The sequence below is a fragment of the Heterodontus francisci genome, chromosome 26 (assembly GCF_036365525.1).
Source record: "Heterodontus francisci isolate sHetFra1 chromosome 26, sHetFra1.hap1, whole genome shotgun sequence".
Taxonomy (NCBI): domain Eukaryota; kingdom Metazoa; phylum Chordata; class Chondrichthyes; order Heterodontiformes; family Heterodontidae; genus Heterodontus; species Heterodontus francisci.
Window position 1 is genome coordinate 13631565 of NC_090396.1, and position 72089 is coordinate 13703653.

Genomic DNA, 72089 nt, shown 5'->3' on the forward strand with positions numbered 1-72089 from the left:
GGAGTATAACGGGTGGCCATGCAATAGCGCGGAAGCTGAGTTTGTCGGCATTTAGTTTGCTCGGAGGGTTTGTGAGTTTCTTCAGCTGAGCTGAGGCTGCTCGAGCGCTCGCTCAAGTTTGCAAAGACCACAGAACAGCACAAAATGGACTCCAAACCTGCTCACAACACAATGGTGAGAAACCCTGGGATAATCGCTATAACGGTGAAAAAAACATTTGTCATATTCCACATTTGGGTGAAATTTAGCAGTCGAACAGCAATGGCCTCACATTGTGGAGGGAAAACGTTCAGTCCCGCCTTCAGGCTGCACGAACGGAGCATGCGTACCAAACATCACGTGACCCAAGGGGCGCGCGACCCCCTTCCCCGGCCGGTGCGTGCGCAGTAATAGAGTTGCAGGGGTGAGGAAGGGTCGCGCATGCGCACTGGTACAGCCAGCTTTTGGATGATGCGGCTTAACGAGGAGGTGTTTCTAGAGGGTCGGCTGGCGGCGCTGGTACCTTATAGCGCGAAACACGTCCTCAGGTAGGGAATCCTACCTAATACCCCCGGTACGGGGGTGGGTGGAGACAGGGTGCGCTCCCGGCCGGGAGGGGGGAGATGGGAGACAGGGCGCGCACCCGGCCGGGAGGGTGGGGGGAGACAGGGCGCGCTCCCGGCCGGGAGGGGAGGGAGACAGGGCGCGCTCCCGGCCGGGAGGGGAGGGAGACAGGGCGCGCTCCCGGCCGGGAGTGGGGGGAGACAGGGCGCGCTCCCGGCCGGGAGTGGGGGATGGGAGGCAGGGCGCGCACCCGGCCGGGAGTGGGGGGAGACAGGGCGCGCTCCCGGCCGGGAGGGGGGGGGGGGGGAGACAGGGCGCGCTCCCGGCCGGGAGTGGGGGGAGACAGGGCGCGCTCCCGGCCGGGAGGGGGGAGATGGGAGACAGGGCGCGCACCCGGCCGGGAGGGGGGAGATGGGAGACAGGGCGCGCACCCGGCTAGGTTGGGGGGGTATAGTTGTTGTTACGATAGAAATCTGACATGCAACCCCATCCATCCCACGCCATGAACACACTGAGGCCGCTGGTAAAGATCCCACAGGTGAGCTCCCCCTCCCTGGTGACTGTTCTTCAGATGAGTATCTAGACAGCAACGTTTGACCGTGGAGGGCCCTGGAGCCGAGCCCGGCCCTGGCCTCACCCAACATCCATACATCCCAATGTCTTTATTCCCACTCCAGTTGATGGTGCAGCTTTTCCATCATGAAGTCATTGCCCCTGAAAGCTGGTTCATCACAACAGTCCTGTTGTGGAGTAAGGTTTCCTCCTGCATTATATGACCTGAAATTTACGATTTCTGGTGTAACAACCATGCATGTGCAACATTGCACCAAGTTTTCCCCCCACGCACCAGAATTTGTGCCTGTGTGTGCTTTATTTTCATTTAGTTTGTTTCTTTCTACTGTGCCTACCCACTACTTTTATTCATGTTTGTGCTTGGGGCCAGGGTTGCTCAGTTTACAGTCCATTAACACCCTCTCTGCACTAACACTTTGTCTTTCACTGCACTATTAACATACTGTTTGTCTTTGCTCCATGACCTTCTGGTCAGTTGTTCTCAGTGACCTTGTCCTATCCACACCTCTTTTGTTATCTCTTGCCCCACCCCCGCTTTACTTGCTTAAAACTTATTACATTTTCTAATATTTGCCAGTTCTGATGAAGAGTCACTGACCTGAAATGTTAACTCTGCTTCTCTCTCCACAGATGCTGCCAGACCTGCTGAGTATTTCCAGCATTTTTTGTTTCTAGTACTTAATTTTTTGTTTTGTAGATTGTGAAGATAGTGCTTTATTCTAAAGGTAGCGCTCCTTTCCAACTATTTTTCTCTTGTCATTTGTTCATAATTATAACCACAGATAATGCCTTTGGTTGATGATTGATATTTAATTGGTTACAGGTATCACCAATGGATGAAATCAGAGGAGTTACAGAAGCTCACAGCCTCGGAGCCACTTACCTTGGAGCAGGAGTACCAGATGCAGAGAAGCTGGAGGGAGGATGCCGACAGTAAGGACTTGTTAATACATAGGCCATCTTGGGTTCTCGCTGAGTGGGCCAGCAGCAGTGAGCCGGATTTCCATTCACTGAGCCTGCTCGTTTCCCAGGACAACTCTGAATTTGTACTGTCTGTTCCTTTTGTGTGTTCATCAAGCTGAGGAATATTCGTGCTGGGGAATGGAAATCCATCCATTTCAGACACCCAGGGGCAGCATCTAGCATGTCAGCTCTGGGACAGCACAGATTAGATGCTTTTCTGCTGTGTGATCAGCCTCAGCCCTAAACCAGGAGGGCTTAGTACTTTATCAGAGTGTTGTTTTTCCATCTCTCTCCCCACCCAATTTTGTAGCAGTTTTTTCACTGACAGTCTGTACCCAAATTGGAACCATATGGGGACTTTCCACACAGAAGCTTACAGCCAATCTGAATCCTACCAGTCTGGAATTTGAACCCTGGTTCCAGAGGTAAAAGGCCAGTTTGTAGCTCACTGTGTAAACCAGTCCCATATCATCAACAACAACTGGCATTTATATAGTGCCTATAATGGTTAGTGCATTAGAATTTGTCCCAAATTATAAAGTACCTCACTAATGTGCCTTTTAGTTAAATCACAACTGTTAGGTCTACATTTTAAAAATGTAGTTAGAAATAGTGATTTCTGCAATACAGTTCACATCACCCTATATTAGGCAAATATTGCTAACTGTTTGTCATTACCATAAGAACGAGTTACAAAGGTGCCATTTTAAATGTATTAAGTGCACTGGCTGTTTCTGTTGTTCAGTACTTTATCATGCTCACAAGAAGTGCAGTGATGAAAATATGGAGCTAAACTGAAGACTTATAAAAATTGACTTTTCCCTTAAAAAGTCGACAATGTGCTGCAGAATGGCCAACATAGGTCAGCTGATTTGGTCTGTATATTCAAACTGTCTATTGAGGGCAAAAGCATACATTCCAAGTTAAGAGGTGTCAATTACACCCATCCTGAAACCATCAAGGAACATTCCTGAATTGAATGGGTTCTTCTGAAGCAAAAGGTGTGAAGTCGCCACATCCTAGGTCATTGTGTGGTCACAATAGGGAGAGTGCCATGTGTCTCCAGCAGAGGCTGTGAGTATTTTTAACCTTAAAACGTAACACAGAAAGGGATTTCAGTCCGGGGCAGTGAAAAGTAGCCCAGCAAACACCAGAGAAGGAGCCCTACTGCAAATTCTACACTTCAACTTGTACAGCCAAGAACTCAACGAGACCACTGTTTCCAGTCTGAAGTCTTAGCCACCAGAAAACTGCAAACAGCCAGGCCTACAACTTTAAAAGAGAAATTGTCCTCCAAGACGATTCAACAGGTTGATCGTGAACCCTGAACACCTACTTCCCTTCAAACTAAATAACCTTTTCCTCTCTATCTATTCTTGTGTGTGAGTGAATGCGTGCGTGGATGCAGTTGTGACCATTTTGGGTACGAATAATGTTCAACAAATAATTAATCTTCCGTTTTAAAGCTACAACAAAACGTGTCACTGTCTGTTTATTTGACAAATAAAAGACAAGGGGTCAAAATCCTAGTAACAAAACACTTGCTGTGGTCAGTTGGGAGGTGAACATTGGGAATAAGCCACGCCATCACCCACCTGGCCATAAAAACTTAGCAATATAAAAGCCCTGCTGATTTCAGGCAAAGTCTGGTCTTCAAGCAGCTGTTGGCATTGTTAACAATTGCGGGAATTGTATCATTACTACAGCCTATTATGGTTTTACCATCCACCATGCATAGTAGACAATTTGTGTTAACACTAACGCGTCCCCACCTGCCAGCACCCTCCACCCTCGTGCAGTGGGGAATGTATTTAAATATCTGAGCGTTGATGCGCTTCCCTTGTATTTTGGCAGAATGTACCTTCATAGTGTTGGACAAGCTGAAATGGATGAGTGGTTTGTGCGCAGAAGAGGACTGCATGTTGGGAGATGTGAATCTGTTCCTCACGGATCCTGAAGACCCTACAATGGCTGAAATTGAAATCATGATTGCAGGTTAGCTACCAGTTGCAGCCCTGTCACGAGGATTTCAGTAGTGTGTAAAATTTTTGTAATCTTCCCAATTTGTTGATATTTTAATTAGGATAGACTGCAGCTAATATGGTAGGTATATTGAGATTAATGAGGGTTTAAGATGGAATATGACACACTAATTAAACAGCAAAAATTTACCGTGACAAGTAGCAAATACCAATCCATGTTGGGCAGGATGGCTGGCAATGCATGGACAGCTCTTTATTTCTTCTTTCTCTTTTCTTCTTGGTGCCATGCGTCTTCATGACTTCTCAAACTATCCAGGAGCATTAGCACGGATGTACCCTTAGGACATTCTGCCTGCACTGAGGCCTCCCAATTCTCTTACCTTTTAACCTTTTTCGGGAATGGACCTTATTTCCCTCTAAAGATTTACTTTATCCCAAAATACCCTCAAAGTCAAGTTCTTTGTCTAAAACCACGGGATGAAAACCTGCCTTTAATGTTATCCGCCTACCATTAACTTGTTGAGCCTTCGCATGTACCTTCTGCTCTTGATCAATCAGGCCCTTATATCATCCTTTCCTTATCTATTCTCAAGATGTTCTCCCTGATCAGTCACATTCTCCCCAGAAACATTCCATCTTCGTCCGTCAAACTAACTTACTCAGAAGTTTCAATGTTCGTATCTGCCCCTTTTGTAACGCGTGTTTTCTTTTTTTGTTAAATTTTGAGAATTTGTGTCTTAAAACTGAAAAGGGTTCTGTAGATGCTGGAACTTCCTTTTTTGTTTAAAAGGCTTCCAGAAGGTTTGGACTGAATTTGAACTGTAAGCAGTTACTGAAAGGCACCTGTTTTCAAATAACCCAGCAGAGGTTGTTTCTGACTTGGGGAGATGTTTACAAAGAAGTGATAAGCCAAGATTTATGGACCTCAGGAGACTTGACTTTTGAAAGTTTTGATTTCAATTTGAACTGTTAAAGCCAGTTGGTGTTTTTCCTGCAACAGAAGTGTGTCATTTTCCCCCTGTATTTGAAGAAACCCTGCATGTGTAAAGGAGCCCTTGCATCGAATGTGTGGGAACTGGAACCTTGTTGCTGCATACCTGCTGTGAGATCTATTTGGAGCCTCTGTAGCTGCATATCTTGGAAAGCCTACTCGAACTGATCTTCAATATCACTTGGAAAGTACTGTTCTAGGAAGATCGCATTGACAGCCATTCATAGAATCATAGAAGGTTTAAGGCACAGAAAGAGGGCACCTGGCCCATCGTGTCTGTGCCGGCCGAAAAACGATGCACCTAATCTAATCCCACCTTCCAGCATTTGGCCCATAGCCCTGCAGATTGCGGCATTTGAGACCCATATCCAGACTCCTTTTGAATAAGTTGAGGATCAACTATTCTTTCAGGCAATGAATTCCAGACCATCAACACCCCCTGGGTGAAAAAGTTTTTCCTCATCTCCCGTCTAATGTTTCTACCAATCACTTTAAATCTATGCCCCCTCGTCACTAACCTCTCTGCTAAGGTGAATAGATCCTTTACCTCCACTCTATCTAGGCCCCTCAAAATTTTGTACATTTCAATCAGATCTCCCCTCAGCCTTCTCCGTTCCAAGGAGAACAACCCCAACCTATCCAATCTTTCCTCATAGCTGCATTTTTCCAGTCCTGGCAGCATCTTCGTAAGTTTCCTTTGTACCCTCTCTAGTGCAGTTACATCCTTTCTGTAATGAGGTGACCAGAACTGCACACAGTACTCAAGTTGTGGCCTAACCAATGAGTTATACAGTTCCAGCATAACCTCCCTGCTCTTGTATTCGATACCTTGGCTAATAAAGGAAAGGATTCCATATGCTTTCTTAACCTGTTGACCTGCCTGCTACCTTCAGGCATCTGTGGACATTCACTCCAAGGTCCCTTACTTCCTCTACACTTCTCAGTATTTTCCCATTAATTGTGTATTCCTTTGCCTTGTTTGATCTCTCCAAATGCATCACCTCACACTTCTCCAGGTTGAATTCCATTTGCCACTTTTCTACCCATCTGACCAGACCATCAGTATCTTCCTACAGCTATCCTCCTCGCTATCTACCACACGGCCAATCTTTGTGTCGTTGCGCACTTCTTGATCATGCCCCCTACATTTACATCCAAATCGTTAATATACACCAGATAAAGCAAGGTACCCTGTACTGAACCCTGTGGAACACCACTGGAAATAGCCCTCCAGTCGCTAAAACAGCCGTCAACCATTGCCCTTTGTTTCCTGCCACTGAGCCAATTTTGTATCCACCTTGCTGCATTTCCCTGGATCCCATGGGATTTTATTTTTTTAACCAGTCTGCCATGTGGAACCTTGTCAAAACTCTTGCTAAAATCCATGTAGACCACATCAACAGCACTACCCTCATCTATCTTCCTTATTACTTCTTCAAAAAATTTGATCAAGTTGGTCAAACAAGATCTTCCCTTAACAAATCCATGCTGACTTTCCTTGATTAACTTGTGCCTTTCTAAGTGAGAGTTTATCCTGTCTCTCAGAATAGATTCCAGTAATTTGCCCACTACTGAGGTTAGACTGACTGGCCTGTAATTATTCGGTCTATCCTTTGCTCCCTTTTTAAACGGAGGTACAATGTTAGCAATTCTCCAATCCTCTGACATCACACCTGTATCCAGTGAGGACTGGAAAATGATGGTCAGACCCTCTGCTATTTCCTCTCTTGCTTCTTTTAACAGCCGAGGATGCATTTCACCTGGCCCTGGTGATTTATCAACTTTCAAGGATGCTAATCCCATTAATACTTCCTCTCTCCCTATGTTTATCATATCCAATACTTCACACTCTTCCTCCTTAACTGCAATATCTGCATGGTCTCCCCCCTCTTTTGTGAAGACAGACTCAAAGTGTTCATTAAGAACCATACCAATATGTTCCGCTCCTACACGTAGGTGACCTTTTTGGTCTTTTATGGGCCCTACTCTCTCCTTAGTTATTCTTTTACTCTTAATGTATTGATAAAACATCTTTGGGTTCACCTTGATTTTGCTTGCCAATATTCTTTTGTGCCCTCTCTTTGCTTTCCTAATTTCCTTTTTGATTTCACCCCTCCACTTTCTATACTCCTCTCGGCTTTCTGTAGTATTGAGTTCTCGCTGTTGGACATAAGCTTTCCTTTTCTGTCTTATCTTACTCTGTAGGCTCCTTGACATCCATGGGGCTATAGATTTGGCTGCTTCACCCTTTTTCTTTGTGGGAACATATCTACCCTGAACCCCTTGAATCTCCCGTTTGAATGCTTCCCACTGTTCTGACACTGATTTACCAGTCCATTTTCGCTAAATCACTCCTCAGTTTAGTAAAATTGACCTTGCCCCAATTAAGAACTCTAACTCCTGTTCTATTTCTGTCCTTTTCCATAATTATGTTAAAACTGACTGAATTATGTTCACTACCACCAAAATGCTCTCCCGCTGCCACGTCTTCCCCCTGCCCATCTTCATTTCCTAAAACTAAGTTTAAAACTGCACCCTCTCTTGTTGGCCTTGCTACATATTGAGCAAAAAAGTTGTCCTGAATGCACCTCAAGAATTCTGCTCCCTCAATTCCTTTCATTCTGTTCCCACCTGCATCCGTGACTCTTCTGACGCCCTACGTCATTTTGACAATTTCCAGTTTCCTGGCCCTAACTGCCTCCTCTTCACTATGGGTGTCCAACCTGTCTACACTTCCATTCTCCACCGGGATGATTTGAGGGCTCTCTGCTTCTTCCTTGAACAGAGGCCCAACCAGTCCCCATCCACCACCACCCTCCTCTGCCTGGCTGAACTTGTTCTCACATTGAACAACTTCTCTTTCAACTCAGGTAGTGCTGGAGGTGCTCAGCAGTTCTGGCGGCGTCTGTGTAGAGAGAAGCAGAGTTAACGTTTCAGGTCAGAGACCCTTCTTCAGAACAGATATGTGGGATATGTCGAACATTCTTTGTTCCAGTCCTACTCAGGCCCCTTCCCCGAACTCTTTTTCCGGTACATTGGTGACTGTATCGGTGCTGTTTCCTGCTCCCGCCCCGAACTGGATAACTTTATCAACTTTGCTTCTAATTTTCACCCTTCTCTCACCTTCTAGTTAGCACCGCAGCCTCACAGCTCCAGGAACCCGGGTTCAATTCTGGGTACTGCCTGTGTGGAGTTTGCAAGTTCTCCCTGTGACCGCGTGGGTTTTCGCCGGGTGCTCCGGTTTCCTCCCACCGCCAAAGACTTGCAGGTGATAGGTAAATTGGCCATTGTAAATTTCCCCTAGTGTAGGTAGGTGGTAGGGAATATGGGATTACTGTAGGGTTAGTATAAATGGGTGGTTCTTGGTCGGCACAGACTTGGTGGGCCAAAGGGCCTGTTTCAGTGCTGTATCTCTAAATAAATAAAATAAATAAATAAAACTATCCCAGTTAATATCGGGGTAATTAAAATCCCCTACTATTACTGCCCTGTTGTTCTTGCACTTCTTAGAGATTTGCCGACATATCTGCTCTTCTATCTCCCTTTGACTGTTTGGGGGTCTATAGTACACTTCCAGCAGTGTGATTGCCCCTTTTTTGTTCCTGAGATCAATCCATATGGCCTTATTTGATGAGCCTTCCAACATATCATTCCTCCTCACAGCTGTAATAGTTTCCTTGACCAAAATTGCCACTTCCCCTCCTTTCTTATCCCCTCCCTATGGCATCTGAAAACTCCTATTCCTGTCCCTCTTTAAGCTATGTTTCTGTAATAGCTATGATATCATACTGCCATGTGTCTATCTGTGTCCTCAGCTTATCTGCTTTATTTGCTATACTCCTTGCATTGAAATAGATACCCTTGAGCACTGCCAAACTCTTTTTTTTTCTTCTAACCCTCGTTTCCTCTGTCTTCCAGTCTCATCTATTAATTTTCCACCTTCCATTTTAATTTCTGATTTTGTCCCAACTGAGTCTACCCTCAGGGCCCCATCCCCCTGCCAAACTAGTTTAAACCGTCCCCAGTAGCACTAGCAAAACGTCCCGCAAGGAACTCAGTCCCGGCTCTGTTCAGGTGCAACCCGTCCGGCCTGTACATGTCCCAGGAATCTAAAGGCCTCGCTTTGACACCATCTTTCCAGCCACTCATTCATCTGTCTTATCTTTCTATTTCTGTACTCGCTTGCGCGTGGCACTGGGAGAAATCCGGAGATTACTACTTTTGAGGCCTGCTTGCCTATTTCTTACCTAGCTCCCTAAATTCTGACTGCAAGACTGCATCCCGCTTTCTACCTATGTCGTTAGTTCCGATGTGGACCACGACTACTGGCTGTTTATTCTCCCCCTTCGGGATGCTCTGCAGCCGCTCAGTGACATCTTTGACGCTGGCACCAGGGAGGCAACACACCATCCTGGATTCACGTGTGCGGCCACAGAAACGCCTGTCTGTTCCCCTGACTATTGAATCACCAATCACTATGGCTCTTGCCGTCTTCCCTGTGCAGCTGAGCCACCCATGGTGCCATGGACATGGTTCTGGCTGCACTCCCCAGGTGAAGCATCGCTTTGTTGGAGAGTGAGATGCACTCAGGGGTCTCCTGCACTACCTGCCTGATTCTTTTTGACTGCCTGGTGGTCACCCATTCCCTCTCTGCCTACATGTTCTTAAGCTGTGGGGTGACCACATCTAGAAATGTGCTATCCAGTAGCTCTCATCCTCATGAATGCACCGCAATGTCGCCAACTGCCGCTCAAGTTCCAAAACCCGGAGCTCAAGCTGCTTCAATTGATGACATTCTGCATAAATGGTTCTCCAGGATACGGGAAGCATCCTGGAGCTCCCACATAGCACAGGAGATACACACTCAAGGTTGAAGCAATCCTGCCATTCCTTTATTTATTAGTTGATGCTGCTTAAAAAAAAACTTAACAATACTACAACAGCTTATAATAATAAAACCTTACGAGTACTGATGTATCCTACTAAAAATCAATACAGTTCACCAGTTAAAATTAACCGTTGATGCATTTGTGACGCCTAACCAAACCAAAAGACATCTTTCCATACCTTCTTTTCAGCCTAAGTGTGTTTTTTTTTTATTACTTCTATTTCTTGGTAACAGCTATAAACAAAAATCTTTTATTTTTCTGGTTAACCGGTTGTGTATGTATGTGTGTATGTGAGGTAGCTAGGATAAATAAGAGGCTTTAATATTTCAATTTGTGTGTATGTTTTACTTCATTATTTCTTAAGACCTGGTTAATAATCTGCTAATTTTGTTGTTTATTAAAGAAACTTGGTTGGTGTGCTTTCAAAAGTAGAGTATATGGTTGACTGTATCAGTAAGTGGGAAAATTTGAATATGTGTTGTGACCTGTGGAGAGGTGGGACTGAATTAACAGCGCACTCCTACCGCTTCGGTCGTAACATATAACTGGGGGCTTTTGTCAGGATTAATCCAATGCCGACTATGTTCAATTGTAAGTGGGGTAAAAATAATTTGAAAAGGAAAAATAAAAGAACCAGGTTTCTTGTGTAATAGGGTAAAGTCTACACCATTCGAATGTTTTTAATGGTTGCTGCAACTTTCTGGGGAAGGAGGATGTATCCCTGAGTGATTTGAGATATTTACCCAAGGTTAAGCTAATAGCATTGGCAGCACAATTGAGGTTAGAGTTAAAACCAGAAACTAAGAAAGCAGAGCTAATTGAAGGAGAAGCACAACATTTGGAATTGGAAGAAGAAGAAAGCAAACCGGAGGGTAATGCAATTGAATTAGCTAAAAGTCAGTTAGAAATGGAAGAACTTAAGCTTCAACAGGAAAAAGAATTGAAAAAACTTCAGCTTGAGTTTGAAAAAGAATTGACAATGAAAAACTTGAATTTGAGAAAAAGGAAAGGAATTCAAATTTTTAAAAAAAATGGAATGAATACAAAAAGAGTGGTCTTGACACCAGTGAAGATTCTGGTGAGGAAGAATGTGACTCTAGCCCAGGACTCAGCAGAAAGCTGTTTAAATTTGTACAAGCTCTCCCTAAGTTTGAGGAAAGGAACGTAAAGGCATTTTTCATTTCAAAGGCTAGTCTCGCTGCATACGAGTTAGTCCCTGAAGCTTAGCGACAGAAATTTCGGAATCTCTGGAGATTGTCTGGGCAGACTTATATAGAATTTGAGAGGGTAAAGCAAATTAATTTTGATCGTTGGATACAAGCACCAAAGGAGGAAGCCACATATGAGAATCTTAGGGAACAAATTCTCCTGGAAGAATTAAAACATTCACTCCCTCCATTAGTAAGAACCCATGTAGAGAAGCAGAAGGTTTCAACAGACAGGCAGCGGAAATCGCTGATGATTGTGAGCTTGTGTATAAGCCCAAACCCTTTGTCTGTCACCCCTACAAACCCGAGAAGGACACAAGGTGGGAGGATGAAAGGAAGGCAAGTAGCCAGGGACAAGAAGGGACAGTTGAGAACGCCCCAGGATCTCTTCCTCAGGCCAGAAAGGAAGATGCTGAGGGTGGAAATGAGATCCTCAAGCCGAAGTGTTATCATTGTCACAAGGTGGGACATCTTTGTGCAGAATGCTGGAAGTTGCGAGGTAAACCCATGGGACTTATTGGCGTACACAAAACCAATGCAGACAAAGGGGACCTGACCAAGAGTACAGCAGATCAGACTGTAGCTTTGATGGTTGCTGTAAAGCCAAATACCAAAAACAATGTGAATGTAGGGATTGTGAATAAGATATCTGAGAGTTATAGGGAATTCTTTTCGGAAGGAAAAGTAACTCCTTATCCCTCAAGTGAGGCAGGCAAATCTATAGTTATACCTAGGGATACAGGAGCGAGAAGTATAACAGGTAAGGCAGATGAACTTAGAGCTTGGATTAGTACTTGGAACTATGATGTTGTTGCTATTACAGAGACTTGGTTGAGGGAAGGACAAGATTGGCAGCTAAATGTTCCAGGATTTAGAAGCTTCAGGTGGGATAGAGGGGGATGTAAAAGGGGTGGGGGAGTTGCATTATTGGTTAAGGAGAATATCACAGCTGTACTGCGGGAGGACACCTCAGAGGGGTCGTGCAGCGAGGCAATATGGGTGGAGCTCAGGAACAGGAAGGTTGCAGTCACGATGTTGGGGGTTTTCTACAGGCCTCCCAACAGCCAGCGGGAGGTAGAGGAGCAGATATGTAGACAGATTTTGGAAAGATGTAAAGGTAACAGGGTTGTAGTGGTGGGTGATTTTAACTTCCCCTATATTGACTGGGACTCACTTAGTGCTAGGGGCTTGGATGGGGCAGAATTTGTAAGGAGCATCCAGGAGGGCTTGAAACAATATGTAGATAGTCCAACTAGGGATGGGGCCGTACAGGACCTGGTGATGGGGAATGAGCCCGGCCAGGTGGTCGAAGTTTCAGTGGGGGAGCATTTCGGGAGCAGTGACCATAATTCCATAAGTTTTAAGGTACTTGTGGATAAGGATAAGAGTAGTCCTCGGGTGAAGGTGCTAAATTGGGGGAAGGCTGATTATAACAATATTAGGCAGGAACTGAAGAATTTAGATTGGGGGCAGCTGTTTGAGGGTAAATCAACATCTGACATGTGGGAGTCTTTCAAACGTCAGTTGATTAGAATCCAGGACCAGCATGTTCCGGTGAGGAAGAAGGATAAGTTTGGCAGGTTTCGGGAACCTTGGATAACGTCGGATATTGTGAGCCTAGTCAAAAAGAAAAAGGAAGCATTCGTAAGGGCTGGAAGGTGAGGAACAGACGAATCCCTTGAGGAAAAAAAAAGACAGTAGGATGGAAGTTAAGCAAGGAGTCAGGAAGGCTAAAAGGGGTCATGAAAAGTCATTGGCAAACAAGATTAAGGAAAATCCCAAGGCTTTTTATACGTATATAAAGAGCAAGAGGGTAACTAGGGAAAGGGTTGGCCCATTCAAGGATAGAGAAGGGAATCTAAGTGTGGAGCCAGAGAAAATGGGCGAGTACTAAATGAGTACTTTGCATCAGTATTCACCAAAGAGAAGGACTTGGTGGATGATGAGCCGAGGAAAGGGGGTGTCGATAGTCTCAGTCATCTCATTATCGAAAAGGAGGGACTGTTGGGTGTCTTGCAAAGCATTAAGGTAGATAAGTCCCCAGGGCCTGATGGGATCTACCCCAGAATACTGAGGGAGGCAAGGGAAGAAATTGCTGGGGCATTGACAGAAATCTTTGCAACCTCATTGGCCACAGGTGAGGTCCCAGAGGACTGGAGAATAGCCAATGTTGTTTCTTTGTTTAAGAAGGGTAGCAAGGATAATCCAGGAAATTACGACAGTGGTAGGGAAATTATTAGAGAGGATTCTTCGGGACAGGATTTACTCCCATTTGGAAACAAACGAACTTATTAGCGAGAGGCAGCATGGTTTTGTGAAGGGGAGGTCGTGTCTCACTAATTTGATTGAGGTTTTTGAGGAAGTGACAAAGATGATTGATGAAGGAAGGGCATTGGATGTTATCTATATGGACTTCAGTAACGCCTTTGACAAGGTCCCTCACGGCATACTGGTACAAAAGGTGAAGTCACACGGGATCAGAGGTGAGCTGGCAAGATGGATACAGAACTGGCTCGGTCATAGAAGACAGAGGGTAGCAGCGGAAGGGTGCTTTTCTGAATGGAGGGATGTGACTAGTGGTCCGCAAGGATCAGTGCTGGGACCTTTGTTTGTAGTATATATAAATGATTTGGAGGAAAATGTAGCTGGTCTGATTAGTAAGTTTGCGGACGACACAAAGGTTGGTGGAGTTGCGGATAGTGATGAGGATACAGCAGGATATAGATCGGTTGGAGACTTGGGCGGAGAAATGGCAGATGGAGTTGAATCCAGACAAATGTGAGGTAATGCATTTTGGAAGGTCTAATGCAGGTGGGAAGTATACAGTAAATGGCAGAACCCTTTGGAGTATTGACAGGCAGAGAGATCTGGGCGTACAGGTCCACAGGTCACTGAAAGTGGCAACGCAGGTGGATAAGGTAGTCAAGAAGGCATACGGCATGCTTGCCTTCATCGGTCGGGACATAGAGTATAAAAATTGGCAAGTCATGCTGCAGCTATACAGAACTTTAGTTAGGCCACACTTTGAATATTGCGTGCAATTCTGGTCGCCACACTACCAGAAGGACGTGGAGGCTTTGGAGAGGGGACAGAAGAGGTTTACCAGGATGTTGCCTGGTCTGGAGGGCATTAGCTATGAGGAGAGGTTGGATAAACTCGGATTGTTTTCACTGGAACGACGGAGGTGGAGGGGCGACATGATAGAGGTTTACAAAGTTATGAGCGGCATGGACAGAGTGGATAGTCAGAAGCTTTTTCCCAGGGTGGAAGAGTCAGTAACTAGGGGACATAGGTTTAAGGTGAGAGGGGCAAAGTTTAGAGGGGATGTGCGAGGCTAGTTCTTTACACAGAGGGTGGTGAGTGCCTGGAACTTGCTGCCGGGGGAGGTGGTGGAAGTAGGTACGACAGCGACGTTTAAGAGGCATCTTGACAAATACGTGAATAGGATGGGAAGAGAGGGATACGGTCCCCGGAAGTGCAGAAGGTTTTAGTTTAGGCAGGCATCAAGATCGGCGCAGGCTTGGAGGGCCGAATGGTCTGTTCCTGTGCTGTACTGTTCTTTGAGCCACACAAACTCTTTTGCTTGGGAACACAGTGAATGCTCAAGTTTTCATGAACGGTATTGGCTGGGAGTATTTTTTTTAATTCATTCATGGGAAGTGGGCGTCACTGGCTAGGCCAGCATTTATTACCCATCCCTAATCGCCCTCGAGAAGGTGGTGGTGAGCTGCCTTCTTGAACCGCTGCAGTCCATGTGAGGTAGGTACACCCACAGTGCTGTTAGGAAGGGAGTTCCAGGATTTTGACCCAGCGACAGTGAAGGAACGACGATATAGTTCCAAGTCAGGATGGTGTGTGACTTGGAGGGGAACTTGCAGGTGGTGGTGTTCCCATGCATCTGCTGCTCTTGCCCTTTGAGGTGGTGGGTTTGGAAAGTGCTGTCTAAGGAGCCTTGGAGCGTTGCTGCAGTGCATCTTGTAGATGGTACACACTGCTGCTACTGTGCGTCAGTGGTGGAGGGGGTGAATGTTTGTGGATGGTGTGCCAATCAAGCGGGCTGCTTTGTTCTGGATGGTGTCGAGCTTCTGGAGTGTTGTTGGAGCTGCACCCATCCAGGCAAGTGGAGAGTATTCCATCACACTCCTGACTTGTGCCTTACGGATGGTGGACAGGCTTTGGGGAGTCAGGAGGTGAGATACCCGCCACAGGATTCCTAGCCTCTGACCTGCTCTTGTAGCCACGGTATTTATATGGCTACTCCAGTTCAGTTTCTGGTCAATGGTAGCCCCTAGGATGTTGGTAGTGGGGGATTCAGCGATGGTAATGCCGTTGAATGTCAAGGGGAGATGGTTAGATTCTCTCTTGTTGGAGATGGTCATTGCCTGGCACTTGTGTGGTGCGAATGTTACTTGCCACTTATCAGCCCAAGCCTGGATATTGTCCAGGTCTTACTGCATATCTACACAGACTGCTTCAGTATCTGAGGAGTTGCGAATGGTGCTGAACATTGTGCAATCATCAGCGAACATCCCCACTTCTGACCTTATGATTGAAGGAAGGTCATTGATGAAGCAGCTGAAGATGGTTGGGCCTAGGACACTACCCTGAGGAACTCCTGCAGTGATGTCCTGGAGCTCAGATAATTGACCTCCAGCAACCACAACCATCTTCCTTTGCGCTAGGTATGACTCCAACCAGCAGAGAGTTTTCCCCCTGATTCCCATTGACTCCAGTTTTGCTAGGGATCCTTGATGCCATACTCGGTCAAATGCTGCCATGATGTCAAGGGCAGTCACTCTCACCTCACCTCGTGAGTTCAGCTCTTTTGTCCATGTTTGAACCAAGGCTGTAATGAGGTCAGAAGCTGAGTGGCCCTGGCGGAACCCAAACTGAGCATCACTGAACAGATTATTGCTCAGCAAGTGCTGCTTGATGGCACTGTTGATGACGCCTTCCTTCATTTTACTGATGATTGAGAGTAGGCTGATGGGATGGTAATTGGCCGGGTTGGACTTGTCCTGCTTTTTGTGTACAGGACATACCTGGGCAATTTTCCACATTGCCGGGTAGATGCCAGTGTTGTAGCTGTACTGGAACAGCTTGACTAGGGGCGCGGCAAGTTCTGGAGCACAGGTCTTCATTACTATTGCCTGAATGTTGTCAGGATCCAGTGCCTTAAGTCGTTTCTTGATATCACACGGAGTGAATCGAATTGGCTGAAGTCTGGCATCTGTGATGCTGGGGACTTCAGTAGAGGGCTGAGATGGATCATCAACTCGGCACTTCTGGCTGAAGATTCTTGCAAGTGCTTCAGCCTTATCTGGGTGGCACAGTGGCGCAGTGGTTAGCACCGCAGCCTCATAGCTCCAGGGACCCGGGTTCGATTCCGGGTACTGCCTGTGTGGAGTTTGCAAGTTCTCCCTGTGTCTGCGTGGGTTTTCTCCGGGTGCTCCGGTTTCCTCCCACAAGCCAAAAGACTTGCAGGTTGATAGGTAAATTGGCCATTATAAATTGTCACTAGTATAGGTCGGTGGTAGGGAAATATAGGGACAGGTGGGGATGTTTGGTAGGAATATGGGATTAGTGTAGGATTAGTATAAATGGGTGGTTGATGTTCGGCACAGACTCGGTGGGCCGAAGGGCCTGTTTCAGTGCTGTATCTCTAATCTAATCTAATCTTTCGCACTGATGCGCTGGGCACCCCCAACATTGAGGATGGGGATATTTACGGAGCCACCTCCTCCAGTTAGTTGTTTAATTGTCCACCGCCATTCACGACTGGATGTGGCAGGACTGCAGAGCTTAGATCTGATCCGTTGGTTATGGGATCGCTTAGCTCTGTCTATTGCATGCTGCTTATGCAGTTTGGCATGCAAGTAGTCCTGGGTTGTAGTTTCACCAAGTTGACACCTCATTTTGAGGTATGCTTGGTGCTGCTCCTGGCATGCCCTCCTGCATTCTTCATTGAACTAGAGTTGGTCTCCTGGCTTGATGGTAACAGTAGAGTGAGGGATATGCCGGGCCATGAGGTTACAGATTGTGGTTGAGTACAATGCTGCTGCTGATGGCCCACAGCGCCTCATGGATGCCCAGTTTTGCATTGCTAGATCTGTTCGAAATCTATCCCATTTACCACGGTGATAGTGCCACACAACACGATGGAGGGTATCCTCAATGTGAAGGCGGGACTTCGTCTCCACAATGACTGTGCGGTGGTCACTCCTACCAACACAATCATGGACAGAAGCATCTGCAGCAGGCAGATTGGTGAGGACAAGGTCAAGTATGTGTTTCCCTCGTGTTGGTTCCCCCACCACCTGCCGCAGACTCCGTCTAGCAGCTATGTCCTTTAGTACTCGGCCAGCTCGGTCAGTAGTGGTGCTACCGAGCCTCTGTTGGTGATGGACATTGAAGTCCCCCACCCAGAGTACATTTTGTACCCTTGCCACCCTCTGTGCTTCCTCCAAGTGGTGTTCAACATGGAAGAGTACTGATTCATCAGCTGAGGGAGGGCGGTAGGTGGTAATCAGTAGGAGGTTACCTTGCCCATATTTAACCTGATGCCATGAGACTTCATGGGGTCCAGAGTCGATGTTGAGGACTCTCAGGGCAACTCCCTCCCTACTGTATACCACTGTGCCACCACCTCTGCTGGGTCTGTCCTGCTGGTGGAACAGGACATACCCAGGGATAGTGATTGCAGTGTCTGGGACATTGTCTGAAAGGTATGATTCTATGAGTATGACTATGTCAGGCTGTTGCTTGACTAGTCTGTGGGACAGCTCTCCCAACTTTGGCACAAGCCCCCAGATGTTAGTGAGGAGGACTTTGCAGGGTTGACAGGGCTGGGTTTGCCGTTGTTGTTTCCGGTGCCTAGGTCGATGCCGGTTGCTCCGTCCGGTTTCATTCATTTTTATTGACTTCGTAGCGGTTAGGTCCAACTGAGTGGCTTGCTAGGCCATTTCAGAGGGCATGTACGAGTTAACCACATTGCTGTGGGTCTGGAGTCACATGTCGGCCAGACCTGGTAAGGACAGCAGATTTCTTTCCCTAAAGGACATTCGTGAACCAAATGGGTTTTTACAAAAATTGACAATGGTTTCATGGCCACTATTAGCCTAGCTTTTAATTCCAGATTTATTAATTAAATTCAAATTCCACCTTCTGCTGTGGTGGGATTCGAACCCATGTCTCCAGATCAATACCCGTAACCTTGTATCAGATGCACCGAGATTGTGACCTAATGTCTGGCATGGTAACTCTAGGAGTTGTCCATAGTTTTCCAGTAACTATTGTGGAGTATAGAGTATAAATCAAGAATTAATGGGGGCTTGTAAGAAAGTTACTGCAATAATTGTGGGCGATTTTAATCATATACATTAGACAAATCAAATTGGCAAAGGTAGCCTTGAAGACAAGTTCATAGAGTGTATTTGGGACAGTTTCTTAGAACAATATGTTGTGAGAACACCCAAGGAACAGGCAATTTTAGACCTGGTATTGTGTAATGAGTCAGGATTAATTCATGATCTTCTAGTAAAGGATCCTCTGGGGAAGAGTCATCATTTAATATGATAGAATTTCACATTTAGTTTGAGGATGAGAAACTTGGGTCTGAAACTAGTGTCTTAAACTTAAATAAAGGGAATTACAGAGGTATGAAGACAGTTAGCTAAAGTAGACTGGTAAAAGCGGTTAAAAGGTAACACGGTAGATAAGTAGTAGCAGACATTTCAGGAGATAGTTCATAACTCTTGATGAAGATAGATTCTACGGAGAAAGAGGGTCTCGACGAGAAGGTTAAACCATCCATGGCTAACTAAGCAAGTTTGGGAAAATTTCGGAAACCAGCAAAGGATTTTTTTTTAAAAGAGGGAGAGATTAGAATATGAGAAGAAACTAGCAAGAAATGTAAAAATAAATAGTAAGAGCTTCTACAAATTCTAAAAAGGAAGGAAGTAGTTCAAATCAATGAGGATGAGACCGGGGAATTAATGGGAAACAAGAAAATGGCAGAACAAGTATTTTGTATCTGTCTTCATGGTAGAAGACACTAAAAGCATTCCAAGAATCATCAAAAGTCAAGGAGCAAAGGGAGGGAGGCACTTAAAACAATCATTAAAGGAAAAAGTACTCTGAAAACTAATGGGTCGAAAGGCTGACAAGTCCCTGGAACTGATGGCCTGCATCCTAGGGTCTTTAAAGAAATGGCTGCAGAGATAATGGATGTATTGGTTGTAATGTTCCAAAATTCCCCACAATCTGGAAAGGTTCCAGATTGGAAAACTGCAATTGTAACGCTCCTGTTCAAGAAAGAAGGGGGGCAGAAAGCAGGAAACAATAGGTCAGTTAGCCTAATGTCTGTCATTGGGAAAATGGTGGAATACATTATTCAGGAAGTCATGTCAGGACATATAGAAAATCATAATACAATCAGGCAGAATCAACATGGTTTTATGAAAGGGAAATCATGTTTAGCAAATTTATTAGAGTTCTTTGAGAATGTAACAAGCAGGATGGATAAAGGAGAACCAGTAGATCTGGTGTATTTGGGTTTCCAAAAGATATTTGATAAGGTGACACACAAAAAGTTACTGCACAAGATAAGAGCTCAAGGTGTTGGGGGTAATATATTAGCATGGATAGAGGATTGGCTAACTAACAGGAAGCAGAGTCAAGATAAATGGGTCATTTCCAGGTTGGCAAACTGTAACTAGTTGAGTGCCATAGGGATCAGTGCTGGGGCTTCAGCTATTTACTATCTATATTAATGACCTGGATAAAGCGATAGCATGTATTGTAGCCAGATTTGCAGATGATACGAAGATAGATGGAAAAGAAAATTATGGGGAGGACACAGAGGGTCTGCAAAGGGATATAGATCGGTTAAGTGAGTGGGCAAAAATTTGGCAGAAGGAGTATAATATGGGAAAATGTGAGGTTATCTATTTTGGGAGGAAGAATTGGAAAGCAGAATATTATTTTAAATGCTACAGTACAGAGGGATCTGGGTGTCCTTGTACATGAAACACAAAATGTTAACATGCAGGTGCAGCAGGTAATTAGGAAGCCAGGTGGAATATTGGCCTTTATTGCAAGGGGTCAGAATATAAAAGTAGCAAAACCTAGCAAAACGGGCGGCACAGTGGCGCAGTGGTTAGCACCGCAGCCTCACAGCTCCAGCGACCCGGGTTCAATTCTGGGTACTGCCTGTGTGGAGTTTGCAAGTTCTCCCTGTGTCTGCGTGGGTTTCCTCCGGGTGCTCCGGTTTCCTCCCACATGCCAAAAGACTTGCAGGTTGATAGGTTAATTGGCCATTATAAATTGCCCCCAGTATAGGTAGGTGGTAGGGAAATATAGGGACAGGTGGGGATGTGGTAGGAATATGGGATTAGTGTAGGATTAGTATAAATGGGTGGTTGATGGTCGGCACAGACTCGGTGGGCCGAAGGGCCTGTTTCAGTGCTGTATCTCTAAACTAAACTAAACTAGAATACTATGCACAGTTTTGATCTCCTTCCTTAAGGAGGAATATACTTGCATTGGAAGCATTTCAGAGAAGGTTCACTAGGCTGATTCCTGGGATGAAGAGGTGGTCTGATGAGGAAAGGTTGGGCCGATACTCATCGGAGTTTAGAAAAATAAGATGATATTGAAATGTAAGATTTTGAGTAGGCTTAACAGGGTAGATACTGAGAGCATGTTTCCCCTTGTGGGGAATCTAAAACTATGGGGCACAGTTTCAATAAGGGGTCTCCCATTTAAGATTGAAAAGAGGAGGAATTTCTTCTGAGGATCATTAATCTTTGGAATTCTCTACCCCAGAGAGCAGTGGTGGAGGCTGGGTCACTGAATATATTCAAGGCTGAGTTTGACAGATTTTTGATCTGCAAGAGAGTCAAGGGTTCTGTAGGCAGGCAGGAAAGTGGAGTTGAGGCCACAATCAGATCACCCATGACCTTATTGAATGGCGGAGCAGGCTCAAGGGGCTGCGTGGCCTCCACCTGCTCCTATTTCTTACATTCTATTCAGTCCAGCTATCCTTGTTTCTTATGTTACAACCGGGTGAGGAAGGGGTCTCAGGCTCCCCTTTCGCCCCTTCCCTGGTTTGACCGCAACAAGGTTTCTCCTTTTAACACAGTGATTTAACTTACCACCTCAGTGAGCACTTGCTTCTGTTACTCTAATATATACTTGAACATGAACCAGAGGTTTTCTTGAGTTTAACCAAGAAAGATATGTTTATTAACCCTATTATTCTAAAATGGTTAAAATTACTAAATTACGTGACACATCCATGGTCACATTCACACAAGAGACACACATACACAAATAGATACAGAGGGAGAAACAGAGTTGGGAGGTTGGAGTAGAGTCCTTAATAAAAATAGACTTTAAATACAGAAGTGTGCTCCCAGTATATTTAGTTGATACTGAAGTCTTGAAGTCGTCACTGGGCCACAATTCGGGCTTGTTTCTCTGGTTCTGGAAGGCCGAAGAGAGGCTTTATCCATCCTCTTTGTTGCTGACTGTGAGGATTTGTAGATTTGAAGTCTAGCTGTAGCCGAGGCTGCCTTGGGACTTTGCTGGAGAGGGTTGGAGGAGAGATGTTCCTTCCTTGGAGTTCAGTTACTGTCTGCTTTTAGAGGCACAATGCTTTCACTGGGGTTACATGTGACCACCTCTGTTTGAAATAGCACCTTCTGGAAGGATCTTTGAAATTCAAGGCTGTTCAGACATAATTGGTGGGTGGGGAGGTGACGTGCAGGCAGGGTTGGTTCTTTCAAAGTCAATGGTTTTCGATGACTTTTGACGATCAATATTGACAAAACTATTCGAGGTGATTTAATCAGAGAGCACCCCCATTGTTCTGGCTAGACTGAGTGATCACCTCTGTCCCCCGACTGATTCTTTAGTTTTTTCACATGCAAATTCGTGGCCACCTTGGCTGCTGTGTTCTTTTTTTTTCAAGTTATTTGGAACAATTTCAGTAAATGTCTCAAGCGAAGCTCCATATGACAAAATTAATATTTCTTGGTGGCATGTGGGATTTCCGTTACACTTATCAGACTGTCGAACCATGGTGATTCACTAAAGTAGCTCCTATTCTGTTTCTACATACCAATTAACTTTTGCATTCCAGCAGGCATCCTAATTAAGCGAGGTTAAATGAAAAGCCTCAGCACAGCTTTGTAGTATGGTTAGCTTTTTGTGCATTTATTCAGCTATGGCCCCTTTTTCGGGCTGACTATCATTACCTCAGAATAATTCCACCATCTGTGTTTATAGAGAAATGAAACCCTTAGCATTTTCCAGTAAAACGCAACTTGTGGCACTAACCTATTCCTTTACCTATTTTCAAGCTGAATTTATGTGTATAGATGTACATACTAAGCATATTGCTAATGTCTAACAATTTGCTGTTGGACTGAGTAACGGCATCTGCTATTAGTTAGACTTGGTCCTGCCCATTTAATGTTAACAATATTTTGCACCACAAGTTGCTGGAAGTGCGAGCTCAAAAACTGAGGGCAGGCATCTGGGACCTGAATGAGCACTTCAAGCAATTGTGCATCTTCTTAAACGTTCAGATTGAAGGATTGCAAAATTAACAGAGCAAGGACTGAGAAGGAAGTGTAAATTAGAGTGGATAAAGTCAATGTCAAATCAGGTACAGAAAGAGATAAACAGGGGGAAAGAAAGATTGGATTAAGACACAGAGATGCAAAAGATAATGAAATTAAATTTCAGATTTTTAAAATATCCAAGAACAATTCAAACCTGCAGGGATGAGACCTCCATACTTTTAATAGTTAATTTTCAAGGCTGCGTTTGCTGACAATGCTACCACTAGGTGGCGCTGCAGTGGCACATGCAGATGCAGCCTGTGCCACTAAAACGCCACAGTCTGCGACTTCAGGCAGCTGCCAGGACTAAAGATGGCGCTGCTCAAATAATCACACAAAGGCAACCTAACCTAAACACATAGCAGCACACAGTGGCGGGGGGGAGAGCGTGAGCGGGCGGGATGGGGGTTAGCGGAGCGGGCCAGGGATGGGGGGGTGGGAGTAGCGGAGCGGGCCGTGGAGGAGGGGAGCGGAGCGGGCCAGTGGGGAGCGAAGAGAGCAGCGAGGTGGGGGGGCGGCAGAGCGGCCGAAAGAGTTGGAGCAGTTGGAGAGAGGGGCGGTGGGAGTGCAGCTTGACGTATGTGTGAATACCCGTTACCGTTGCATTGCTGTACGCGTAAAGCGCATGCGCAGAGGCCGACCAGGCGCGTTGCCTGAAGATGCACACGTCACGCGATGACGTCATCAGCACATGCGTTAACCAGTCCTGGCAAGTCAGAACGCAGCGCACGCATAGAGAGCAGGAGCTTGTCTGCGCATGTGCACACCTTGGCGCAGCCTGATGACGTCAGTGGCCGGCTGCGTTGTCAGGAATCACTTTGAATTTTCAGTGCCATAGAGTTTCATTGGCCCTAATTAACAATTAGCACACCATTAAAAGAATCTGACAGCTAATCTGGGTTTAATTAAATGTGCATGGACATTGGATGGTGCCAAAACACTCTGCATCACTTCAGACTAGCTCTAACTTGTGTGGAGAGTGTAGTTTACAACTACCCTGCGATTTCCAGAGCTGAGGGACTTCAGTTATGTGGATAGATTAGAGAAGGTTGAGAGGAGATTTGATAGAGGTGTTGAAAATCATGACCTATCTAGACAGAATAGATAGAAAGAAACTGTTCCCATTGGCGAGAGGGCTGAGAAACAAAGGAAATAAGATTTTAGAGATACAGCACTGAAACAGGCCCTTCGGCCCACCGAGTCTGTGCCGACCATTAACCACCCATTTATATTAATCCTACACTAATCCCATATTCCTACCACATCCTCACCTGTCCCTATATTCCCCTACCACCTACCTATACTCTCTTTCTCTTTTGGGCCTCCTTATCTCGAGAGACAATGGATACGCGCCTGGAGGTGGTCAGTGGTTTGTGAAGCAGCGCCTGGAGTGGCTATAAAGGCCAATTCTGGAGTGACGGGCTCTTCCACAGGTGCTGCAGAGAAATTTGTTTGTCGGGGCTGTTGCACAGTTGGCTCTCCCCTTGCGCCTATGGCCAATTCACCTATCAACCTGCAAGTCTTTTGGCTGTGGGAGGAAACCGGAGCACCCGGAGGAAACCCACGCAGACACAGGGAGAACTTGCAAACTCCACACAGGCAGTACCCAGAATTGAACCCGGGTCGCTGGAGCTGTGAGGCTGCAATGCTAACCACTGCGCCACTGTGCCGCCCAAAGGACACTGAGTTAAAGTGATTGGCAAAAGAATCAAAGGTGACATGAGAAAAAAATGTCTTGGGCAGCCAGTGGTTACGGTCTGGAATGCACTGCCTGAGTGGACTGTCAAAAGGAAATTAGGTAAGCACTTGAAGGGATTAAAAATTGCGGAGCTATGGGGGAAGAGCAGAGGAATGCGATGAGCTAAATTGTATAGCATGTTCACACTGCTCAATGCATTGCAATGGTGAGCCAGATCGTGAGATGCTGTTTTTGTAAAGCGAATGATGGAGCGAGGTACTCAAGACAGAAACTTCTGCATTTCCACTTTTAATCGCAAGTCTCCTCGTGCCTGAATTTACTATGGCATTTGCGAATAGACTTGCCGTTATTTTGAAAGCTAATTATTGGCCAGTGTATCTTCTGGAATTCTGAAAAACAAGCTACATTACAATTCCAGATGCTATCATCCAAGCTTGGGTTGTTTCTGGAGAGTAGGTTTTAAGCTGTACAACACTAAAATAATGGGTTTTCAAACTTTTATGGGTGCAAACCTCTCTGCAAATGTTGTTGTACTCCTGGGGACCTCTCTGCAAATACTGGCACATTAAGGGAGACCTCCTGCAGATATTGATACATTCATGGAGACACTTCACAAATATTTATACTGGCGCACTATTCTCTGGGTTACACATAGTGATATTAAATACAATGTGCTTTTGTTTTTTAGAGCCCAGTTACAGAGGAAAGGGGTTTGGCAAGGAAGTGACGATGATGATGATGTATTATGGTGAGAATGCACACACTAATGCTGTGTCCATCACTATCATACCCTTGGTGGATGTTTATGCTTTAATGTGCTTGATACTATTTGAAAAATTAATAAGTTACAACTGCTCCCTAGATGCTGGAACCTGAAAATTGACAAATTGGTGGTAATTGAAGGGTCAATATAACAAGGTGATTGGCATATGTGGAGATATTCACAGCAAAGGTCTGCGCCTTTAAAACGGGAGAACATAGGAAACACGTTCAGTGCAAAGCTTTTCCATATCCTCTGCAGCACTCATCTTAGCCAGAACTCGGCTGCCCTGTCTGTCTAAACTGCACTCTCTACTTCAACTGTCCAAACTCACAGGTACCCTCTTGATCTTGCTACTTCCTCACCATCTGTAAAGTCCCAATCACTGAGAGGGCCAGTCTGATCATTCTTTTATCTTTTTGCAGTACACATTCCCCTGCCCTTGCTTTCTCTGCACCCTGGAAAAAAAACTACTAAACTCCATCACCAACAACCTCTCTACCTCCTAACTCAGTCACCTCCTCTGTGACCCAGGGTTACACACTCTGCTTAGTTATGATATGCACTACCCCTCAGTTACACTATCCACCAGCACCAACCGAGCCTCCACATGTAGCCAACAACACCCAACTCCACCTCTCCCATGCAGATGATTTCAGGAAGACTCCATCCATTCTGAAATTTCTATTCGAGGCAGATCCCACTCTTTTGCTGTGTACTGTTTCATGTCTGCCACAAAACCATTACACGTGAGAAAAATGAAACGATACCGTCTTGCATTTATACAGCACTTTTAATGTATTGAAACGCCTCAAGGCACTCCAACAGGAATGTTCCCAAACACAATTTGACAAGGAGTCACGTAACACAACAATATATTTATATAGTGTCTTGAACATAGTAAAACATTCCAAGGCACCCAACAGAAACATTATAAAACAAAATATGACAACGAGCCGCATGGTAGATATTCGGTCAGATGACAAAAATCTTGGTCAAAGAGGTAGGTTTTAAGAAATGTCTTAAAGGAGGAAAGTGAGGTGGAGAAGTGTAGGGAGGGAATTCCAGAGCTTAGGGCCATGGCACCTGAAGATACGGCCGCCAATAGTGGAGCAATTAAAATCCAGGATGCTCAGGATTTAGAGGAGTGCAGATATCTCGGAGGAGATGTCAGAGATAGGGAGGGGTGAAACCATGGAGAAATTTGGGATGGGAATTTGAGCATGGGTGATGGGTGAACGGGATTTGGTGCGAGTTAGGATATGGGCAGCAGTTTTGGATGAGCTGAAGTTTATGGATGGTGAAAGGTGGGAGGCTGGTCTGGAGAGCATTGTAGTAGTCTGGTGTAGAGGTAACAAAGGCATGGATGAAGGTTTCAGAATCAGATGAGCTGAAGCAAAGGAAGGGAAGTTGGGTGGTCAGCAGTTTGGTGGTAGTAGGATCATGGAAGCAGGAGATGCATCTCGTGGACAAGATGAGCTTGGAGAGGGCATGAGAGGAGATAGGAAAGAAACTAGAGAAGGATGCGAGTTCAGGGCTAGAGCACGAGAGAACCTTGGGGAAGTTTGACCCAGTGAGTTGGACAGGAGGGAAGCGGCAGAGTCAGCTGAGTATATGGTCTTAATCTTAGTGACAAGGAAGTCCATGAGCTCCTCTCACTTGTTGGTTGTGTAGTAAATATTTGTTTATATAGTTGCTTTTTTTCCACAGGAGTGACTAAACTGGGGATAACAAAATTCCAAGCCAAAATCAACCTGGAAAATACGATCAGCATTGCCATGTTTCAAAACTTTCACTTTGAAGAGGTAATCCACCTTGCCCATGTGTTAACTTTCCATTCCAACTGTACCACAATCTCTGATGGTACATGCCTGCTCCTAGAGCATGGCTACCCGGCCCGAACCCAACGGGACCGACGACATGTGTCGAGTTCGGGGTCGGGTCGCTCTTCCGGCTCCGGGGTTCGGGCTAGGGTTGGGTCGAACATACTCTGTCACCACCTCCGGTACACGGCTCCAATGTTAATGTACTTTTTAGATTTGAAAGGTTGTTTAGTTACAGTTTCTTTAAGCTTGTGCAGATAAGCAACAAAGTGAAAAACGGAAGGTAGGTTAACTGATGGTCAGGTTGGGTGTGGGTAAAAATGAAATGACTCAGGCCAGGTCGGGTTTCATTTGCAGACCCGTGCAGGCCTTTACCTGCTCTACTCACAAGTAGGATCTGTATAATACGCCAGGTGTCAAATATTTCATTGTTAACCTGGAACATAGAAACAGGAGGAGGTCATTTAGCCCCTCGAGCCTGTTTAGCCACTCAATGAGCTCTTGGCTGATTAGCAACTTAACTCTATATTCCCACCTTTGCCCCATATCCCTCAATAGCTTTGGCTATCAAAGATTTATCAATTTCAGCTTTAATAGTTTAAAAATTGATCGAGCATCAATTTCAGTTTCTGGAAGAGAGTTCCAAACTTCTACCATCCTTTGTGTGTAAAAGTGTTTCCTAATTTCATTCCTGAAAGGTCTGGTTCAAATTTTTAGACTTTGGCCCCTAGTCCTTGACCACCCAGTGGATTTCAGTTCAGTTACAAGCTTCAGCATTACATGGAGCTTGACTGTATTTATTTTCTAGTTTTCTACCTGTCTCTCCTGAAGAAACTGACCCTTCCTGTATTGCAGTTCGGGGATTTTTGACTGGGTGTAGGACCACAGCTGAACCTACTCTTGCTCTCTCCCAACACCCATACACTTCTCCAACTGGCCATACTTTGTGTGTTTTTGTTTATTTGTCCATGGTATGTGGGCACTACTGGCAAAGCCAGCATTTATTTCCCATTCCTAATTGGCCTTGAGAATGTGCGAGCCTGGACAGAGTTTGGCAGGCTGTTGGACTGCTGCAGGCCTCACAGCAGAAGCTGAATCTTTCCTGGTCCATTCTCCACACACGGACAGGAGCAGAAACATGGCTGATTATCCTCCACATCCCCTTCACGAGCCAACGGATGAGTTGTATTACTCTAGCTCTGGCTCAAGCTGGAGGTCAGCTAACTCAGCTGAGGCCAAGAATACACTGTCCATCAAACACTCCCAGCGCAACTACAAACCCTCGCTGTTCCTGCCCTGGGAGAGTTTGATGGGACAGTGTAGAGAGAGTTCTACTCTGTATCTAACCTGTGCCGTACTTGCCCTGGGAGTGCTTGATAGGTTGCTGTAGAGCCTAGAAAAGGAAACCGTTCCCTATTCAGCACTGATCTCTGTTGTTTCAACAGCACAAAATTAAAAACCGAACATTAATTCTGATGCTTGTCAGAGGGAATATTTCTTTAAAGAAACCAAGGACAAAAATAGAGGTTGAGTTGTATTCTGGTTTGAAAACTGATACATTAAGTAGGCAGCACCTCCCAGTTTTAAAGGAACACAGATTGAATCCAGCAGTGAATCCCCTAAACAGACAACTGCCAATCGCTCAGTTCACAATGCATTACAAATCACATCTGAGGGCTATAAGAGGAATAGTAAAATGTGAAGAACTAAGACTTCAGAAGGCACAACAACTTTGGTCCATGAAACCCTGAAAAAAAAAACCAGGAATGTTTCCATCAGCACAGCCAACAAAGGGGCTTGTGGTGAACTGTTGGCAGAGCACCAACACACAACACAGCACAGTTCAACTACAGCTCCGTGCCACTTTAACTGTATTGTTAATTTTGTGCTGAGTTTCATCTTAAATGTCCTTAAAAAAAAAATTTTTTCCTGACGTTTTAAGGTTTCTATCAACGATGTCTTCCAGGAAGTGACGCTCTGGTTAACTGTGGACAACCGCAGGAAAAAGTGGCTCCTCGAACAAACAAATCACGTGAAGGAGGAGCGGTATAGTCAGCGGCAGAGAAATAACAGCTGGATAAAGCCACATGGGGCAATCCATCAGCCCGCTGATTGATGAGCAACCTTACAATGAGGGCTGACTACCTAAAAAGTCTATTATTGCCTGTTGAGATTTTTGAGAGTGCAATTCAAAGGCCTACAGAATTTAAGGTTGAAACATGGCTGTGATTAATGTAATTGGTGCAGGCAGCCTCCAGCATAATTTAACATAGGGCCAATAAAACCTGTCATTATTTGCCCCTGAGCCACACATACTTCCCTGGTCTTGCCAAGTCCAACAGGGATTGTACAAGAATAACTTTTCGTGCAGTCCCCCCACCCCGCCCCAACCCATGACTTAGTGCATAAAGGCTCTCAGTATTAAGCTGCATCGGCCATGAAGGTTGCAGCTTTGATCTTCAGTTTGCAGTGGGTTCACAGGTCAGTGGTATGGTGTTGTACTTGGCGTCACATCTGACAGGGTCTGTCTTCCTTTCTCCACAGTAGAGTTGACAGATGGCCTGTTGACCATGGTACCAGAAGGCTGCTGGTGTCTAGGGCTGTAGACGGGCATGAGTGTCCATCCTAGGAGGGCAGGAAAGCACATTGCTTTGGGTGACTGGCTGTGTCTCTTCTATATTAAGCTGTATAATGGGATATTCCACCCATGCTATTTTCAAAGGTTTTACCAGTCAGTACCTGAGAGGATGCTGCCTAGTGTAATCTACTCCTTCGGTGAAACCTAGAGTACAGATTGGGACACACAGAGCAGAGGACATCATTTGCAGCTGGTGATTAAAGTTTAATTACTATAAGCCCTTCTATTTAATGCTTGAATTTATATTCCTATACTGTAAATGAATATATATTTCTCATATCTATAGAGCTCAACTTAGTCAATGAGCCAAGTGACAGCAATGTTAGCAGTAACTAGGTGAATGTATGAGATCAGAATGTTAAAAAAAAAAAGCATGGAATTTGTCACCCCCGCTCCTTCCACAGCCCATGTGCACTTGAGTACAGACTCTAACCTACCCATTTAATCTCTACACTGTGCATTCTCAAACTCCTGTTCAACCCTAAGCCAAAGCTTCAAACCCATTCCTCATACTCTTTCCTTCCACCTGTCTCTAATCCATATTTAGCTAAAGACTGTTTTTCTCCAGTGGCCTCATTGCCAGCTTCTTGAGTTCCATCTTGTTCATAACTCTGCCACCTGCATCAAGTCTCACTGTCCATCACCAGCCCCTTGTTCTCTCAATGCACCAAATTCATATTCCATATCCATGTTTACAAGTCTCTGCCATTATGACCTCCTCCAGTTCTGCAGTTTTGACTCTGGCTTTTTCTGCCACCCTTCCCTTGACATTTCCCACTTGGTGGAAATTCTCCCTACGTTCTAGAACTTTCTATGCCTTTCCACTTCCCTCTCCATCAAAAAAGCCTCCTCAAAATCAAATAAATCAAATCAAAAGTATTCTGTCACCTTCCCTAGTTATACTGCGTGGTTTGTTTGCTTCTGTGAAATATTTTACAATATTCTGTTACAGATAAATGAAAGTTTTTGTTGGATCCAACGCACCTGGTCTGCGCGTTTGGTACCAGGGGAAAAAGAGCAGAGAATCGAATGGAAAGAATGCTGTGCTTGTCAGAGGACAATGGTGGAGTTCTAGGTGACACAGTGCCAGCTTGTCCTCAGGGGCAAAACATAGGATGCAATGTTAACCCTTCAGAAAACACCAAATTGTAACGATACTGCCTACTAATAAGTAATATTGACCAGAGCACATCTGGGCTGATTCCAGACCTGTGCTCAGTTAGCTGTGAGGCCTGTGGCTAAGGAGGGAAAGACTGATGAGGATTCGTATGCAGTAGATCCTGCGTAATTGTGTGTATGTGGATATCAGATGGAGACAGAATCAGCATGGCTGTGATACCCTTACAGTTGAAAAGCCTATTGCTATGTCCTATCTGGACTCTCAGTTGGGAGAGGTACTGGAGAGATCCCAGCATCTGTGGAATTGTACCCAGCAGGCTCAGGATCATTGCAGGAAAAACTGTACCCGCATTCACATTGAGTACAATCAGTCAGCACATAGTGAAAATAATCAAGCTTTATTGACAGCAGCTCTAACAATAATACTTCCAAAATGACAGCTGAATATTCATTACCTACTGAAGTAGCAAGGAGTCGTCAACAGACATCAAAGACTGGATGTTAGCCTGGAGGTGAGTGGAGGTGGGGAGGGGCCATTTTGAGGTTGGGGAACCGAGAAGTGTGAGTAACACCTGCAGTTTTTAACCGCAGGCGTCTTTAATTTTTTTCTGTCTGTTTCCTGTCCACAGCTAGTCTGATTGATAGGCTGGTTGCCCATCGGGCGAGAAATCCTGCAGCACAAAGCCGCAGCCAAACTCAGCTGAGAGCCAGTAGATAGAGTGGGGACATAGTGGGAGAGATTGTGGGGGTAGGGGGTTCGATCACAGGAGGTGACAGATGGTGATCAAAGTGGAAGGTGGGACTTACCTTCTCCCCAAAGTTGTCCTTGCCTCCATCCAGCTGCTGAGTTTCTAGAGTCCTGGGAAACCCAACCAGACTTACACCTGCAAAGCAGGTTAAATCAGGGGCTAATACAAAAGCAAAGTACTATGGATGCTGGAAATCTGAAATAAAGACAGTGCTGGAAATACTCAGTAGGTCTGGCAGTATCTGTGGATAGAGAAACAATTAACACTCCAGGTCGATGACTTTTTGTCAGAACTGGAAGAAGTTAAACATGTAACAGATTTTAAGCAAGTACAAAGGCAGGGAAATAGGAGAAAAGAACGAAAAGGAATGTCTATGATAGGGTGGAAGGCAGGTAGTTCAGTGACAAAGGGATGATGGCAAGGCAGAACGGGGTGGTAATGGGACAAGTAAAGAAACAAAAGATGGGTCAAGAGGAGGTGTAAATGTGAAGAGCAGGATCATCAGCCGTCCAAAAACACACAAGAAATACAAAAAGGAAAAAAATGGGAGCAGGGGTTATGATCTGAAATTATTGAAATCGAATGTGTTCAGTAGGTTCTCAACTGCCTTATGGAAGGATGAGGTGCTGTTCCTCGATCTTACGTTGATTATAATCATTAGAACAGTAGGAGGCCCGGGACAGAGCAGGAATGGGGCGAAGAAATAAAATAACAGGTGACGGGACGCAGACTGACCGGAGGTGTTCCTCAAAGTGGTCACCCAATCTGTATTTGATGTCCCTAAGGTAGAGGAGACAGCATCGTAAGCAGTGAATACAGTATTACTAAATTGAAGGAATTACAAGTAAATTGTAGTTTCACCTGGACGGAGTGTTTGGAGCGTTGGACTATGAGAAGGGAGGAGGTAAAACAGCAGGTGTTGCACCTCCTGTGCTTGCAGGGAAAGGTGCTGTGGGAAGGGGACATGGCATTAAGGGTGATTGAGGAGTGGACCAGGGTGTTGTGGAGGGAATGGACCCTTTGGAATTCTGAAAGAGGGGAAGATGTGTTTGGTGGTGGCATCAGACTGGAGGTGGCAGAAAAGACCGAGGATGATCCACTGCATACAAAGGCTGGTGGGGTGAAAGTTGAGGACAAGGGGAACCCTATCATTGTTCTGGGGAGGGTGGGGTAAGGGGTGAGAGCAGAAATACAGGAAATGGAACAGGTACGGTTGAGGGTCATGTTAACCATGATGGGGAGGTGGGGATTCCTCAGTTGAGGAAAGAGGAAGACATATCAGAAGTGCTGTCATGGAAGATTGCATCTTTGGAACAGATGTGATGGAGAAACAGGGAGAATGGAATAGAGTCCTTTAAGGGAACAGGGTTGGAGGAAGTGTAGGCAAGATAAGTGTGGAAGTCAGTGGGTTTATAAGTGGATATTAATTGCTAGCCTATTCCCAGAAATGGAGATAGAGAAGTCAAGGTAGGGAAGAGTCGGAGATGAACCATGTGAAGGCAAAGAAAGGTGGAAATTGGAAGCAAAGTTGATGAAATTTTCCAGTTCAGGACAAGAGCAAGAAATGGCACGATACAGCCATCAATGTACCAGAAAAAGAGGTAAGGGAGGGAACCCGGACCCCATCCCATGGCACCTTCCCATGCAAATGCAGGAGATGCAACACCTGTCCTTTTCCATCCTCCCAACGCTCCTTCCAGTTGAAACAGCGATTTACTGTACTACTATCATTTTAGTATGCTGTATTCATTGTTCACAATGTGGTTGCCTTTACATTGGGTGACCGCTTTGCGGAACACCTCTGTTCAGTCTGCGAACGTGACCCTGAGCTTCTGGTTTCCTGTCATTTTACTTCTCTGTCCCACTTCCAATACGACATTTCTGTCCTCTGCCTTCTACATTGCTCCATGAAGCTCAACATAAGTTTGAGGAGCAGCACCTCATCTTGCAATTAGGCACTTTACAATCTTCCAGACTTAACACTGAGTTCAACAATTTCAGAGCATAACCTCTGCCCCCATTAATTTTGTTTTCAGACAGCAGCTGTTGGTGATGATCCAGATTTTCACATTTACACCTGCTGTAGACCTATAGAAAGATACAGCACTGAAACAGGCCCTTCGGCCCATTGAGTCTGTGCTGACCATCAACCACCCATTTATACTAATCCGACATTAATCCCATATTCCCTACCACATCCCCACATTCCCTCAATTCTCCTACCACCTACCTATACTAGGGGTAATTTACAATGGCCAATTTACCTATCAACCTGCAAGTCTTTGGCTGTGGGAGGAAACTGGAGCACCCGGTGGAAACCCACACGCTCACTGAGAACCTGCAAACTCCACACAGGCAGTATCTCGAACCAAACCTGGGTCGCTGGAGCTCTGAGGCTGCGGTGCTAACTGCTGCACCACTGTCCCATAACCATCTCCTTTTCTCTTACACCATCATCCCTTTTGATATTTAAGCTCTCCTGCCTTACACCCTATCTCAGACCTTCCCTTCTGTTCTCCCCACCCCCCTCTCCCTGCCTCTGGACTTGCTTAAAACCTGTTACAGTTCTGACAAAAGGTCAGAGTTCTTCCAGCATTTTCTATTTTGACTTTAAATCGGAAGATTCCAATTTAATTAAAATATTTAAATTGCCAATACTCCGGGAGCAGATAGACTGCCTGCCCCTTGTCATAGCTCCATTAAACCCATAAGTGGGCAGGTTGAGGTCAGGTTTGACATTGTTAAACTTTTAACCTCTGACCTGATCTCACCCACCCGTTTTTAGGTGTTAAACTTCTCCCCTAAGTGTTCAGTATAATCTTAGACACAAGAGAATCTAAACACAATGTGGCTGGAGCGCTTTGGCACAAAGCAGTTTGCTGCTCTTCACTGTGTGAGCTGAATTTTAAGAGACTGTCTGAAATGGGAACAGAGGTGGAGGGGCATAAAATAGGGATGGAAGATGTCCGATAGGAAGTCTGATGCTGTGACATCACTTCCGGATTTTACTGTTGGCGGCCGACATTGAAGGTGGACCACACACATTCATGTGGCAAGAAGCATCTTGAAACATCCCAATACACTGCAATTTTATTCAGCGTTTTGAATTTTTTTGATAGCGTATGGGAACCACGGGCCTCAGGACTTCGCCTGATGAAAGGAGGCGACAAGGAGATGGAAGCTTAATGTTGGCTTCAGGGGGAAGCCATCGGGTGAGGCTGCATCGCTGTGCACTACACAACCTGGCACTACAGAGGGAGGGAGGCATTGACCAGTGAGAATATAGTGGATTGTGATGCTTCCATCGATGATGTGGAGGAAGATGCTGCCCAGGCACAAGAAGAAGAGCGCCATGAGATACTCGCAAGGGAAGCATAAGATGTCCTTATACATTCACTTTTCTTTTCAGCCTTACCATCTTTGGAACCGCAGCAGTAAAGCCTTACCTTTAAGCAGCCCTGCTGTCGCCTCCTTTCTTCTGCATTGCAGTGCCTAGGTGCTCCGCACAGTAGCAAGGCTGAAGCATTGAGCTTCCAGCCCCTTGGGAGGAAGGGTTCAAATGAATTCCCAAAGATCATCAACAACAGAAGGGAGACGTAGTGAGTGAAAATCATTTGTTTATTTCAAGTCACACCAATTGCACCATTACCCATCTCAATTGTATCTTCACCCATTATCCCCTAAGTGCATCTAGGTGCCCTTCTTAAATCTTTTCAGGGGGTTCCTATGTGGTGCTCCCCCTGTGCTGCCAGCTAATGTGGAGGAAGGCTGCTGATCTTGCTGCCCCCTGGCAGAGGGGCTTTGAAGCTACTGCCCACACCAGGAGCACCCTGAGAAGAAGCACCAATGGTGGACGACAGCTGCTCCTCCTCCTTTATAAGGAACTCTTGTACCTCCCTGCTGACCTGAACGGGATGTAGTTCCAGTGTAGACTCCAGGTACCTTATCCCCCCCCCTCACCTTGCCACTGCTACATGGAGCTCATGAACCAAACAATGGTGTGCAGGTCGGCGTGCATCTCTGGCAGCTTGGTTTGCTGGATGTGACTCTCCATGAGAGTCGCCAATGTCACCTTGGAGGCAGCGCAGCCGACAGAGACAGTGCAGCACCCAAGGTGATAGATAGACTCCTCTATCGTCCGCGCTGTGTACAAAGAGACTTTGGCATCACTTAATGAAACAAAGAAAGGTGGTGTATGATGAATGTCAGGTAAATTCTTCAAGTGAGAACCAGGCCAAATACAATAAGTTGAAAGGGAAAGTGAAGAGACAAATACAATTGGCAGAGAGAACATGAAAATAAATTGGCAGTTAGCATTAAAGGGAAGTCAAAAATCTTCTACCAGCATGTAAATAGTAAGCAAGTTGTAAGAGGTGGAGTGGGGCTTGTTAGGGACAAAGAGAGTAATAGATACTTAGAGGGGCAGGGCAAGGCTAATATACTCAATCAGAACTTTGTATCAGTGTTCATTAAGAAAGAGGAATCTGACAAAATATGGGTAGAAGTGGAGAGAGTAGAGGCAATGGATAGGAATAAAAATTGAGAGGGAGAAGGTACTAAAAAAGCTGGCTGTGCTTAGGGTCAATAAGCCACCTGGCTTGCATTCTAGGTTGCTAAAGGAAGTGGGGTAGAGATAGCAGAAGGGCATAATTTTCCAATCTTCCCTGGATAGAGAGGTGCCAGAGGATTGGACAATACCAAATGTGACATCTTTATTTAAGAAAGGGTATAAAGACAGCAATTGCAGGCCTGTTAGTTTAACATCAGTGGTGGGTAAGGTTTGAGAAACAATAATCAGGGGAAAAAATCAACACACGCTTGGAGAGGTTTGAGTTAATTGAGGAGAGTCAGCACAAATTTGTGAAAGGCAGATCATGCTTGACTAGTCTGAATTTTTTGATGAAGTAACAGAGAAGGTTGATGAAGGGAATGTGATGGATGTTGTTTATATGGATTTTGTTACAACCAGGTGAGAAAGAGGTCTAGGGGTTCCCTCTCAGCCGTCAGCTGGTCTTACTGTAACAGGGTTTTATTTCTCTAAACAGTGTTTTAGCTCTCTTCCCCCCACCCCCCCCCCCCCTCCCCCCTTGGTGAATCCTTGTTCACTGCTTTCCAACTGCAAGGCAAAGAAACCAGCCAAACAGGTTTTCCTAGGTTTAAAGAATAAAGGTTGAACTTTATTAAACTTAAACTCTAATTCAGTTAACGCCTACAGATAAACAACGCGCCCAAGCTAGCATGCATACGTAATAAACACACACACAGATAGAGACAGAAAAGAGCAAAAAATAAAGTGGAAAAGTCTGAGGCAATCTCGGAAGATGGTTTTGGTTACTGTTCTTTGAGCTCGTTGTAGAGTCCTTGATTTTAGGTAGGTCTTGCTTTTCAATGGGGTCCAGTACTCTTCTTTAACCTTGTTCGATGTAGGAGACTTTTCTCTCTTGAGGTTCACATGTCTTCAGTGGCTCCAGAGGCTTGAGAGAAAGAAATGGGACCAGACAGGAGAGGTCTTCTCAGTCCAGGAGCAAAACAGTCTCTCCAGTTCAAATTGTCTGTACCATTCAAAAACTCCCCAAGTTGGCCAGCAGGTTAGTCATGTGACCAACTGGTGTAACTACTTCTGTGTTTGTGGATTCTCTTGTCCTAGCAGACCCGGGAATGTCTCCTCTTACACACTCTTTGGGGTGGCACAGTGGTTAGCACCGCAGCCTCACAGCTCCAGCGACCCGGGTTCAGTTCTGGGTACTGCCTGTGCGGAGTTTGCAAGTTCTCCCTGTGACCGTGTGGGTTTCCGCCGGGTGCTCCGGTTTCCTCCCACAGCCAAAGACTTGCAGGTGATAGGTAAATTGGCCATTGTAAATTTCCCCTAGTGTAGGTAGGTGATAGGAGAATGGTGGGGATGTAGTAGGGAATATGGGATTAATGTAGGATTAGTATCAATAGGTGGTTGTTGGTTAGCACAGACTCAGTGGGCCGAAGGGCCTGTTTCAGTGCTGTATCTCTATGACTATGCCACAATACCTGGTGATCAAAGTCCATTTTAGGATAAGTGGATAAGGGAAGTAACCTCTCTTGTCCCTATTGGTATGCAAATGTCCTCCAGCCAAGTGTCTGGCAGCCCTTGTAACAGGCCTTCTCTTCCCAGCAACAACTTGAAATTTAATGTCCATATGGTGAAATTAATATGCCTCATTCTTGGCAGGTGGGGGCCCAGCATGACAATTTTAAGAAAGCTTTTGATAAAGTACCACATAAAAGGCTGGTTCACAAAATTGAGGCTCATGAAATAGGAGGGGGTCAGTGTCCAATTGGATAAAAAAAATTGGCTTAAGGACGGAAAGCAGCAGGTTGTGGGAAATGGTTGTTTTCCAGATTGGACGATGGTAGACAGTGATGCTCCCAAGGGTCAGCGCTGGGAACATTGCTTTTTTGATATATATACATGACTTGAATGTTGGAATGCAGAGTAGATTTTCAAAATTTGCCCAAGACACCAAACTTGGCGAAGTGGCAAACAATGAGGATGATATGAACTGCCTGCAACAGGACATAGGCTAGCAGAATGGGCAGAAAGGTGGCAGATGGAGTAATATTGACAAGTGTGAGGTGATGCATTTTGGCAGAAGGAATGGGGGGGAGGCAATGTATACTTAATGGCACAGTTCCAAAGAGTGTGCAGGAACAGAGGGACCTGGGGGTGCATGTGCATCGATTTTTGAAGGTGGTAGGATATATTGAGAGAGTAGTTAGTAAAGCATATGGGATAAAGTCATAGAGTCGTACAGCAATAGAAACAGGCCCTTCGGCCCACCGTGTCCATGCCGACCATAATGCCTATCTATACTAATCCCACTTGCCTGCAATAATTCCATATCCTTCTATGTCTTGCTCATTCAAGAACCTGTCCAGATGCCTCTTAAATGTTGCTACTGTTCCTGCCTCCACCACCTCCTCTGGCAGCTCATTCCAGATACCCACTATTCTTTGTGCGAAAAATTTACCCCTTTGATCCCCTTTGAACCTCCTCCCTCTCACGTTAAATCTATGCCCTCTAGTTCTAGTCACCCCTACCGTGGGAAACAGACTCTGGCTATCTACCCTATCTCTGCCTCTCATAATTTTATATACCTCTATCATGTCCCCTCTCAGCCTCCTTCGCTCCAGGGAAAACAGACCCAGCCTATCCAATCTCTCTTTATAACTCAAGCCCTCCAAACCAGGCAACATCCTTGTGAATCTTTTCTGCACCCTCTCTAGCTTAATCACATCTTTCCTGTAGTGTGGCGACTAGAACTGCACACTGTGCTCCAAATGCAGCCTAACCAATGTTATGTACAACTGTAACATGACGTCCCAACTCTTGTACTCAATGCCTCGGCCAATGAAGGCAAGCATGCCGTATGCCTTCTTCACCACCCTGTCTATCTGTGTTGCCACTTTCAGAGAACTATGTACTTGCGCCCCAAGGTCTCCCTGCTCAACAACACTCCCCAGGGCCCTGCCATTCACTGTATATGTCGTGCCCTGGTTTAACTTCCCAAAATGCATCACTTCACACTTGTCTGCATTAAATTCCATTTGCCACTCCCTTGCCCACTTTCCCAGTTTATCTATCTGCTGTTGTAACCTCAGACAACGCTTCTTCACTGTCCACTATACCACCAATTTTGGTGTCATCTGCAAACTTGCTAATCATGCGTCCTACATTCACATCCAAGTCATTAATATAGATGACAAACAACATAGGGCCCAGCACCGATCACTGCGGCACACCACTGGTCACCGGCCTCCAATCTGAAAAACAACCCTTCACTACCACCCTCTGCCTCCTATCACCAAGCCAATTGTGTATCCAGTTGGCTAGCTCACCCTGGATCCCATGTGTTCGAACCTTCTGGACCAGCCTACCATACGGGACCTTGTCAAAGGCCTTGCTACAGTCCATGTAGACAACGTCCATCGCCCTGCCCTCGTCAATCCTCTTGGTCACCTCCTCGAAAAACTCAAATCAAACTTGTGAGACATGATTTCCCACGCACAAAGCCATGCTGACTATCCCTAATCAGACCTTGCCTTTCCAAATGCAGATAAATCCTGTCTCTCAGAATCCCTTCCAATAACTTTCCCACCACTGATGTCAGGCTCACCAGCCTGTAGTTCCCTGGCTTATCCCTGCTGCCCTTCTTAAATAAAGGCACAACATTAGTTATCCTCCAGTCTTCTGGTACCTCACGATGATACCAAAATCTCTGCCAGGGCCCCAGCAATCTCCTCCCTTGCTTCCCATAGCATCCTAGGATACACCTGGTCAGGCCCTGGGGATTTATCCACCACCACCTTCTTCTTTGGCCTCCTTGTCTCGGGAGACAATGGGTAAGCGCCTGGAAGTGGTCAGTGGTTTGTGGAGCAGCGCCTGGAGTGGCTATAAAGGCCAATACTAGAGTGACAGACTCTTCAACAGGTGCTGCAGAAAAAATTGGTTGTCGGGGCTGTTACACAGTTGGCTCTCCCCTTGCGCTTCTGTCTTTTTTCCTGCCAACTGCTAAGTCTCTTCGACTCGCCACACTTTAGCCCTGCCTTTATGGCTGCCCGCCTTAATCCACCTTAATGCACTTCAAAACCTCCAACACCACCTCCTGTGTAATGTTGATATGCTCCAGGATATCGCTGTTCCCTCCCTTGAACTCACTAGCTTCCATGACCTTCTCCACGGTAAATACAGACGAGAAGTATTCATTTAAGACCTCGCCCATTTTCCGTGGCTCCACATGTAGATTATCACACTGATCCTTAAGGGGACCTACTCTCTCCCAAGCTACCATTTTGCTCTTAATATACTTATGGAATCTTTTAGGATTCTCCTTTATCTTATCTGCCAGGGAAATCTCATGGCCCCTTTTCACCCTCCTAATTTCCTCCTTAAGTGTAGTCCTACATCCCCTGTACTCCTCGAGGGACTCGCTTGATCCCAGCTGCCTATAACCTGACATATGCCACCTTCTTTGTCCTGACCAGACCCTCAATATCCCTCGTCATCCAAGGTTCCCTAAACTTGCCAGCTTTGCCCTTCCATCTAACAGGAACATGCTGGCCCTGAATTCTTCCTATCTCACTTTTAAAAGCCTCCCACTTGCCAGACTTTTACCTGTAAACAGCCTCTCCCATTCAACTTTTGAGAGTTCCCGTCTGATGCCACTGAAATTAGCCTTCCCCCAATTTAGGACTTCAACCTGAGGACCAGTCCTATCCTTTTCCATAACTATCTTGAAGCTAATAGAATTATGGTCACTGGTCCCAAAGTGCTCCCCTACTGACTCATCAACCACCTGCCCAGCCTCATTTCCCAAGAGGAGGTTGAATGTAGCCCCTTGTCTAGTGGGGCCATCCACATACTGCTTCAGAAAACTATCCTGGACACATTTAACAAATTCTTCCCTATCTGATCCCTTAGCACTAAGGCAGTCCCAGTCAATATTAGGGAAGTTAAAATCACCTACTATTACAACCCTATAATTCCTGCACCTATCTGATTTCCCTACATATATGCTCCTCCAATTCCCTCTGACTATTGGGGGGCCTATAGTATAATCCCATCAAAGTGATCACCCCTTTCTTATTTCTAAGTTCTACCCATATGGCTTTGCTGGACGTTACCCCCGGGATATCCTCTCTAAGTACTGCTGTGATGTCCTCCCTAATCAATGGTGCAACTTCCCTCCTCTCTTACCTCCACCTCTGTCACGCTGGAAGCATCGGTACCCCAGAACATTGAGCTGCCAGTCCTGCCCATCCCTCAACCACGTTTCCGTAATAACTGTAATATCACAATCCCATGTACTGATCCATGCTCTGAGTTCATCTGCCTTACCTGTAAGGCTTCTTGCATTAAAGTAAATGCAGTTTAGCCTACCAGACCTTCCACGCGCCCTGTCCTGCCCTGCCTGCCTACTGGACTCACTTGCTTTAACCTCTACATTTGCCTCAACTATCTCATCTGAGACACTACTTTGGGTCCCACCCCCCTGCAGGACTAGTTTAAACCCTCCTGAGTAGCGCTAGCAAACCTCCCCGCAAGGATATTGGTCCCCCTTCTTGTACAGGTCACCTCTGCACCAGAAGAGATTCCAATGATCCAAGTAGCTGAAGCCCTCCCACCTACTCCAGCTGTTCAGCCATGCATTCATTTGCCTAATACTCCTATTCCTACCCTCACTAGCACATGGCACAGGGAGTAATCCTGAGATTCCAACTCTAGAGGTCCTGCTTTTTAACCTTTTGCTTAATTCCTGATATTCACTTTGCAGGACCTCATCTCTCTTCCTGCCTATGTCATTAGTACCAATATGGACCATGACCTCTGGCTGCTCACCCTCCCCTTTCAGAATATCCTGCAGCTGCTCCAAGACATCCTTGACCCGAGCACCAGGGAGGCAACATACCATCCTGGAGCCTCGTTTCTGGCTACAGAAACGCCTATCTGCACCCCTTACAAAATAATCCCCTATCACTATAGTTCTTCCACCCCTTTTCCTCCCCTCCTGTGCAGCAGAGCCCTCCGTGGTGCCACAGACCTGGCTGTTGCTGCTTTCCCCTGGGAGGTTCCCCCCCCCCACCAACAGTAGCCTAAGCGGTATATCTGTTTGAGAGGGCGATGACCACGGGACTCCTGCACTACCTGCCTGTACCTACTACTCCGTCTGCTGGTCACCCATCCCTTTTCTGCCTGTCAGCCATTACCTGCGGTGTGACCACCTCACTAAACGTGCTATCCACGACGTCCTCAGCATCACGGATGCTCCACAGTGAATCCACCCGCAGCTCCAGCTCCGTAATGCGGGTAGCCAGTAGCTGCAGATGGATACACCTCTTGCACACATGGTCGTCAGGGACACTGGAAGCATCCCTGATTTCCCACATAGTGCAGGAAGAGCATACCAAGGGGCTGAGCTCTCCTGCCATGACTTACCTTTAAATTAGTTCAGTTACTCCCTTTAAAAAATACTAATTACACTAGGGGTCTTGTTCTACTCCAAACACTACCCACTACAATCTAAAGTCGTGAATAAATTACTCTAATTTAAGTTTAAAAAAAAAATCTCCCCTTTTTTAAGCAATTTAAATGCACTAACAGCTGTTACTTACCCAACCAATCACCTTGCAGAATTCCCATGATGTCACTATAAGTTTTTGTTTCCTCTTTCCTTGTCTCAGCATGCGCTGAGAGACACAGAGACAGCCGCTGCTCCGGGTCAGCTTCCACACAGGTCCGCCAGCCGCCGCTCCGCTCTGCTCCCAGGATCATGGGCTTCATAAATAGAGGCATTGAGTACAAAAACAGGGAAGTTATGCTGAACCTTTACCAAGCTCTGGTTAGGCCCCAACTGGAGTATTGCATTCAGTTCTGTTCATCACACTCGGGAAGGATGTGAGGGTCTTTGAGAGTGTGCAGAGGAGATTTACCAGAATGGTTCCAAGAATGAAAAATTTTAGTTACAAGGTTGGAAAAGCTGGGTTTGTTCTCCTTGGAACAAAGGAGATTGAGGGGAGATTTAATAGAGGTGTACAAGACTTTGACAGGTTAAGATAAGTTAGACAAGGAAAAACTGTTCCCACTAACTAACGGTGCAAGGACTCAGGGACACAGATTGAAGATTTTAGGCGAGAGATGCAGGAGGAATATGAGGAAGAGCTTTTTTTTACACAGTGGGCGGTAATGACCTAGAACTTGCTACCCACAAGGGTGGTGGAAGTGGAGACAATGATTTGAAAAGGAAATTGTATGGGCAGCTGAAGGAAATAAACTTGCAGAGCTAAGGGGATGGAATGGGGGAGTGGAACTGACTGAATAGCTCCGTGGAGAGCCAGCATGGACTTGATGGGCTGTGATGTAAATAACTGACTTGGCCAGATATTGCCTGATATCTTGCTGCAGCTGCAGCATTTCCTGTGTTGCCACCGACACCAGAGGCACGTCATCAACTTGGGGCGCAGCATGGGCCTGACCTTCCATGGTGCTCCACCTGTCAGTGGCTTGGGCTATCATAGCCTCCGTCAGCTGCCGTGGTGCTTCTGTACTGTTCTCGCAAGGTTGTGTGCCTGAATCTAAACACATGCAACTACCCACCGATGTGAGAGTATCTGCACTGGTGGAGAGTGCGGTGGAACAATGTGACGGTGTACCCTCTGAGGCTCCCTCCTCCTCCTCAGAGGTGGCCGACTGTCTCCCAGCCTCTTAAGCTCCTCTCTCTCATCATTCGTCTTGACTTACATGAGAAATGATAGACATTGAAGGGTTTGGGTGTGCCCATTATGACATTCCAAACACCCCTACTGTGCAGCTCCATTGATGCAGTGGTGATCACATGTGTGACATTGCTCTTTAGTGCCAGATATACCCTTGTGCCCCAGGAGATGGTCACTCACTGTCTTGGGTAGGTGCCTCTGTCTCACCATCAGCCACAGCCTGGCTGCCTTGTTGCCCTGCCAGTTCCATGGCCGCCTCCTCCATTGGGGATAGGGCATGGAAATAAGGCAGTCCACCACCAGACTTGGCATGCTCCTTCCTAATGTGGGCTGTCATCAACTGCAGACGCAATGATGAACAAAGTCTCCCAGCGGAAAAAAGCCCCAAACCGCTGATGGTGATAGTCCAGCAGCCCATATTGACTAGTTCAGTCGCATTATCCATCAGTAAATCTAATATGACCTGTTTTCTTGAGTATTGTTAACTGAACACCAGGTGACCCCCTCCCCTCCCCGATACGATTAAGCACATTGGAGTAATTACACTGCAAGGTCTCTCTTGTATTACTTGCTTATTCTGTGCTAGAATATTCTAGATGCTCCGAGAAGAAAAGTAGTTTGTTATTGCTGCACTAATTTGAGTGTGTTTGGATATAAGATGTTGGAGATAAAGCATCCTAAAGGTGAAAACAATGAAAGTTTTTTTTTTTGGAGTTGTATATTTCCATTTTATCTTTCAAGCATGTGCAGACTGTTATCAGTGAAAATCCCTCCATGGCTTTGCCCGTGTTATCTCTGTCACCTCCTCCAGTCTTACAACTCTCCAAGAACTCTGCATTTCTCCAATTCTGGCCTCTTGCACGTCCCCGATTTCCATCAGGTCACCGTTGGCAGCCATGTCTTCAGCGAGATCTAAGCTCCGGAATTCCCTCCCTAAACCTCTCTGCCTTTCTACCTTTCCTTCTTTAAGCAGATCCTTAAACCTATTATAACATTCTCTGAGCAAATCTGGTGATTGAATTTCACTGTATGCTACAATTTTTTTCAGTCCCCCTACACTAAACATACCAAGATTTTAACAACTCTGCGCTGAGGAGCGTTTGGAAGAGCAATTTTTACAATTCCTACCTTTTTGCAATCTTCAAGCTTCACAAACTCAGTATTAGTGTATATTATGTCTTTGCATTTGTCCCTCAGATCATTTCCACATATTCAGCGCTTGTACTCTAAAAGCTCGTTGCCTGGATTTTCCATGAACTTGTATTTCTAAAATTTTAAGAGCTTCTCCCCCCTCCTAGTTCAAGGCCAGATGGAGCTGCCCTGGGACAGATCACCAGGTCCAGATGGAGCTGCTCTGGGACAGATCAGGTCCAGATGAAGCTGCCCAGGGACAGATCACCAGGTCAAGATGGTGCTTCTCTGGGACAGATCAGCAGGTCCAGATGGAGCTGCCCTGGGACAGATCACCAGGTCCAGATGGAGCTGCCCTGGGACAGATCACCAGGTCCAGATGGAGCTGCCCAGGGACAGATCACCAGGTCCAGATGGAGCTGCTCTGGGACAGATCACCAGGTCCAGATGGAGCTGCCCAGGGACAGATCACCAGGTCCAGATGGTGCTTCTCTGGGACAGGTCACCAGGTTCAGATGGAGCTGCCCTGGGACGGAACACCAGGTTCAGATGGAGCTACCCAGGGACAGATCGCCAGGTCCAGCCAGAGCTGCCCCGGGGCCGAACGCCAGGTCCAGCCGGAGCTGCCCCGGGGACAGAGCAGTAGGGTCCAGCTCTCAGCCGGCCATTTTTTCTGTCTAGCAAGCTTTTGAAGTATGAGATAAAATGCTTCCACGCCTCCCTCATTGAACTTTGGGATCAATTGGGAGAACTTGAAGAGCTTAGCACACAGTCCTGAGTTAAATATAGCTTCCATACTGGCCATGCTTTCACTGGTGTTACCATGTGGCCCTCTAGCTAAATCAAGCCTCCTTAGCTCCCTTTCCTGCTGCTCCTTTTGGAAAAATCTCTGTTTTTCCCTCTCAATTCTCTCTTTTCCTCTGTCTTTCAATTCAAGTCTCCTCTGTTATAATTGTATTTTTGCTGACATTACCTTGTCTCAGTCTGACTCCAACCCTCTTTCTGACTCTTCAGGTTCAAGTGAAAAATCATTAGCCACAGGTTTTAGGAGTTTGGATTTCTTAGCTTTTGCACTATAAGTGATCCCACGTTGCCCAGCTACATTCCTCAACTCTTCCTTTCACTTATCCCAAGTTATTTCACCCTGGCTTGGGATGGTACTGGCCTCCGATGCGGACATGTTAGTATTCGAGCAGCAAAACCACAAGAAAACCTGTATTGATTTTTTGTTTTGATTGGGATCAATTTGGTTTCCCACTTTCAATTTCTCGTTTGTCTATGGGTTACGATCACAAACTCGAGCCCCCAAATTTCTGTTATGACCAGGTGAGGAAGGGGTCTCAGGCTCCCTTTTGCTCCTTCTCTGGTTTGACTGCAACAAGGTTTATTCTTTTTTAACACAGTGATTGAACTTACCACCTCAGTGAGCACTTGCTCCTGTACCTCTGATATAATTGCCAAAGAACTAATCAGACAGATTTTCTTGGGTTTAAACAAGAAAGATTTAAGTTTATTATCCGTAACACTCTAAACCGGTTAATATTACTAAAATACGCTATGCATCCATACTCACATTCACACGTGAGACACATACAAATAGATTACAGAGGGAAAACAGAATTGGGTGGTTGGAGTAGAGTCTGCAATAAATGGAATTCGATTACTGAATCTCACTCCCAAAGTCCACAATTGAAATTGTGGTCCTGAAGTCCTCGCTGGGCCGTGTGCACAGTTGCAGACTTGCTTCTCAGGCTCTGGAAGGCAGAAGAGGGGGTTTTGACCCTTGTACCCTAGTTGTTGGTTGTGGTGGTCTGTCGACTTGGCTTTGCCAGCTCCAACTGAGGCTTCTCTAGATCTTTACTCGAGAGAGCGAGTTCTTCACCCTTGATGGCTTACAATTATTGCTCTGCCTTCTGACTGACAAAGCTTAGCCTCTCCAAAGCTGCACAGTAGTCACTTGACATTCCCCAACCCTCTTTGTTGGGTTAATGAGGCCCTTTTGGAAAATTCTCAGATTCAACGCACCACACCTTAAGCTGTTCAGTCTCACTTGGAAGGGGGGCGGGGGGTTGGCTCTTTCAAAGTCAATGGGTGTTAAAGGCTTTTGACCGCATTGAATAGACTATCTCGTAAATGAATCAGAGAGCACCCCATTGTTCTGGCTAGGTTGAGTCAATCATGTTTGTCTCCAGTCTACTCTGTTGCTGTGTTACAAGTGTTTTGTTTTTGTATTGAAAGCTTAGAATTCTGTGTGTTTTTAAAGCTGAGGTAGGGATTTTTCTCTGTGGACATTGATTGTTGAAACTTAGTGGGTTTGAACTGAGTAAAATACACACTGCAAGGCACCTGTTTCCAAACAACTCAGCAGTGGAGTGACAGGTCAAGATTTATGATTGTCATGTTACTTGATTGTTGAAGTTCGTTTCACTTTTGGATTGTGAAAAGACCAGTGAGCTGGACAAGGAGCAGGCAGTTTGAAATCTGGGTGTGACCTTCCTGGAGACGGGGAAAAAAACCTCTCTAGAAAGGAAGACTTGTATCTCTTGAAAAGAAATCCTGCATTTGAAATGTGGCTGTGATCTGCCTGGAGAGAGAAAAACGACCCAGGAAAAAAAAAAAGAGTTACTTCTCTCTGTAGAGGAAGACTGCTTTTCAGAGAAGAAACCCCTGTATGTCAGAGTTAGCAGATTCCTATTGCTTCCTGTGTTTTGGGAAACCCTGGATCCTGCAGAGAGCTTCTACTGCTGTGTTGTTGCTATGAGTCCTGAGCAGACATGTTGCCGTAGCCCTGCTGAAAGACCTGTGTAATGCCAGCTGCAGACAAATTGCCTTCAATGCCTACCCATCACAAACTGTTCATCAACCTTGCCTGGAGATACTTCGAGTGGCATCTGACTATTCGACTCTGGGATATCTCACCATACTGAAAACATCCGATCAGAACATGATAAACTCAATCATTTTATTTTTCCTTTTTATTCCTAAAACAATTGTAAACCAAATACTCATTTTCCCCAGTTAACCGCTTTTTTTTTTAATGTATGTGTATGTGCATGAGAGTTACGGAAATAAGGAGTTTTTCATATTAGAATTAGAACATTACAGCGCAGTACAGGCCCTTCGGCCCTCGATGTTGCGCCGACCTGTGAAACCATCTGACCTACACTATTCCATTTTCATCCATATGTCTATCCAATGACCACTTAAATGCCCTTAAAGTTGGCGAGTCTACTACTGTTGCAGGCAGGGCGTTCCACGCCCCTACTACTCTCTGAGTAAAGAAACTACCTCTAACATCTGTCCTATATCTATCACCCCTCAACTTAAAGCTATGTCCCCTGGTGTTTGCCATCACCATCCGAGGAAAAAGACTCTCACTATCCACCCTATCTAACCCTCTGATTATCTTATATGTCTCTATTAAGTCACCTCTCCTCCTCCTTCTCTCCAACGAAAACAACCTCAAGTCCCTCAGCCTTTCCTCGTAAGACCTTCCCTCCATACCAGGCAACATCCTAGTAAATCTCCTCTGCACCCTTTCCAAAGCTTCCACATCCTTCCTATAATGCGGTGACCAGAACTGCATGCAATACTCCAGGTGCGGTCTCACCAGAGTTTTGTACAGCTGCAGCATGACCTCGTGGCTCCAGAACTCAATCCCCCTACTAATAAAAGCTAACACACCATATGCCTTCTTAACAGCCCTATTAACCTGGGTAGCAACTTTCAGGGATTTATGTACCTGGACACCAAGATCTCTCTGTTCATCTACACTACCAAGAATCTTCCCATTAGCCCAGTACTCTGCATTCCTGTTACTCCTTCCAAAGTGAATCACCTCACACTTTTCCGCATTAAACTCCATTTGCCATCTCTCAGCCCAGCTCTGCAGCCTATCTATGTCCCTCTGTACCCTACAACATCCTTCGGCACTATCCACAACTCCACCGACCTTCGTGTCATCCGCAAATTTACTAACCCACCCTTCTACACCCTCTTCCAGGTCATTTATAAAAATGACAAACAGCAGTGGCCCCAAAACAGATCCTTGCGGTACACCACTAGTAACAAAACTCCAGGATGAACATTTGCCATCAACCACCACCCTCTGTCTTCTTTCAGCTAGCCAATTTCTGATCCAAAGCTCTAAATCACCTTCAACCCCATACTTCCGTATTTTCTGCAATAGCCTACCGTGGGGAACCTTATCAAACGCCTTACTGAAATCCATATACACCACATCCACTGCTTTACCCTCATCCACCTGTTTGGTCACCTTCTCAAAAAACTCAATAAGGTTTGTGAGGCACGACCTACCCTTCACAATACCGTGCTGACTATCGCTAATGAACTTATTCTTTTCAAGATGATTATAAATCCTGTCTCTTATAACCTTTTCCAACATTTTACCCACAACCGAAGTAAGGCTCACAGGTCTATAATTACCAGGGCTGTCTCTACTCCCCTTCTTGAACAAGGGGACAACATGTGCTATCCTAACGTCTTCCGGCACTATTCCTGTCGACAATGACGACATAAAGATCAAGGACAAAGGCTCTGCAATCTCCTCCCTGGCTTCCCAGAGAATCCTAGGATAAATCCTATCTGGCCCAGGGGACTTTGCAATTTTGGAAAGTGTGAAAATAGATAACACCTCCTCCTTGTGAACCTCAATCCCATCTAGCCTAGTAGTCTGAATCTCAGTATTCTCCTCGACAACATTTTCTTTCTCTGCTGTAAATACTGACGAAAAATATTCATTTAACGCTTCCCCTATCTCCACTGATTCCACACACAACTTCCCACTACTATCCTTGATTGGCCCTAATCTAACTCCAGTCATTCTTTTATTCCTGATATACCTATAGAAAGCCTTAGGGTTTTCCCTGATCCTATCCACCAATGACTTCTCGTGTCCTCTCCTTGCTCTTCTTATCTCTCCCTTTAGATCCTTCCTGGCTAGCTTGTAACTCTCAAGCGCCCTAACTGAGCCTTCACGTCTCATCCTAACATAAGCCTTCTTCTTCCTCTTGACAAGCGCTTCAACTTCTTTAGTAAACCACGGCTCCCTCGCTCGACAACTTCCTACCTGCCTCACAGGTACATACTTATCAAGGACACGCAGTAGCTGCTCCTTGAATAAGCTCCACATTTCGATTGTGCCCATCCCCTGCAGTTTCCTTCCCCATCCTACGCATCCTAAATCTTGCCTAATCGCATCATAATTTTCTTTCCCCCAGCTATAATTCTTGCCCTGCGGTATATACCTGTCCCTGCCCATCGCTAAGGTAAACCTAACCGAATTGTGATCACTATCACCAAAGTGCTCACCTACATCTAAATCTAACACCTGACCGGGTTCATTACCCAGTACCAAATCCAATGTGGCATCGCCCCTGGTTGGCCTGTCTACATACTGTCAGAAAACCCTCCTGCACACACTGGACAAAAACTGACCCATCTAAAGTACTCGAACTATAGTATTTCCAGTCAATATTTGGAAAGTTAAAGTCCCCCATAACAACTACCCTGTTACTCTCGCCCCTGTCGAGAATCATCTTCGCTATCCTTTCCTCTACATCTCTGGAACTATTCGGAGGTCTATAGAAGACTCCAAACAGGGTGACCTCTCCTCTCCTGTTTCTAACCTCGGCCCATACTACCTCAGTAGACGAGTCCTCAAACGTCCTTTCTGCCGCTGTAATACTATCCTTGATTAACAATGCCACACCCCCCCCTCTTTTACCATCTTCTCTGTTCTTACTGAAACATCTAAATCCCGGAACCTGCAACATCCATTCCTGCCCCTGCTTTACCCATGTCTCCGAAATGGCCACTACATCGAGATCCCAGGTACCAACCCATGCTGCAAGCTCACCCACCTTATTCCGGATGCTCCTGGCGTTGAAGTAGACACACTTTAAACCAAGTTCTTGCTTGCCAGTGCCCTCTTGCGTCCTTGTAACCTTATCCCTGACCTCACTACTCTCAACATCCTGTACACTGGAACTACAATTTAGGTTCCCATTCCCCTGCTGAATTAGTTTAAACCCCCCTGAAGAGCACTAGCAAATCTCCCCCCCAGGATATTGGTACCCCTCTGGTTCAGGTGAAAACCATCCTGTTTGTAGAGGTCCCACCTACCCCAGAAAGAGCCCCAATTATCCAGGAAACCAAAACCCTCCCTCCTACACCATCCCTGCAGCCACGTCTTCAACTCCTCTCTCTCCCTATTCCTCGCTTCGCTATCACGTGGCACGGGCAACAACCCAGAGATAACAACTCTGTTTGTTCTCGCTCTAAGCTTCCACCCTAGCTCCCTGAATTTCTGCCTTAAATCCCCATCTCTCTTCCTACCTATGTCGTTGGTGCCTATGTGGACCACAACTTGGGGCTGCTCCCCCTCCCCCTTAAGGATCCCAAAAACACGATCCGAGACTTCACGAACCCTGGCACCTGGGAGGCAACACTCCAACCGTGAGTCTCTCTCGTTCCCACAGAACGTCCTATCTGTTCCCCTAACTATGGAGTCCCCAATGACTAATGCTCTGCTGCTCTTCCCCCTTCCCTTCTGAGCAACAGGGACAGACTCTGTGCCAGAGACCTGTACCCCATTGCTTACCCCTGGTAAGTCGTCCCCCGCAACAGTATCCAAAACGGTATACCTGTTGTTGAGGGAAACAGCCACAGGGGATCCCTGCACTACCTGCTGGTTCCCTCTCCTTCCCCTGACGGTAACCCATCTACCTACTTCTTTTACCTGAGGTGTGACTACCTCCCCATAACTCCTCTCAATAACCCCCTCCGCCTCCCGAATGATCCGAAGTTCATCCAGCTCCAGCTCCAGCTCCCTAACGCGGTTCTCGAGGAGCTGGAGTTGGGTGCACTTCCCGCAGATGCAGTCAGCAGGGACACTCTTGGCGACCCTTACCTCCCACATTCTGCAGGAGGAACATACAACTGCCTTAACCTCCATTCCCACTATTCTAAATTCCCAACAAATCTCTTGAAAAACCCCCCAAAAAAAGTCAAAACTTGTTAGCTTAGCAATCCGACGGACAGAACTTTTTAAATAAAAAGCTTACCTTATCAACACACCAGAGTCCTTTTTTTTGGTTAGATGAGGAGGGTGGGTGGGAGACACAGGAGTCTCAGGTACAGCCACCGCCCAAATATATAGTTTTTACTTATCCAGCAGTCCCCTGGTCCTCCGAAAACAAAAGGGAATTAACTTTTAACTTACACTGAAATTGACCTCCCAGCTGTCAGTTCGCTCCGTACCTCAGCTTCTGTCCAAGCTGCTGCAACCAAAACTAAAAGAAATTGATTTTAAACCGCCCAAATATATAGTTTTTACTTACCCAGCAGTCCCCTGGTCCTCCGAAAACAAAAGGGAATTAACTTTTAACATACACTGAAACTGACCTCCCAGCTGCAAGTGTGCTCCGTACCTCCGCTTCTGTCCAAGCTGCTGCAACCAAAACTAATATCTATATATTTATCTTGTTAGTAGTTAAGAATTATTATTTATTTTCTAATAAATAGTTAATGTTTGAAGAAACCTGGTTTGGTGTGTTTTATTTTGGGGGACAAATAAAGTGTTTAATTTGGCTATTCTTCAGTAGGTGGGAAAATTTATTTGTTATGCTATGATCTTTGGAGTAGTGGGACTGAATTAACAGTGCATTACTTCCACCTTGGTTGTAACAGATGATTCATCTGCAAATTGCCATGGCCATCTTGGCTGCTAGCTTTTCTTTTTCAAAAGTTATTGTAACAATTTCCAGTAAAAGTCATAGGCAAAGTTCCAGTCAATGAAATTAATATTTCCCATTTGGCATGTTGGGTTTTCAAAACACCAGGTTGTATGTCTGTCAAGTTTTTGGTTCTGTGATGTCTGTTATAATTCTCAGATTGAAGAGATCTCCCTCACTTTTTCCAAGTCTTCTGCGTTCACTTGTGGTTTAAGCGTTCTTGGAAGTATAGAAAGTTGTGTTCTTAACTTTCATCCCATCAACAATTTGCATGGAGCTAAACCATTCTGAAGTGGTGTTTGCTTCTCATGATGATTGACGGCACGCGTGATATACCTCGACATCATCTCTTTGATCTCTGTCGATATTCCGGGTCACCAAACTGACTGTCTAGCCCCAACTCTGCATTTTGCTATTCCTAAATGTCCTTGGTGTAATCATTTCAAGATCTCTAATCTTAGTATCCTGGGGATAACTAATGTCTCATCAAATATCAACAAATCATCGACAATACTGAAATGACCTTGATGCTCATAACATTGCCTTAAGAGTGGGTTGTGGAATGTATGCTGGCCATCCCTGCAAACAATATTCTCAAATTAATGTACATACTTCATCTTTTTGAGCCTTCCTGATTTTGCTCAATTTCTGGATTGAAGCAGGTAAATACTCTGTAGTTGTTAGAGCAAATACTTCTACTTTCTCAAAATGTAGAATGTCACCACCTGCTGATGTAATGTGTGATAATACATTCACTGTTATTTGCTCTTTCCCGGGAACATATTTGGTTTCAGCATCGAATCTCATTAATCTCAATCGAGACCTCTGCACTCACGGAGATAACTTTGCTAGCTCTTTTGTATTTGGCAGAATACTGTTTCAATCTTAAATTGAAGACCTAGCACATAGAGAATTTCTCGCATGCCCCAGTTACTATCAGCACTTCCTTCTGAACAACCACATATCTTTGCTCTGTTTCGGTCAAAGAACGCGATGCGTCTACCCTTTTGTAGTCTGCTGCGTTCTATGTAATGTAACACTACAGAGGGGGGAGGTATTGCTAGAGGAAGACCTGGGAGTATGAAACCACCTGTGATGAAGAGGATGTAGAGGGCACACAAGGCCAAGCAGCTATGGAAGATCCAAGCAGAGTGATGGAGGGCAGACTTATTGAGCAGCATGCAAGCGAGGTGATGATGTGAATGTCATCTCCAATTCCGTCCCCACCACGTGATTGGGGGGGATGACTGCCTCCATTATGCAAAATGGCCGCCTGCCGTGTAATCGTGGTGGCGCGGCCGATCACAGGACAAGCGGGAGCGCCACCACTTTTTGCACATTTTTTTTACTCATTCCTGTGATGTGGGCGTCGCTGGCTCGGCCAGCATTTTTTGCCCATCCCTAATTGCCCTTGAGAAGGTGGTGGTGAGCTGCGTTCTTGAACTGCTGCAGTGGGGTAGATACACCTACTGTGCTATTCGGAAGGGAGTTCCAGGATTTTGACCCAGCGACAGTGAAGGAATGATGATATAGTTCCAAGTCAAGATGGTGTGTGGCTTGGAGGGGAACTTGCGGGTGTTCCCTTGCATCTGCTGCCCTTGTCCTTCTAGGTGGTAGAGGTTGCGGGTTTGGAAGGTGCTGTCTAAGAAGCCTTGGTGTGTTGCTGTAGAGCATCTTGTAGATGATACACACTGCTGCCACTGTGTTTCGGTGGTGAAGGGAGTGAATGTTTGTGGATGGGGTGCCAATCAAGCGGGCTGCTTTGTCCTAGTTGGTGTAGAGCTTCTTGACTGCTGCACCCATCCAGGCAAGTGGAGAGTATTCCAATACACTCCTGACTTGTGCCTTTGTGACTTGTAGATGGTGGACAGGCTTTGGGGTATGAGGATGTGAGTTACTCGCTGCAGGATTTCTAGCCTCTGACCTGCTCTTGTAGCCACAGCACTTATAGGGCTACTCCACTTCAGTTTCTGGTCAATGGTAACCCCCAGGATGTTGATAACGGGGGATTCAGTGATCTTAATGCTTTTGTATGTCAAGGGAAGATGGTTAGATTCTCTCTTGTTGGAGATGGTCATTGCCTGACACATGTGTGGTGCGAATGTTATTTGCCACTTATCAGCCCAAGCCTGGATATTGTCCAGGGCTTGCTGCGTTTCTACATGGACTGCTTCAGTATCTGAGGACTCGCAAATGGTGCCGAACATTGTGCAATCATCAGTGAACGTCCCCACTTCTGACCTTATGATTGAAGGAAGGTCATTGATGAAGCAGCTGAAGATGATTGGGGCTAGGACACTACCCTGAGGAACTCCTGCAGTGATGTCCTGGAGCTGAGATGATTGACCTCCAGCCAGCGGAGGGTTTTCCCCCTGATTCCCATTGACCTCAGTTTTGCTAGGGCTCCTTGATGCCCTACTCAGTCAAATGCTGCCTTGATGTCAAGGGCAGTCACTCTCACCTCACCTCTTGAGTTCAGCCCTTTTGTCCATGTTTGAACGAAAGCAGTAATGAGTTCAGGAGCTGAGTGGCCCTGGTGGAACCCAAACTGAGTGTCAGTGAGCAGGTTATTGCTAAGCAAGTGCCACTAGATAGTGATGTCGACGACATCTTCCATCACTTTACTGATGATTGAGAGTAGACTGATGGAACGGTAATTGGCCAGGTTCGATTTGTCCTGCTTTTTGTTTACAGGACATACCTGGGCAATTTATTACATTGCTGGGTAGATGTTAGTGTTGTAGGTGTACTGGAACAGCTTGGCTAGGGGTGCAGCAAGTTCTGGAGCACAGGTCTTCAATAACTATTGCCGGAATATTGTCAGGGCTCATAGCCTTTGCAGTATCCAGTGCCTTCAGTTGTTTCTATATATCAAGTGGGGTGAATCGAATTGGCTGAAGACTGGCATCTGATGCTGAGGACTTCAGGAGGAGGCTGAGATGGATCATTAACTCAGCACTTCTGGCTGAAGATTGGTACAAATGCTTCAGCCTTATCTTTCGCACTGATATGCTGGGCTCCCCCATCATTGAGAACGGGGATAGTTGTGGAGCCACGTCCTCCAATTAGTTGTTTAGTTGTCCACCGCCATTCATACGAAACATAGAAAATAGGAGCAGGAGTAGGCCCTTCGGACCTGCTCTGCCATTCAAAAAAGATCATGGCTGATTGTCTAATTCAGTCCCTGTTCCCACTTTTTCCCCATATCCCTTGATCCCTTTGCCATTAAGAAATATATCTATCTCCTTCTTGAATATATTTAATGATTTGGCCTCCACTGCCTCCTGCGGTAGAGAATTCCATAGGTTCACCACCCTCTGAGTGAAGACATTTCTCCTCATCTCTGTTCTAAATGGCACACCCCGTATTCTGAGACTGTGACCCCTGGTTCTGCACTCCCCATCAGGAACATCCTCCCTGCATCTAGCCTGTCTAGTCCTGTTAGAATGTTTTAGGTTTCTATGAGATCCCCTCTCATTCTTCTAAACTCTAGTGAATATAAGCCTAGTCAACCCAATCTCTCCTCATCCGTCAATCCTACCATCCCAGGAATCAGCCTAGTAAATCTTCTTTGCATTCCCTCCATGGCAAGAACATCCTTCCTCAGAGAAGGAGACCAAAACTGCACACAGTACTCCAGATGTGGTTTCACCAAGGCCCTGTATAACTGCAGTAAGACATCCTTGCTCCTGTACTCAAATCCTCTTGCAATGAAGGCCAACATATCATTCACCTTCCCAACTGCTTGCTGCACCTGAATGCTTGCTTTCAGCGACAGGTGTACAAGGACACCCAGGTCTTGTTTCACCTCCCCTTTTCCCAATCTATTACCATTCAGATAATCTGCCTTTCTGTTTTTATAACCAAAGTGGATAACTTCACGTTTTTCCACGTTATACTGCACCTGCCATGCATTTGCCCACTCACCCAACTTGTCCAAATCACATTGGTGCCTCTTTGCATCCTCCTCACAGCTCGCATTTCCACCACCCCCACTCCCCCGCCCCCAGCTTTGTGTCATCTGCAAAGTTGGAAATGTTACATTTAGTTCCCTCACCCAAGTCATTAATATATATTGTGAATATCTGGGGCCCAAGCACTGATCCCTGCAATACCCCACTAGTCACTGCCTGCCACCCGGAAAAATACCCATTTATTCCTACTCTCTGTTTCCTGTTTGTCAACCAATTCTCAATCCATGCCAGTATATTACTCCCAATCCCATGTGCTTTAATTTTGCACACTAACCTCTTATGTGGGACCTATCAAAAGCCTTCTGAAAATCCAAATACATCACATCCACTGGTTCTCCCTTATTTATTCTACCAGTTACTTCCTCAAAAAACTCCAGTAGATTCACGACTGGACGTGGCGGGACTGCAGAGCTTAGATCTGATCTGTTGGTTATGGGATTGCTTAGCTCTGTCTTTGCATGCTGCTTACCCCGTTTGGCACGCAAGTAGTCCTGGATTGTAGCTTCACCATGTTGACATCTCATTTTAAGGTATGTCTGGTGCTGCTCCTTGCATGCCCTCCTGCACTCTTCATTGAACCAGGGTTGTTCACCCAAATTGATGGTAATGGGAGAGTGGGGAATATGCTGGGCCTTGAGGTTACAGATTGTGGTTGTGTAGAATTCTGCTGCTGCTGATGGCCCGCAGCGCCTCATGGATGCCCAGTTTTGCATTGTTAGATCTGTTCGAAATCTATCCCATTGAGCACGGTGGTAGTGCCACACAACACGATGGAGGGTATCCTCAATGTGAAGATGGGACTTTGTCTCCACAGGGACTGTGCTATGGTCACTCCTAACAATACTGTCATGGACAGATGCATCTGCGGCAGGCAGATTGGTGAGGGCGAGGTCCAGTATATTTTTTCCTCTTGTTGGTTCCCTCACCACCTGCTGCAGACCCAGTCCAGCAGCTGTGTCCTTTAGGACTCAGCCAGCTCAGTCAGTAGTGGTGCTGCCGAGCCACTCTTGGTGATGGACATTGAAGTCTCCAACCCAGAGTACATTCTGGGCTCTTGCCTACCTCAGTGCTTTCTCCAAGTGCTGCTCAACATGGAGGAGTACTGATTCATCAGCTGAGGGGGGGTGGTAGCTGGTAATCAGCAGGAGATTTCTGTGCTCATGTTTGACCTGATGCAATAAGACTTCATGGGGTCTGGAGTCGATGTTGAGGACTCCCAGGGCAACTCCCTCCTGACTGTATACCATTGTGCCACCAACTCTGCTAGGTCTGTCTTGACAGTGGGATGGGACATACCCAGGGATGGTGATGGCAGTGTCTGGGACATTATAAGGTATGTTTCTGTGAGTATCACTATGTCAGGCTGTTGCTTGACTAGTCTGTGGGACAACTCTCCCAACTTTGGCACGAGCCCCCAGATTTTAGTAAGGAGGACTTTGCCGGGTCGACAGGGCTGGGTTTGCCAATGTTGTTTCCGATGCAGAGATCGATGCCGGGTGGTCCATCCGGTTTCATTCCTGATTGACTTTTCGTAGCGGTTAGATACAACTGAGTGGCTTACTAGGCCATTTCACAGGGCATGTCAGAGTCAACCACATTGCTGTGGGTCTGGAGTCACATGGAGAATGGCAGATTTTCTTCCCTAAAGGACATTAGTGAACCAGATGGGTTTTTACAACAACTGACAATGGTTTCAAGGCCATCATTAGACTAGCTTTTTAATTCCAGGTTTTTATTAATTAAATTCAAAGTCCACCTTCTGCCGTGGTGGGATTCGAGCCCATGTCCCCAGAGAAATACCCTGGGTCTCTGGATTACAAGTACAGTGACATTATCACTATGCCACTGCCTCTCTGCTGCTGCTCCCGGTGGCATGATTCAGCCCAACGTTTCAGTTCAAAGACCTTTAATCAGAAACGGAAAAAGTTAGAGGTGTAACAAATTTTAAGCCAGTACAGAGGCAGGGGAGAGAAGGTAAAAGAGCAAAAGGGAAAGTCTGTAATAGGGTGAAAGGCAGGAGAGTTCAATGACAAAAGGGATGAGGTGCAAGGCAAAAGGGGATGGTAATGGGACAAGTAAAGAAACAAAAGGTGGGTCGAGAAGAGTTGTGAATGGGAAAGCAGGTTCAGCAACAGCTAAACAGATTACCTGGTCATTATCACATTGCTGTTTGTGGGAGGTCACAGTGCAAATTGGCCGCCACTTTTCCGACAACAATGACTCCAATTCAAAAGTACTTAATTGACTGTAAAACACTGGAACATGCTAGGGTCATGGTTGGCACTAAATAAATGCAAGTCTTCCTTTTTTTTTTACAGCAGCCATCCAAAAATGAAAAAGAAAGGGGGCACGCTCCACATCCTTTGATCCCTTTGGACCCAAGAGCTTTATCTAACTCTTTCTTGAAAACATGCAATGTTTTGGCCTCAACTGTTTTCTGTGGGAGTGAATTCCACAGGCTCACCACTCTCTGGGTGAAGAAATTTCTTCTCATCTCATTCCTGAAAGGTTTACCCCGTATCCTTAGACTATGACCCCTGGTTCTGGACTCCCCCACCATCGGGAACATCCTTCCTGCATCTACCCTGTCAAGTCCTGTTAGAATTTTATAGGTTTCTATGAGATCCCCCCTCACTCTTCTGAACTCCAGCGAATATAATCCTAACCAACTCAATCTCTCCTCATACGTCGGTCCCGCCATCCCAGGAATCAGTTTGGTAAACCTTCGCTGCACTCCCTCTATAGCAAGAACATCCTTCCTCAGATAAGGAGACCAAAACTGCACACAATATTCCAGGTGTGGTCTCACAAAGGCCCTGTATAATTGCAGCAAGACATCCCTGCTGCTGTACTCGAATCCTCTCGCTATGAAGGCCAACATACCATTTGCCTTTTTTACCGCCTGTTGGACCTGCATGCTAACCTTCAGCGACTGGTGTACGAGAATACCCAGGTCTCGCTGCATATTCCCCGCTCTCAGTTTATAGTCGTTCAGATAATCTGCCTACCTGTTTTTGCTACCAAAGTGGATAACCTCACATTTATCCACATTATACTGCATCTGCCATGCATTTGCCCACTCACTCAACTTGTCCAAATCACCCTGAAGCCTCTCTGCATCCTCCTCACAACTCGCCCTCCCACCCAGTTTTGTCATCTGCAAATTTGGGGATATTACATTTAGTTCCCTCATCTAAATCATTAGTATATATTGTGAATAGCTGGGTCCTAGCACCGATCCCTGCGGTATCCCACTAGTCACTGCCTGCCATTCGGAAAAAGACCCATTTATCCCAACTGTTTGTTTCCTGTCTGCCAACCAATTTTCTATCCATCGCAATACACTACCCCCAATCCCATGCACTTTAATTTTGCACACTAATCTCTTATGTGGGACTTTGTCGAAAACCTTCTGAAAGTCCAAATAAACCACATCCACTGGCTCCCCCTCATCAACTCTACTAGTGACATCCTCGAAGAATTCTAGCAGATTTGTCAAGCGTGATTTCCCTTTCGTAAATCCATGCTGACTCTGTCTGATTCTACCATTGTTCTCCAAGTGCTCTGCTATAAAATCTTTCAAAATGGACTCTAGAATTTTCCCCACTACTGACGTCAGGCTGACTGGTCCATAATTCCCTGCTTTCTCTTTACCTCCCTTTTTAAATAGTGGGGTTACGTTAGCTACCCTCCAATCTGTAGGAACTGTTCCAGAGTCTATAGAATCTTCGAAGATGACCACCAATGCATCCATTATTTCTAGGGCCACTTCCTTAAGTACTCTGGGATGCAGACCATCAGGCCCTGGGGAATTATCTGCCTTCAATCCCATCAATTTCCCCAACACCATTTCTCTGCTAACACTGATTTCCTTCAGTTCTTCTCTCTCACTAAACCCTGTGTTCCCCAACATTTCTGGTATGATATTTGTGAAGACAGAACCAAAGTATGCATTTAGTTGGTCAACCTTTTCTTTGTTCCCCATAATAAATTCCCTGTTTCTGACTGTAAGGGACCTACATTTGTCTTCACTAATCTTTTTCTCTTCACATACCTATAGAAACTTTTACAGTCAGTTTTTATGTTCCCCTCAAGCTTGCTCTCGCACTCTATCTTCCCCTTCTTAATCAGTCCCTTGGTCCTCCTTTGCTGAATTCTAAACTGCTCCCACTCCTCAGGTCTGTTGTTTTTTCTGGTGAATTTATATGCCTTTTCCTTGGATCTAATGCTATCTCTACTTTCCCTTGTAAGCCATCGTTTGGTTCCCTTTCCCATTTTACTTTTGCGCCAGACAGGAATAAACACTTCCTGCGCTCTTTGAATGTTTGCCATTGCCTTTCCACCGTCATCCCTTTAAGTAACGTTCCCCTATCCATCATAGCCAACTCGCGCCTCAAACCTTCGTAGTTTCCTTTATTAAGATTCAGGACCCTTGTCTCAGAATTAACTATGTCACTCTCCATCTTGATGAAGAATTCTATCATATTATGGTCGCTCATCCCCAAGGGGTCTCGCACCACTAGAATGTCAATTATTCCTCTCATTACACAATACCCAGTCTAGGATGGCCTGTTCTCTAGTTGGTTTCTCAAGGTATTGGTCCAGAAAACCATCCCATATACACTCCAAGAATTCCTCCTGTACGGGATTGTGACTAATTTGATTTGCCCAATCTATATGCAGATTAATGTCACCCATAATTACAGATGTTCCTTTATCGCATGCGGCTCTAATTTCCTGTTTAATGCCATTCCCAACATCACCACTACAGTCTGGGGGTCTATATACAACCCCCACTAATGTTTTTTGCCTCTTAGTATTTCTCTGCTCTACCCATACAGATTCCACATCGTCAGAGCCAATATCTTTCCTCACTACTGCGTTAATTTCCTCTTTAACCAGCAATGCAACTCCACCGCCTTTTGCTTTACATGTGTCCTTCCTAAATACTGAATACCCCTGGATGTTCATTTCCCATCCCTGGTCACCTTGCAGCCATGTCTCCGTAATCCCGACTTTTTCATACGCGTTTACATCTATTTGGGCAATTAATTCATCCACTTTATTGCGAATGCTCCGTGCGCTAAGGCACAAAGCCTTAAGGCTTGTCTTTTTAACATTACTTGTCCCCTTCCCACTATTTTTCACTGTGGCCCTGTTTGATTCTGGCCCTTGATTTCTCTGTTTATCACTTTTCTTATTCCCCTTACTGTCTTTTGTTCTTGTCTTTGATCTCCCCTCCTCTGACTCCTTGCAAAGGTTCCCATCCCTCTGCCATTTTAGTTTATACCTTCCCCAACCACTCTGGCAAATACTCCCCCTAGGACATCAGTCCCAGTCCTGCCCAGGTATAGCCCATCCAGTTTGTACTGGTCCCACCTCCCCCAGAACTGGTCCCAATGTCCCAGGAATCTAAAACTCTCCCCCTCACACCATCTCTTCAGCCACATATTCATCCGATATATCCTGCTATTTCTACTCTGACTAGCATGTGAGATCACCTTTCAGGTCCTAATTTTCAACTTACTTCCTAACTCCCTATATTCTGCTTTTAGGACCGCATACTTTATTTTAACCTACGTCGTTTGTACCAATGTGTACCACGACCATTGGCTGTTCACCCTCCCCTTTCAGAATTTCCTGTAACCGCTCTGAGACATCCTTGACCCTCGCACCAGGGAGGCAACATACCATCCTGGAGTCTCTTTTGCGGCCACAGAAACGCTTATCTATTCCCCTTACAATTGAATCCCCTATAACTATTGCATTCCCACACTTTTTACTCCTCCCCTGTGCAGCAGAGCCAACCGTAGTGCAAAGAATTGGGCTGTTGCTGCTTTCCCCTGAGAGGCCATTTCTCCCCAACAGTATCCAAAGCAGTATATCTGTTTTGCAGGGGAATAACCACAGGGGATTCCTGAACTGCCTGCCTAGTCCTCTTGCTCTGCCTGGTGGTCACCCATTCCCTTCCTGCCTGTGGAGTCTGAGCCTGCATTGTGACCACCTCTCTATACGTGCTATCCACGATACTCTCCGCCTCGTAGATGCTCCACAGTGTTCCCAGCTTCCGCTCCAGCTCCAAAACCCGGGCTTCCAGGAGCAGCAGCGGGAGACACTTCCTGCACACATGCTGGTCCTGAGCACTGGAATTGTTCCCGGCTTCCCACATAGAGTATGAGGAGCACACCACAGCTTTGAGTTCTCCTGCCATGACTTAACCCTTAAGATCTTCCAAAAGGTTTAATTTAAATATCAAATAATATCAATTACTCTTGGGCCCTTCTTCGCTCGTCATCATTACTACAGAACTCCCTAAAAAATACTACTTACTATGTATGAAAATAATCTGTAAACCTTTCTTACCTTAGATACTTACCCAGCTAGCGCTATTCCCTAACAGCAGTGACTCACCAACCAATCACCTTGCAGCTTTCCTGTGACATCACTGTTGGCTTTTTTTCCCAAAACTCCAGCGCATCTGAAGAGGTCCGACTGCTCTCTGCTCCTGAAGGTAAGTGAAGGCCCTGAGCCTCGCGCTGGATTTATCCACTCCCGGTTCTGGTTGTTTCCACACAGGTCCGACAGCAGGTTATAATGAAGGCAAATGGAATTTTGGCATTTATTGCTAAAGGAATAGAATATAAAAGTAGGGAAGTGTTGCTGCAACTGTACAAGGCATTAGTGAGACCTCACCTGGAGTATTGCGTACAGTTTTGGTCCCCTTACTTGAGGAGGGATGTAGTTGCAATGGAGGCAGTTCAAAGGAGGTTCACGAGATTGATTCCAGAGATGAGGGGTTTGTCTTATGAAGAGAGATTGAGCAGTTTAGGCCTTTACTCTCTAGAGTTTAGAAGAATGAGAGGAGATCTAATTGAGGTATATAAGATGATTGAGGGGATTGACAAAGTAGACGTAGAGAGGATGTTTCCTCTTGTGGGGCAATCTAGAATGAGAGGTCATAAGTTTTAGGATAAGGGGTAGCAGATTTAAAACAGAGATAAGGAGAAATTACTTCTCTCAAAGGGTCGTGAGTCTGTGGAATTCACGATCCCAGAGTGCGGGGTGGATGCCGGGTCATTGAGTAAATTTGAGGAGATAGACAGATTTTTAATCAGTAATGGGTTGAAGGGTCATGGAGAACAGGCAGAAAAGTGGAGTTGAGGTCGAGATGAGATTAGCCATGATTGAATTGAATGGCGGAGCAGGCTCGAGGGGTTGAATTGCCTATTCCTGCTCCTAGTTTAGTTTAGAGATACAGCACTGAAACAGGCCCTTCGGCCCACCGAGTCTGTGCCGATCATCAACCACCCATTTATACTAATCCTGTACTAATCCCATATTCCTACCACATCCCCACCTGTCCCTATATTTCCCTACCACCTACCTATACTAGGGGCAATTTATAATGTCCAATTTACCTACCAACCTGCAAGTCTTTAGGCTTGTGGGAGGAAACCGGAGCACCCGGAGAAAACCCATGCAGACACAGGGAGAACTTGCAAACTCCACACAGGCAGTACCCAGAATTGAACCCGGGTTGCTGGAGCTGTGAGGCTGCGGTGCTAACCACTGCGCCGCCCAGTTCTTAAGTTCTTTTTGTTTTGGGAACTAGGAAGTCTATTATTGCCTGAACTTTAGCTTCCCTAGGCAACATTTGACCTTGACCCACTACATGCCCTAAATAAATGATCTTAGCCTCAGCAAACTCACGCTTTGCTACCAATTGGCTTTCTCTAACCTGTCAAACAGAGCCTTTAAGTGTTTAACATGGTCTTCCCAAGTGTAACTGTAAACCAATAGATCATCCAGGTACACAACGCAATTGCTTAGTCCAGCAATCACCTGGTCAATCAAGCTTTGAAATATGGCCAGTGCATTTTTCATACCAAACGACATGACCTTACACTGAAATAGGCCATCTGGGGTTACAAAGGTGGAAATTTCTTTAATTTGGTACTTCAGGGGGACTTGCCAATAACCTTTCTGCAAGTCAATCTTGCAAATAAAAGTTGAATTCCCGACCCTGTCAATACAATCATCAAGTTGTGGAATTGGATAAGCGACTGTTTTAGTTGCTCCATTGGCTTTCTGATAATCAATACAAAATCTTTTGGAACCACCTGGCTTTGCTACTAGCGCCACTAGAGAACTCCAGCTAATTTGACTAGGTTCAATTATATCATTCTTTCGCATATATTGAACCTTCTCTCTGACCTGAGCCAATTTATCAAGATTGAGCTGGGCGGCACAGTGGCGCAGTGGTTAGCACCGCAGCCTCACAGCTCCAGGGTCCCGGGTTCGATTCCGGGTACTGCCTGTGTGGAGTTTGCAAGTTCTCCCTGTGTCTGCGTGGGTTTTCTCCGGGTGCTCTGGTTTCCTCCCACAAGCCAAAAGACTTGCAGGTTGGTAGGTAAATTGGCCATTATAAATTGTCACTAGTATAGGTAGGTGGTAGGGAAATATAGGGACAGGTGGGGATGTTTGGTAGGAATATGGGATTAGTGTAGGATTAGTATAAATGGGTTGATGTTCGGCACAGACTCGGTGGGCCGAAGGGCCTGTTTCAGTGCTGTATCTCTAATCTAAAAAGAGTTCTGTTTAATGGGTGTCGCTGTCCCTACATCAACCCCTTGAATAGGCAGAGGAGTTCGACCTGGCATATCTGCACACCCTGCCTTAAATTCTTTTAACAGCTCAGCTATGTCCTTTTTACGCTGTTCAGAAAAGAAAGTGTCGAAATGTATCTAGATTTTCTAACACTTCTGTGTTTGCTAGTTTCACTGCAGAGGTTTCAATCTGAGAGTTCTCAGTCTCTGCCCCTTCCTCCAGTTCATCAAAAGTAATACTGTCCTTAACCTCCTCATCTGGCATTTGACCTACATTTACTGGCTGACAAGGTTCACGGTCATAGTATCTTTTCAACATATTCACATGACAGAACTTTTGACTTTTCCATCTCTCTGGGGTACTAACCAAATAGTTCACCTCACTAAGTTTCCTCTTAATGAAATAAGGTCCACTGAACCTAGATTTCAGTGGTTCACCAGGCAAAGGCAATAAAACTCACAATGTGGTCACCTCTGCATTGGGGAGACCAAACCTCCCTTACCCCCCGACACCTTGTCCCTTCCCACGGCACCTTCCCATGCAATCGCAGGAGGGCTAATACCTGCCCATTTACCTCCTCTCTTCACCATCCAAGGGCCCAAACACTCCTTTCAGGTGAAGCAGGGATTTACTTGTACTTATTTCAATTTAGTATACTGTATTCGCTGCTCACAATGCGATCACCTCTACATTGGGGAGACCAAATGCAGATTGGATAACCGCTTTGCAGAACACCTCTGCTCAGTCCAAATGCATAACCCTGAGCTTCTGGTTGCTTGTCATTTCAATTTGCCACCCTGCTTCCATGCCCACATCTCTGTCCTGGGCCTGCTGCAGTGTTACAGTGAACATCAACGCTAGCTCGAGGAACAGCATCTCATTTTCCGATTAGGCACTCTACAGCCTTCCAGACGCAACATTAAGTTCAATAATTTCAGAGCATGACTGGACTTTTTTTATTATATTTTATTTTATTATTTTTAACCATCTGCCTGCCTCGAACATGATTTTTCATATTTGTGGTTTTGGACAGAGAAGTTCATTATTCTGTCATTAGCTCTCTCTCTGGACTAATGCTTTGTCTTTCACCACACCATTGGCACTCCCTTTGCCTTTGTCCCATGATATTTTTGTTATTTAATCTCTTCTGCCCTCTGCCATATCACACACCTTCCTTTTTGTTCTCTCCTCCCAACCCCCACTACCACCCCTTCTTCACTTGCTTAAAATCTATTACATTTCTAGTCTTTGCCAGATCTGATGAAAGATCTCTGATCTGAAACATTAACTCTGTTTCTCTCTCCACAGATGCTGCCAGACCTGCTGAGTATTTCCAGCACTTTCTGGTTTTATTATGCAACAAAACTAACATCTTATCTCCAGGCTGCAAACTGCATGCCTTAGCTGTTCCATCTGCTTGGGTTTTCATCACTTGCCGAGAAATCTTGAAATGTTTTCTGGCCATCTCACAAGCTTTTCTTAGTCTCTCTTGAAATTCTGACACATAATCTAAGAGAGTAGTCTCCACTTCCTGTGTTAAAAATCTCTCCTTTAATGAATCTAAGAGGACCCATAACTTCATGTCCATAGACTAATTCAAATGGACTGAAACCAGTGGACTCATTTGTTGCGTCCCTGGTAGCAAATAATAAAAACAACATCCCTTTATCCCAATCATGAAGATAGTCAAAATAATAAGCCTTAATCATACTTTTAGTGTTTGGTGAGACCTTTCCAAAGCACTTTGTGACTGTGGGTGATAAGTGGACAATCTGAGCTGTCTCACTCCCAAGTTACTCATAATCTCTTGAAATATCCCTGACATGTAATTTGACCTCTGGTCTGACTGAATTTCTTTTGGTAATCCATATCTAGTGAAAAACTGTATTAACCCCTCAATCACAACTTTTGCTGTGATTTTCTCAAAGGTATTGCCTATGGAAACCTAGTGGACAAATCCATGATAGCTAGGAGAAACCTGTGACCTGACCTGACAGAGACCTGACTCAAAGAAGGACAGGATACAAGGTGTTCAGGAAAGATAGGAAAGGAAAAAAAGGGGGAGGGGTGGTGGTATTGATTAAGGAGAGCATTGCAGTGCTGGAGAAAAAGGATGTCCCAGAGGGTTTGAGGACAGAATCAACTTGGCTAGAGCTAAGGAACAAAAAAGGTGCAGTTACATTTCTCGGTGTCATCTATAGACCACCAGCTAGTGGGAAAGATGTGGAGGAACAAATTTGCAAGGAAATTACAGAGAGGCGCAAAAATTATAGGGTAGTTATAATGGGGGACTTCAATTATCCAAACATAGACTGGGATAGTAGTAGTGTAAAGGGCAGAGAGGGGCAAGAGTTCCTAGATGTGTTCAGGAAAATTTTCTACAGCAGTATGTTTCTAGTCCAATGAGCAAGGCAGCACTGCGAGATATGGTTCTTGGGAATGAGGTGGGCCAATTGGATCAAGTATCAGTAGGAGATCATTTAGGGGACAGTGATCATTGCATCATCAGGTTTAGGCTGACTGTGGAAAAGGACAAAGAACAATCCAGAGTAAGAATAATTAACTGGGGAAAGCCAACTTCAGTGGGGTAAGAACAGAGCGAGGGCGAATAAATTGGAGTCAAAGGCTGGCAGGAAAAACGGTAGCTGAACGATGGGTTACCTTCAAAGAAGAGATAGTTCAGGCACAGTCAAGGTATGTTCCCTCAACGGGGAAAGGTAGGGTAAACAAATCCAGAGCTCCCTGCATAAAAGATGTGGAGATTAAGATAAAGAAGAAAAAGTGTCCTTATGACAGATGCCAGATAGGAAATACTATTGAGAACCAGGCTGAATATAGAAGGTCCAGACGGGAAGTGAAAAAGCAAATAAGAGAAGCAAAGAGAGAGCATGAAAAGAGACTAGCAGCTAACATTAAAGGAAATCCCAAAGTTTTCTGTCGAGGTGAGGTGAAGTGATTGCCCTTGATATCAAGGCAGCAATTGACAGAGTATGGCATCAAGGAGTCCCAGCAAAACGAGTGAATGGGAATCAGGGGGAAAACTGTCTGCTGGTTGGAGTCATACCTGGTTGTTGGGGGTCAATCACCTCAGTCCCAGGACATCACTGCAGGAGTTCCTCACGGTAGTGTCCTAGGCCCAATCATCTTCAGTTGCTTCATCAATGACCTACCCTCCATCATAAGGTGAGAAGTGGCGATGTTTGTGATGATTGCACAATGTTCAGCACCATTCATGATGACTCAGATACTGAAGCAGCCCATGTCCATATGTAGCAAGACCTGGACAACATCCAGGCTTGGGCTGATAAGTGACAAATAGCATTCGGGCTACATAAGTGCCAGGCAATGACCATCTCCAACCAGAGACAATCTAACCATCATCCCTTGACATTCAATGGCATTACCATCGCTGAATCCCCCACTATCAACATCCTGGAGTTTACCATTGACCAGAAACTGAACTGGACCAGCCAGATAAATGCTGTGGCTATAAGAGCAGGTCAGAGGCAGGGAATTCTGCAGCAAGTAACTCACCTCCTATCTCCCCAATGCCTGTCGACCATCTACAAGGCACAGTCAGGAGTGTGATGGATTACTGTCCACTTGCCTAGATGGGTGCAGCTCCAGCAACACCCAAGAAGCTCGACACCATCCTGGACAAAGCAGCCTGCTTGATTGGCACCCCATCCACCACCTTCAACATTCACTCCCTCCTCCACCACTGACGCACAGTGACAGCAGTGTGTACCATATACAGTGGCACAGTGGTTAGCACTGCAGCCTCACAGCTCCAACGACCCGGGTTCAATTCTGGGTACTGCCTGTGTGGAGTTTGCAAGTTCTCCCTGTGTCTGCATGGGTTTCCTCCGGGTGCTCCGGTTTCATCCCACAAGCCAAAAGACTTGTAGATTGGTAGGTAAATTGGCCATTATAAATTGTCCCTAGTATAGGTAGGTGGTAGGGAAATATAGGGACAGGTGGGGATGTGGTAGGAATATGGGATTAGTGTAGGATTAGTATAAATGGGTGGTTGATGGTCGGCACAGACTCGGTGGGCCGAAGGGCCTGTTTTAGTGCTGTATCTCTAAACTAAACAAAATGCACTGCAGCAATTCACCAAGGCTCCTTCGACAGCAACTTCCAAACCCGCGACCACTACCACCTAGAAGGACAAGGAAAGCAGATACATGGGAACACCTCCACCTGCAAGTTCCCCTCCAAGCCACACACCACCCTGACTTGGAACTACATCACCGTTCCTTTACTGTCTCTGGGTCAAAATCATGGAACTACCTTCCTTACAGTACTGTTGGTGTACCTATACCCCAAGGACTGCAGCGTTTCAAGAAGGCAGCTTACCACCACCTTCTCAAGGGCAATTAGGGATGGGCAATAAATGATGGCCTAGCCAGCGACGCCCACATCCCCGCAATGAATAAAAAAAAAGTAAAAAGGTGGTAAAAGGAGGATTAGGCATGGAGGCAGAGGGCATAGCTGAGGTATTAAATGAATACTTTGCATCTGTCTTTACCAAGGAAGAAGATGCAACCCTGGCAATGGTGAAAGAGGAGATAATTAACACACTAGAAGGGTTTAAAGTTGATAAGGAGGACGTATTAGACGTACCAGACCAGATGAGATATATCCAAGGATACTAAGGGAAGTGAGGGTGGAAATCGCAGAGGCACTAGCCATAGACTTGGGGGTGGTGCCAGAGGACTGGAGAATTGCAAACGTTTACATCCTTGTTCAAAAAGGGTGTAAAGATAAGCCCAGCAACTAAAGGCCAGTCAGTTTAACATCAGTGGTGGAGAAACTTCTGGGAAGAATAATTCAAAATTAATAGTCACATGGACAAATGCGGGTTAATTAAGGAAAGCCAGCATGGATTTCTTAAGGGGAAATCATGCTTAACAAACTTGCTGGAATTTTTTGAGGAGGTAACAGAGAGGTTGAGGGCAATGGTGTTGAAGTGGTGTACATGGACTTTCAAAAGGTGTTTGATGCAGTGCCACACAACAGACTTGTGAGCAAAGTTCTAGTTATAGCAAAGTTATAGCTCATGGACTAAAAAGGATGGTAGCGACATGGATACGGAATTGGCTGAGGGACAGGAAACAAAGAGTAGTGGTTAATGGATGTTTTTCGGGTTGGAGAAAGGTTTGTAGTGGAGCTCCCCAGGGATCAGTGTTGGCCTGATATTTATTAATGATCTAGACCTTGGTGTACAGGGCACAATTTCAAACTTTGCAGATGATATGAAACTTGGAAGCATTGTGAGGAGGATAGTGTGGAACACCAAAAGAACATGGCTGCGTTTGCTGACAATGCTACCACTAGGTGGCGCTGCAGTGGCATGTGCAGATGCAGCCTGTGCCACTAAAACGACTCAGTCTGCGACTTCAGGCAGCTGCCAGGACTGAAGATGGCGCTGCTCAAATAATCACACGAAAGCAACCTGACCCAAACACATCAACACACAATGGCGGGAGGGGGAAAGCGAGCGAGCGAGTGGGCCGGGGTCACGGACGGGAGGAGCGGAGCGCAGTGGAGTGGGCCCAGGACGGGGGGGAGCGGAGCTGGCCGGGGTGGGGGTGGGAGCGGAGAGGGCCCGGGGACGGGGGGCAGCGGAGCAGGATGGGGGAGCGGAGCGGAGCGGGCCCGGGGATGGGGGGCAGCGGAGCGGGCCCAGGGGCGGTAGGGGCAGCGGGCCGGGCCGGTCAAAGTGGGGGGGAAGCGGAGCGGGCCGGGGACGGTGGGGACCGGAGCGGCTGGAGAGAGCAGCAAGAAGGGGGAGCGGAGCAGCCGAAGGAGCGGAGCGGCCAGAGAGAGCAGCGGGGGGGGAGCAGAGCAGCCGGCGCCAGTAGTGAGGCGGGGTGGGGGGGGGAGCAGAGCAGCCAGAGAGAGCAACGAAGGGGGGAGCGGAGCTTGACGCATGGGTGAATACATTAGCGTTGCATTGCTGTATGCGTAAAGTGCATGCGCAGAGGCTGACCAGGCGCGTTGCCCGAAGATGCACACGTCACACTTTGACATCATTGGCGCATGCGCCAACCAGTCCTGGCAAGTCGGAACACAGCGCATGCGCAGAGAGCAGGAACCTGTCTGTGCAAGTGCACACCTTGGCGCAGCCTGATTATGTCAGTGGCCGGCTGCGTTGTCAGGAATCACTTTGAAAAGTAATTGTGAAAACTTGTTTGTTTAAATTCAAGCAAATACAAATGTACCCGTTTTACAGCTTCTGATTTCGTAACCTGGACCTGAGCCCCAATTTGTTATGACTTCAGTGAGACCATTAACGTTAAAAATACAAGATATGAACCCCCAGAAAAGTTAAAGAATTGCACAACAAGATTTCACATTTTAAGACTTCTAAGAATGAAATTAAAAGAAATTCCCATTAACTAAACAGTACATTGCAAATAGCTGATTCCCCAAATTACAAAGAAAGGTATTTTCTTTACTTATTGTAACACTTGAAAACTTCACACCACAGTTAAAAGGCACTTAGTCCTGAACGAAAGACCCCGGCATCAGGAAGGGGGGGCCCTCTGAGGGCCACCCGCCCTGGTCTTGCTGCTGAGACCCCTCCCCCAAATCCCATGAGACCACACCCGTGAGACCCCACCCGCCCTGACTTATGTGAGGCCTGGTTCCAGCCCCCGGCAGGTGCACTTGTAGCAGCAGCCACCGCCTCAGCAGTGGCTGATTGGCCTCTGATTGGCTGGCAGCTCAGCAAGAGTGGGACTTACGGTGCCAGTGTCGTTGATGCAATAGGAGGCCCACCGCTGTCCACTTAACTGCCTGATTGCCACT

The 72089-nt window shown here is 45.9% G+C and overlaps 1 protein-coding gene across 4 annotated transcripts; it reads left to right on the plus strand.

Moving 5' to 3' along the window:
• The first annotated feature begins 411 nt into the window (after window positions 1-411).
• On the plus strand, window positions 412-30583 carry nat9 (N-acetyltransferase 9). Of its 4 annotated transcripts, none has more exons than XM_068057819.1 (6): window positions 412-527; window positions 1940-2049; window positions 3934-4074; window positions 25164-25223; window positions 26946-27040; window positions 29025-30583. In XM_068057819.1, the coding sequence occupies exons 1-6, from the start codon at window positions 421-423 to the stop codon at window positions 29172-29174; spliced, it is 663 nt and encodes a 220-aa protein (XP_067913920.1). In that variant the 5' UTR covers window positions 412-420; the 3' UTR covers window positions 29175-30583. The 4 variants fall into 4 exon arrangements, with proteins under 4 accessions (XP_067913920.1, XP_067913922.1, XP_067913919.1 ...); XM_068057818.1 differs by having other exon boundaries at window positions 414-527; window positions 29001-30583; XM_068057820.1 differs by lacking the exon at window positions 412-527 and adding an exon at window positions 968-1081 and having other exon boundaries at window positions 29001-30583.
• Window positions 30584-72089: the final 41506 nt, after the last annotated feature.

Bases quoted from the DNA above. Each gene is read 5' to 3' on its own strand.
- nat9 (XM_068057818.1), top strand. From the start codon at position 421: ATGCGCACTGGTACAGCCAGCTTTTGGATGATGCGGCTTAACGAGGAG. The intron at 4,075-25,163 runs GTTAGCTACCAG...TTTGTTTTTTAG, and splicing joins AATTGAAATCATGATTGCAG to AGCCCAGTTACAGAGGAAAG. The intron at 27,041-29,000 runs GTAATCCACCTT...TGACGTTTTAAG, and splicing joins AAAACTTTCACTTTGAAGAG to GTTTCTATCAACGATGTCTT.